At 50.4% G+C, this 70,696-nt stretch overlaps 1 protein-coding gene across 5 annotated transcripts; it reads left to right on the top strand.

Annotated features, from left to right (window-relative positions):
- Window positions 1–20,062: 20,062 nt before the first annotated feature.
- On the top strand, window positions 20,063–64,122 carry STEAP3 (STEAP3 metalloreductase). Of its 5 annotated transcripts, none has more exons than XM_059051896.2 (5): window positions 20,063–20,152; window positions 43,372–43,871; window positions 45,529–46,056; window positions 51,457–51,621; window positions 59,397–62,101. In XM_059051896.2, the coding sequence occupies exons 2-5, from the start codon at window positions 43,392–43,394 to the stop codon at window positions 59,676–59,678; spliced, it is 1,455 nt and encodes a 484-aa protein (XP_058907879.1). In that variant the 5' UTR covers window positions 20,063–20,152; window positions 43,372–43,391; the 3' UTR covers window positions 59,679–62,101. The 5 variants fall into 5 exon arrangements, with proteins under 5 accessions (XP_058907879.1, XP_066881966.1, XP_066881965.1 ...); XM_067025865.1 differs by having other exon boundaries at window positions 20,076–20,152; window positions 59,576–62,101; XM_067025864.1 differs by lacking the exons at window positions 20,063–20,152; window positions 59,397–62,101 and adding exons at window positions 24,302–26,247; window positions 64,016–64,122.
- The last annotated feature ends 6,574 nt before the right edge of the window (window positions 64,123–70,696 follow it).

The following is a 70,696-nucleotide window of genomic DNA, read 5'->3' as shown; positions in this document are numbered from 1 at the left end:
TGGTCTTTATTATGTTGAGGTAAGTTCCTTCTATGGCTACTTTCTGGAGGGTTTTTATCATAAATGGGTGTTGAATTTTGTCGAAAGCTTTTTCTGCATCTATTGAGATGATCATATGGTTTTTCTCCTTCAGTTTGTTAGTATGGTTTATCACACTGATTTGCATATATTGAAGAATGCTTGCATTCCTGGAATAAACCCCACTTGATCGTGGTGTATGATCATTTTAATGTGCTGTTGGATTCTATTTGCTAGTATTTTGTTGAGGATTTTTGCGTCTATGTTCATCAATGATATTGGCCTGTCATTTTCTTTGTTTGTGATGTCTTTGTCTGGTTTTGGTATCAGGGTGATGGTGGCCTCATAGAATGAGTTTGGAAGTGTTCCTCCCTCTGCTATCTTTTGGAAGAGTTTGAGAAGGATAGGTGTTATCTCTTCTCTAAATGTTTGATAGAATTCGCCTGTGAAGCCATCTGGTCCTGGGCTTTAGTTTGTTGGAAGATTTTTATTTTTTTATTTTTTTTGCTGTATGCGGGCCTCTCACTGTTGTGGCCTCTCCCGTTGCAGAGCACAGGCTCGATTGTTTATTTGTTCTTTAATTCTTCTAGGTCCTTGTTATACATTTCTTGTATTTTCTCCATTCTATTTCCAAGATTTTGGATCATCTTTACTATCATTACTCTGAATTCTTTTTCAGGTAGATTGCTTATTTCCTCTTCATTTGTTAGGTCTGGTGGGTTTTTACCTTGCTCCTTCATCTGCTGTGTGTTTCTCTGTCTTCTCATTTTGTTGAACTGACTGTGTTTGGGGTCTCCTTTCTGCAGGCTGTGGGTTCATAGTTCCTCTTAGTTCTGGTGTCTGCCCCCAGTGGGTGAGGTTGGTTCAGTGGCTTGTGTAGGCTTCTTGGCTGGGGGGACTGGTGCCTGTGTTCTTGTGGGTGGGGCTGTATCTTGTCCCTCTGGTGGGCAGGGCTGTGTCCAGTGGTGTGCTTTGGGGTGTCTGTGAACTTAGTATGACTTTAGGCAGCCTGTCTGTTAATGTGTGGGGTTGTGTTCCTGTCTTGCTAGTTGTTTGACATGGGGTGTCTAGCACTGGAGCTTGCTGGCCGTTAGGTGGAGCTGGGTCTTAGTGTTGAGACCAAGATCTCTGGGAGAGCTCTTGCTGATTAATATTACATGGGGCCAGGAGGTCTCTGGTGGTCCAGTGTCCTGGACTTGGCTTTCCCACCTCAGAGGCTCAGGCCCGACACCCAGCTGGAACACCAAGATCCTGCCAGCTGTGTGGCATGGAAGAAAATAAAAAACAAACAAACAAACACCAAACAAAGCAAACAAAACAGACAGAACCACAAGACAAATGATAAAAGCAAAACTAAACAGACAAAATCACACAAAGAAACACACCCTCTCACAAAAAGAGAAAAAAAAAAAGGAAGAGAGTAACCATACCAATAAACAAACCCACAAATGAAAACAAACACTAAAAATTAAACTAAGGACTTCCCTGGTGGCACAGTGGTTAGAATCCACCTGCCAATGCAGGGGACACGGGTTCGATCCCTCATCTGGGAAAATCCCACATGCCGCGGAGTGACTAAGCCCGTGAGCCACAACTACTGAGCCTGAGCTCTAGAGCCCGCGAGCCACAACTACTGAGCCCACGTGCCACAACTACTGAAGCCCACACACCTAGATCCCATGCTCCACAACAAGAGAAGCCACTGCAATGAGAAGCCCACACACCCTAATAAAGAGTAGCCCCCGCTCACCGCAACTAGAGAAAGCCCGCGTGCAGCAACGAGGACCCAACACAGCCAAAAATAAATAAATTGAAAAAAAAACAACTAAACTAAGATTAACATAAAACCAAAAACAAATCAGAAGCAGAAACCAAACCCCACGGTCAAAGTTGCCCCCAAAGTCCACCACCTCAGTTTTGGGAAAACTTACTGTCTATTCAGGGATTCCACAGATGCAGGGTTTGCCAAGCCCATTGCGGGGATTTAATCCGCTGCTCCTGAGGCTGCACGGAGAGACTTCCTTTTCTCGTCTTTGTTCGCACAGCTCCCGGGGTTCAGCTTCGGTTTTGGCCCCGCCTCTGCGTGTAGGTCGTCCTCAGCCGTCTGTTCTCCACCCAGACAGGAGGGGGTTAAAGCAGCGGCTGATTAGGGCTCTCTTGCTCACTCAGGCCGGGGAGAGGGAGGGGTACAGTAGTCATAATTGGTCTGCGGGGAATGCCTGCATCAGCAGAGGTCAGCGTGTAGTTGCAACAGCCTGAGACGTGCCGTGTGTTCTCTGGGGGAAGTTGGCCCTGGATTGTGGCACAGGCTTCCGGGGGTGGGTAGTGACCTGTATTTGCACACGGGACTCTTGGTGGCAGCGGTGGCTCCCGTAGCAGTGTGTGCCCGCCTCCGGTGTCCAAGACGATAGCCGTGGCTCGCGGCCATCTCTGGAGCTTGCTTAGGTGGTGCTCTGCTGTCTGGGCACACGGTACAGGAAGCCCTTCTCCTTGTGTGCCCTGAAACAATGGTCTCTTGTCTCTCCAGCAGGTCCAGAATTTTTCCCAGACTCCCTCCCAGCTAGCAGTGGCGCACTAGCCCCCTTCAGGCTGTCTTCAAACCGCCAACTCCGGTCCTCTCCCTGGGGTCTGACCTCCAAAGCCTGAGCCTCAGCTCCCAGCCCCCGCCCGCCCCAGCGGATGAGCAGACAAGCCTCTCGGGCTGGTGAGTGCTGATCGGCACCGATCCTCTGTGCGGGAATCTCTCCGCTTTGCTCTCTGCACCCCTGTGGCTGCGCTCTCCTCCGTGGCTCCGAAGCTCCCCACCCCCTGTCTCTGCCAGTGAAGGGGTTTCCTAGTGTGTGGAAACTTTCCTCCTTCACAGCTCCCTCCCAGAGGTGCAAGACCCATCCTTATTCCTTTGTCTCTTTTTCTTCCTTTTTTCTTTTGAACTACCCAGGTACGTGGGGAGTTTCTTGCCTTTTGAGAAGTGTGAGGTCTCTGCCAACGTTCAGTAAGTGTTCTGTAGGAGTTGTTCCACGTGTATATGTATTTTTGATGTATTTGTGAGGAGGAAGGTGATCTCTGCATCTTACTCCTCTGCCATCTTGAAGGTCTCCTTAGTTTCCCTATCTTTAAACAAGAGATGGGGTAAGATTATCTCCAAGGCTGCTTCCACTGATTGTTTTATGAGTTGGTTCATGCATTCAACAAAGCATGCCTTTCTGGAAAATCTCTACTGGGTTAAAAACATGGGGAAATTTAGGCTCACAGAGAGGAAGGATGAATTGCCCAAGGTTAAACAGAACCAGAAGTACAGACACAGAAAGGAGAATCCATATTACTGTAGGACTCCAAATTCTATAAGAACTGATGCTTGCTCTTTAAACAGAGCCCTCATGTCTTGCACTTAAGACTTTGTTGGAGGATCAATACCCATTAACAATTGGGGGAGATGAGCTAAGACTCCACCAAAGGCCAGGTCTTCCTTGACGTGTCCAAAATAACGGGGACTCACCCTGCAGGCGGTGTAGTAAGTCAGTAGAGGCACTGCGAGCTGGCCCTCACCCCCTACCCCCTACCCCACCCGGCTCTCTAGGACTTCATGGTGAATCCCTCAACGCATAGGCTGCCTTCTGAAGACACATAACTTCGCTCTCATTTTACAGGAATAAAATGGGCATAGTTGTTGAACAAATGAATACATGAACCTCAATTTTCCCTGTAAGTGAGAAGGTTGAACTCGAATTAACAAGGGGCTCTTTGAAGCTTCTTCCAGTTCTGACATTGTCATCTGTTGCTCTCTCGTTGTGAAACTGGATTATGTAAAGTCCTGGCCTCACCAGCTGTTTGGAAGGCTCCTGTCTTTCGTCCCCAGCCAGACAATGATGAGCCTGAAGGCAGGGCAAAAGCCAACATTCACCAGGTATGTGTGTCAGTGCCTGTGGATGGTGTGATGGGGGTCTCAGTTCTGGCCCACTGCGTCTGTCCCTTGCTGTACCTCTAGTGCCCCATCTCACACTCCCTTAACCTCCCCTCTGACCACAGCGGTGCCCAGTCTGCCCCCAGCTCAGAAGTGCAGGACAGCTAAGGATCCTTGGAACAGCTCTCAGTGGCCGTGAGGCTGGGGCGTCTGCAGAAGAACATAAACTTCCCCAGAAGCGTGCAGCAGGATGGAGAGCGTGTCAAACAACATACCCTTGCCTTGGCTTTTCCTCCTTGTCCATTTCACTCTCTCAGCCCTTCCTCCTGCTCCCTGAGCCCTCCCCCCCAAATACACCACATGCACACTGGCCTGGGGCTCTGCCCTGGGTGGGACTCCAGGCTGAGACATGCCCCAGGGATCTGAGCCAGAGCCAGAGAGCAGGAGGGCTGTGGGCTGCAGCCAATGAGGCTTCCTGGATGTGGCGTAGGATCTTGGGCAGGAGAGAGGGGATGGGACACGAGGAAGGAGGAGAAACTCCAAGACAAAAACAACCAAACAAGAGGATTTCTCAGACAGGTTCAGAGAGCCTTTGGTTTATCCAGGGTTTTTCAATTTCTTGCCTTCTTGGGCTGGACAGTGTTTTGTTGTGGAGTGGCTGTCTTATGTACCGCAGCCTCTCTGGCCTCTACCCACTAGATGCCAGTAGCCCCCTCCCAGCCATGACAGCCAAAGATGTCTCCAGACACTGCCAAGTGTTGTCTGGGGGGGTGGGGGAGGGGGAGGGAGTAAAATTGGCCCAGATGAGAACCACTGAGTTAATCAGAAATGATTCAAGAAACAGACTCCAGTTTGAGAGCTACTCACTAGAGAGAGTGGTTATGTCTATGGCACCGGGGAGTGCCTCAGTTTCCTCATGTATAAAATGAGGGTGATAGTCATGGAGCCCAATTCATGGGTTGCCCATAAGACTTGATGAAATATTGTATGTCAGGACATATATATGACAGAGTCTGGCACCTGTAAGGGTTCTGTGAATGTGACCTCTCATTACTTGTCTCTTAAGAAAAAAAGGACCCTAAAGGCAAAATAGGACAGTAAGTGATTCCTTTAGGGGATCTTGGCTTTTCCTTACTGATTTCCCAGCTTAAAGAAAAATATGTAGTCAGAGTTCGCAGACAGCCAGCAAAGGACGGTGGCGGGCTAGTCTGGAGGGCGCTGCACGGGGCACGAGCGCTCTGCAGGGCTGGCGGGAGAGACGGCCATGAGACCCAAACGTTCCGGGACCAGAGCATCTCGAATGTTCAGGGGCCCGTGTTGTCCTGGCCAGTCGGCACAGCGGCCTGCGCCCAGCCGTCAGCGGGGCCTCCACAGCTCCGGCTTCCATGTCCCAGGCGCCTGGCACGGACACAGCCTGCCCCCCTTTCCTCAGTCCCCGGAGCGTGCAAACTACACGCAGGTGTTCAAGACAGGCGCTCACCGAACTCTCAGAACACAGGCCGCGGGAAACTTTGAGCAGAATGTCCCACAGCACAGTCTCCAGAAAGAAGCTCCTAGATTCCACCCTGTTTCAGGGACCCTTTTCTCTCTAGGTCTTCCTCCTGCCTGACTTTGAGCTCTGGCTCTTCACCCTGTCTCCCAAGTTGCCCAAAAGGCAAACTTCCTGTTATTTATTTTTTTTTTTTTTTGCGGTACGCGGACTTCTCACTATTGTGGTCCTCCTGTTGGGGAGTGCAGGCTCCAGACACGCTGGCTCAGCGGCCCTGGCTCACAGGCCCAGCCGCTTCGCGGCATGTGGGATCCTCCCGGACCGGGGCACGAACCCGTGTCCCCTGCATCGGCAGGCGGGTTCTCAACCACTGCGCCACCAGGGAAGCCCCTTCCTGTTATTTAAAATACAAGAAAATGTACCTCCCATGAGTCTGGTCCCTCTGTGAAGGCTTAGAGAGGAGTTTGCCTTTCATGGCAAAGGTGGCATCCCAAAGGAGCAGACCTCTCTCTCTTTCCCTCCCCGAGAGAAATTCTGCCTTCCTCCCAGCCCAGGACACTCAGATTATAGCCTGTCTTTAAAAATAATATACTTCTCCTCCATATTAAAGAAACATCCAGGGCTTCCCTGGTGGCGCAGTGGTTGAGAGTCCGCCTGCCGATGCAGGGGACACGGGTTCGTGCCCCGGTCCGGGAAGATCCCATGTGCCGCGGAGCGGCTGGACCCGTGAGCCATGGCCGCTGAGCCTGCGCGTCCGGAGCCTGTGCTCCGCAACGGGAGAGGCCGCAACAGTGAGAGACCCGCGTACCACAAAAAAAAAAAAAAAAAAAGAAAAAAGAAACATCCACCTGTTCTAACACAAAAGAGATGGAATTGCCCAGGAAGTGGTGAAGAGCTCTGAGAACAGGGTGAGCAGGTCTGAAGCTTGGCTGTGGCGTCTGGGTGAGTAATCGTGGCTACATTCTTGCACTCTGGGTGCCAACATCCGAAGGGCTGGAGGAGGCCCAGAAAAGAGGGGCGCATCGGGCAGCCTGACCCCCCACCTGCGATGCTTCCCGAGGGCCCAGAACAACAACAGGAGGCCTCAGACCTGGCTGCCAGCCCCCCCAGGCCTACCTGCTTCCCCATCCTCCACCTTTGCCCAACTGCCCCTGCAGTGCTGCCAGCCCCTCTCGGCCCCTGGTGGCTCTTCCCTGAGTGCCTCCAGCCTCTAACTAGACAGAACTTCGCAGCCTAGAAAGTCAAGTTCAAGTTGGGGCAATCCCAGAACATCCAAGCTGGAACAGCCCATGGGTATTATCAGCCACAGCTGTCTCAGTGCCCTGATAAGAAACTGAGAACAGAGAGAGTGACTAAGTCAAAGGCACGCAGGCAGGTGAGGGAAGCTGGGTCCCTGCAAGATGCAGAGGCGATGCCTCAGAGCCCAGGCACCCCCTGGGGTACAAGCTCGAGAGTCACGTGGCCAGGACAGTCTTCCACGTGTGTCTCACTTACACAGGCCCCAGCGAACGGGTCCCGAAATGCCGCAACCTGCCCCCACAGCGTGCAGGCGGCACCACTTCCTGGCCAGGTGGGTGTGGCTGCCTGCCGGGGTTTGCAGATTTCAGTCTGCATCTTTATTAGAGGGGCGGGTCAACAAGCTGTTTATTTACTTTTTTACTTTTAAAAACATTTTTTAACCTCTTTATTGCAGTATAATTGCTTTACAGTGGTGTGCTAGTTTCTGCTGGGTAACAAAGTGAATCAGCTGTACATAGACATACGTCCCCATATCTCCTCCCTCCTGAGTCTCCCTCCCACCCCTCTAGGTGGTCAAAAAGTACAACAAGCTTTTTCTTTAACGAAGTGGAAGAGAATAAATGTTTAAATATCAGGTCTTATCCCACGTGGTGAGGCTAAGTTTTGTCTCCTAACACTTTTCTGAAAATTAATTAATTAAATTATTTATTTATTCATTTTGGCTGCGTTGGGTCTTCGCTACTGCACCCGGGCCCTCTCCAGTCGCAGCAAGCCGGGGACACTCCTCGCCGGGGTACGCGGTCTTCTCCCTGAAGTGGCCTCCCCTGTTTGCGGAGCGCAGGCATCCAGGCGTGGGGGCTTCGGCAGTTGCCGCAGGCTGGCGCCAGGGCGCAGGCCCAGCAGCCGCGGCGCGCGCGGCCCAGCCACTCCCAGGCACGTGGGATCCTCCCAGACCAGGGATCGAACCCGCGTCCCCCGCCCTGGCAGGCGGACTCCCAACCACTGCGCCACCAGGGAAGCCCTGTCTGCTAACCCTTTTGCTTCAGGTGTGGATCTATAACCTATATTTGAGTATATATGTACTGGGTGGATTCCACACCCTGTGAAAGAGCCTGAAAGTCATCGCCTTGTACCCATTTGACAAACCAACCACCCATCAAAAGTTTTCCAGTATGAAATCTGCCAACTGAAAAGGGGAGAGCTTGAGCCTGGAAGAAACCCCCGGTCTCAGGCGCTGCCTCCCTCGGCAAGGAGAGGGCTGAGGCCGAATTCGCGCTCAGTGCTGCCCTGAGCTTGCCTGTTTGTAGCACCATCTGCCACGTGGCTTCTTCCGCTCTCACTGCCGGAGGATCAGTGTTCTCGCTCGAGACGTGGGCAGATGCTCAGGGCCGGCCTAGAAGGGTGCTGAAGACGTTAGAGATCATGAAAATGGAGCGGCCAGCACACGCGCCGGAGAGCCGGCTGGCAGGTGAGGGGACCCGGCGCCAGGCAGCTTCCGCCTTAAGAAAGCACCTTTGGGGGCTGACTGGGGAATGTGAGCCTGCTTAAGAGCGTGCCGCAGGGGAACGCCCTCGAGGTGAGAGAACAGAGCCTTGGAGGAGGGTCGAGGATGGCTTCCCAGACCTGAGTCTTAAGTGGGGACCATGAAAGAGATGCCCCAGTGCTCAGGGTCACTGCCTCAACCACACTCCTGGGGAAGGCTCTATGCCGCAGGATCCATGTCTTTCCACTGTCTCTTCTCTTCCAAAAGCCCTGCCCATCACTGGCCCGCCTCTCGGGCCGACATGATGCATTTGAGCCCCTCAGGGGATGTTCCTCTGCAAAGTGCATTACCTAGGCCTGTGGTTAATTGTTCAACAGTCGCTCGCTCGCCTTGCTAATGGTCTGGGAAACGGACTGGGCCTCCAACCCTACCTAAGTGCTCAGGTACCTCACCTCTGACCCGCCTGGGCAAGAAGCCCAGCGCTGCCCCCAAGCCAGGCTCACCACTCTGCCAGCCACTGCTGTTTGCCCTCTGCCGAGGACTTGAGCCCCTGCTTTGGGGTTTGGCATCTTATTTTACCAGTAATTTACCTGGTCCCTGCATGAAAAGCCCGGGAAAGTGAAAAGCTGTGTCTTATTTCACTTGGGTAACCAGTCAAATTCTGAAGTAAATGCTGCTTGGGAGGAGCTCCCAGTGCTCAGAGGTTGGCAGGAAAAGGGGGCTGGATGCTGGGCCCAGGGACCCCACGGCTGCCACCAGTCCTGCCTGGACTCCCCAGCCCCTGCCAGCTCTGGCCACGCCTTCTGCCGTCATCGCACTGGCCTCCGTGGGTGTTTATCCGTGCTGTGCCTCGCCAGTCCACAGGGTTTCTGAGCCCATCAGCCTGTGACCCCAGAAAGAAAATACCCTTGCTTTTTAGGCTGAACTCTTTGTACCACAAGCCCCTACCACCATCGACCGAGAAAGTTAGCCTCTCTCAAAGGATACCTGCCGTCGCCCCCCATTATTTCTGAGTATTTCCCAGAAAGCCGCCTCCAAGGGCTCCTGCATGAGGCCCTTCCTCCAGCCTCTGGTCTGACCACCACGCTGCAGATGACCGTATGAGATGGCCATGTGTGCACTTGTGTGGGCACAGCTGTCTCACTGGGGACCACTGATGACCCCACTGGCTTTGGAGAAGGAATGGGATCCCTGATTGCCCACAGCACAACTAGGCCCAGCCGTGAGTCTGAGCAAAACATCCCCCAAAGTTTGGAGTTAACCCAAGTCCGGCACTCTTAGCGCACACAGATCTTACAACCCACACTCAGTTCATAACCTTACAGTTGACTGACCTTACAGCTCCACTCAATTCTTGCCCATGTCTGTGTGATCCCCTAGAACTGACGTTGGAATGGGGAGGGGCTGGAGAGGGGACCAGGGAAGTTGCCACCCAACGCCCACTGGCTGGAACTCTTGCCCCTCCTTCTCTGAGCATTCAGGTCAACACTCTCCAGCCCCGGGACGGACCTCCTTTGCCCAATTCTAAAGCCCCCTACTTTCCCACAGCTGCTTTGCCCATGACCTGACCAGCTAATAGAAATCCATTCTCAGCAGCAAGAAAACCCCACCCCCAGCTATCCTCATGGTACGGCCAGGCCTGGACCAGGCTGACTTAAGAGCAACAAATACTTTGAGTAGCTGAACTAGACTTTAAGTACCTACATTAAAGATGAGCTTTCAGGCATTCCTGAAAACATTAACCGAGCACCTCCCAAGCTCTAGGCACTGAGTCTGGGAATGGGGACATGGCCCAGGGCTACCACGTTAGGCGGGCCTGGGTCCCAGTACAGGGATCTGGAGGCTCTATGCGACCCCATTCCCGCATGTATGCACACATGGAATAGTATTTATTTGTCAGGTAGCACAGCATAGTAGACTGTGGTCATGGTGAAGAGGCAGGGAGTCAGAATCAGGCAGCCTTGGACTGAATTCCAGTTCTGTCACTTCTAGCTGGGTGATGGGGAAATTCACCTCACCTCTCCAGGCCTCACTGTCCTTTGTTATGAGATGAAGACATTGTCCCGAATCAGACTGTCTGGAATCTTCCTCTCTGGTGGCCCCTCGGTGGCCCTGGTGCCTTCCTACACAGTGGGACCACCTACTCACGGTAGGCACTCCATAGGTGTTTGTCTTTGGCTTAAGCCCACTGAGAAGAGGGATTGTGCAAAGGGAAGGCTATGGGCCTCTCCCTGTGAAGTCCTCAGAGGCCTAAGGCACAGTCAGAAGTAAAGGGGAAGCACCCCATCCTAGACCAGCTGCCATCCCAGGGAACCCAGCCTAAGGCCAGCTTCATATGCATGTTATTTGCATAAATTTGCATAAGCACCATATCCTGTGCCTTGTAGCCAATTATTTCATTCCTGCCTCTCTGCTTTCCAGGAAAGGGCACCAGCAGAGGTGTGGCCCCCTGGGCTTCATGTCAAGAGGGCACCCAGAGTCTCTGCCCCACCTGCAGCAGAAAATGTCTCCCATGGGCCTGCACTTCCCCTCCTCCCCCTCACCTACCTGCTGCCCCGAACCCCCATCAGGGCCTACTACCCACTGCCTTTAGCTGTGACCACCAGAAGTTCCCAGTACCTGGGAAAGGCAGGTCTTGGCAACTCCAATCATTCCCCACTCCTCAGCAGCCCTAATTTAACCAGATTAGAATCTTAAATGTGGAGGGGACTTTCCGGATGTCTAATCCAAGGGCATTCAACCTGATTTCACACAGAGACAGGTAATGGTAGCCCTGCTTTAGAAGAGGGGTGGGCGCAGCCTGGAGTCCCACCCTTGGACTAGTCTCTCACCCCGCAGAGCCATCTGCAGGGACTTCAGGCTCCTCAGAGCATTTGAAACCCACCCTCATTTTATATCTGGGCAAACAGAGGCCCAAGGAGGGGAAGGGTCTCAGCCAAGGTCACAGTGGCTGCAGCAGAGCTGGAACCAGAACCAGAGGAGCTGGCATGCCTGTGGTCCCATTGAAACTGAGTCCCCCTAAAGCCCAGCTCCTCTACCAAGTTCATGATTAACCTCTCGATCCAAGACTTTATTCCCTTTCTTGTCTTGCACATGTTCTCCTCGAGATGGAGGAGTATCAAAGAAAAGGGAGGATTGAAACTGAACATGACCGTGCAGGGCCCTCTCCCCCACAAAAGCCTTTCCGTGTCCTCCATTTCTTATTTGTAGAAAAAGGCTTCAGCCTTCTAGACCTTCTGTGAGTTCCAAAGGGCAGGTTAGGGAACTAAGGGAATGCAGAATCAGAGGAAAAGCAGTCAAGAAACAACAGTGCAGTGATAAAGCAGAGTCCTAGTTCCTCCTCAAGGGATAACAATCTGATACACATCTTTGAGTGTTCTACAGGAACTAAGCCCTCACCGCCTCCATGTGGAGGATGGTGACTCCATGCTGAGCACAAGATTCTGGAACACCACCCTGCTACCTCACCGCCAATCAATCAGAAGAAAGTCGTGCACCCTGCAGCCCCCACCCCAGTGCTGCCTATAAACACCCTTCCCTGAAAACAATCAGGGAGTTCAGGTCTTTTGAGCATGAGTGGCCCGTTCTCCTTGCTTGGCCCGGCCATAAACCTCTCTCTGCTCCAAACTCCAACGTTTTGATTTGCTCGGCCTCACTGTGTGTCGGGCACATGAACTTGGGTTCAACAACTCCAGCAGAGCTGGAGAACATGCCCAGGAGGCTCCAGGCTTCACAGAGCAGTTCCAGAAACAGAGGAGCCAGATGAGCCTGGAGCAGAAAGGGGAAAGAGGGGTCCCTCCCTGCTTCCCACCCGTGGAGAATGAGGGTTCCTGGAACTTCAGGAAAGATTGTGAGGGGAGAGGTGAGGGAAGACTGGGCCTTGCAGCCACCCAATTCAGGCCTTCCAGCCAGGACTGGGCCAGGACCAAGGGACAGAGTGTACCCTGGGTCCTAGCATCCTCCTTCCATCCCCTCAGGCACTGGAACCCAGGGGATTGATTGAGGCAGAGGAGAATAAGGAACCAAGGAGTATAGGTGAAGGGAGGTGGGGAATTAACCTGTGTTCAAGCCTAATTGTACCATCTGCACTTGGTTTACTCCCCTGCTGTCATCATCTCCATTTTACAGATAAGAAAACTGAGGCTCAGGAGTCAAACCTAGGTTCTTGTCACTTCAAAACCCTTGTTCTCACCAGGTATCAAAGTCAGTAGGTGGGCCACGGGTCCTGCAGTCACTTGCCTTCCTGGACTCCTGAAGGCAAGAGATTTGACCTTGGCTAAATGACCTTTCTGAACCCCTTTTTTACCCCCGGCCAGAGGCCTACTTGTGCAGTTGCTTTGAACTCTGGTTAAATGTGCAGCCCTTAGGCCTGGATGAGGAGCTCCCAACACACAAGATTTACTAGACATTGTATCCGCTAAGCAGACTTCAAAACACAGCCCCTCTGAGCCTCTCATGTGCCTTTTATGATCCAGCCCCATGGCTGCCAGAGAGAGAGGAGCTTTGGAAATGAACAGCTTCCGGACATCAGGAAGATAGTAGTAGGGGGTGGGCACCAAAACACATCCACGGCGTTTCAATCCCAGCTCTACCACTATCTATTTCCCATTAAGCAGGTGACTTAACCTCCCCATACCTGTTTCCTCATTTGAAAATGGGGAAAACGTACCATGAAGACGGTTGGGCTACACCCTGCAGGCCTGCAAGCCTTGCAGCTGCCCAGCCTCGAGACCAAAGAAAGAGCCCAGAGACAGCAACAGAGATATCAATAGTTTATTGGACAGCAACGTCTGTGGTGGTCCAGTGGTAAAGAATCTGCCTTCCAATGAAGGGGAGATGGGTTCGATCCCTGGTCGGGGAACTAAGATCCCACATGCCATGGGGCAACTAAGACCGTGTGCCATAACTACTGAGCTCGAGCATCTCAACTACAGAGCCCATGCGCCCTGGAACCCACGTGCCACAACTAGAGAGAAGCCTAGCACCGCAAGGAAGAGCCCATGCTGCAATGAAAGAAACCGCACGCCTCAACGAAGACCCCACGTGCTGCAACTAAGACCCAATACAGCCAAAAAAATTAAATAAATAAATAAAATAAAATAGTTTATTGAACAGGGGGATCTTACACGAAGGGTTCGGGAGAGACACCCCACCCCATGTGGCAGATGGTGGGTGGGACATGACAGCAGTCTTTGCTACTCAGGGGAGAAGGAGGCTACCATTTATAGGGGAATTGAAGTCAGGTGGGCTTATCAGTTACCAGGGGCTAATTAAGCCCCATAATTAAAAGGATTAGTTAGCCACGTGAGTGGAGCAGGGCCTGGTTGAGGAGGGGATATACAGAGAACAAGAGAACAGCCATCTTGAATGGCCTGACCATACAAGGATTAAAAGAGTTAATACAGTTAACATGCGTAGAACAGTGCCTGGTATACAGGATGCCTCAAAAACTGTTAGCTATTATTATCACACGCACTCATGCCTCTTCAAACCTTCCTGGCCCCCAGGGCCAGCAGGATAAAGCCTCGATTTTCACCCAAAGGCAAACCAGGCCTCTCTTCATCTGTCCCCTTCGTCCCCAGCCCCATCTGCTGCAGCACCTTTCAGAGACCCCCCAGATCATGCACAGGGCAGGGCCTGTTCACAGGACTCTCAAGGCAGTGGGGGAACTTTCAGACACTAAGTTTTCAGACACCTCGAGCTGGCAGGAGCGGAAGACCCAGGAAGAAGATCCTACAGTCGGCCCGGAGGCTGACTAGGGGGCCCAAGTGCCCGCTGACCACGGGGACGGGGCAGACGTGGCTGGCATTCATTGCCCCCCTGGGGGTCCCGGACATGGGGTCAGAGGAGTGCCAGTTCCCTGAGGGCTTCTCAGAGGCAGGGAGAGTTTAGATCGGGACACAGAAGGGAGAAGACTTCGAAGGGGGAAGAGAGGGGCCTGACAGTAAGTGCAGCTCTTATGGAAATGGCTCTTTCAGCCGTCTCGCCTTCTCACTCTTCCTCTTCCTCTTAATGGCTGACTACTTTCATTGAGCACCTGCTAAGTGCCAGGCACTTTCCTGGCAATTTATCACCTCATTCTCACAACCACCTGAGGAGGTATATACTCTCATCTCGCGGCTGAGGAAACCAAGGTTCAGTGGAGAGAGCACGTTTGGACCCAGGCCAATGTGCTCCTCTGCCCTGCAGATGCCTCCAAAGACCAAGGCCTGCTCCCTCTCCTCCCTGGAGGCCCCAGTACCTCGCTGACTGTGGCCGTGGCCCTTGGCACATGTACCAGATCTGGCCCACTGTCTCCCTGATTTGTCCTGCAGGGACCTGGCTTCTCACGTGCTACCAGGGACCAGCAAACATCTACACATGACTGGGAATGATGGCCCGCTTGTGCCCGTCAATGAAATCAGGCAGCACACTGGAAAGAACCAGACTCTTGAAATCCTACCTCGCATTCCACAGACCTGCTTCCAGGCTGTGCAAATCTCAGGTAGACACATCGGTGGAGCCGTCACCTCTGAGAGGCCAGAGGGTGTGGCTCCTAGGCTCTCACCTAGGCGGGACAGGGCTGCAAGCGTTTGGGAGCGACCCGGGTTCGTCTCCCCTTTGGTCACGCTGCATGGACCGCCCCTGCTCTTGCCCCGCACCAAGCTGGCCCCAGTCCTTGGCACAAGGTGTGCTGGCCGCTGCCCACAGGAGCCGTCCACCTCGAGAGGCAGAGGTGGACTGCCCGGTGGTCAGGCAGACCTGGTTCGAGTGCCAGCTCTGCCATTTCCCCACTGCAGGATGCTTCCCTCATCTGAAAATGGGGCTGGTGCCTTTCACCTCACAACGTCTGGATGGGGCGTAAAGCAGGTGATTTAAACGTGGCACAGTCCTTGGCTCAAGGTGGGTCTTCAAAAATGTCACTTCCCTCCTCCCCTTGGGAGCCAAGATCCAGGAAGCGGAGAATTATGCCGGTTGAAAACATCCCCAGGGCTGGAGGGAGGGCTTATCTGGGCTGCTGACCACAGTGTGTTTGCAGATAACCCTGAGGTCAGTGCCACCCATCTGGGCTGGCCCGGGCTCTGACCCTCCTGCCCTTGAGCAGCCTCAGCTGACTCTCCCCACGCCCCACCCACGCCATGCTGAGTGAGCGCTGGCCACCCAACGGGGGGCCTATAGCAACAGAAGGAGTAGCACACAGAGAGCCTGCCGCTGGGGCCCCTGGTGGGAGCAGGGCCCCGGCCCCGGGCTGGGAAAGGTCGCCTGACATGGAGGACAGCACCTTGCACCCTCAATCAGGTGAGTTGGGAACTGACTGGCAGGGAGAGAGCAGGCGGGAGCACAGGGTGAGTGTCACAATACCCCACTGCCACCTCCCCCGGGTCGTCTAGCTTTCTGGGCTTTCTTTTCTCAGTAACTTCGGGCAGAAGTCCATGGACTCATCCTTCTTCCAAGCCCCCCGTCCTCTTCTCAGAAATCCAGCAGAGGACGGGAATGACCCTGGTCTTGCCATGAAAGGGTAATGGCCACCCAGGGGAAAAGAATTTGCCACTGTAGCACACAGATGTTACCTATTTATTTTGCTTAAACAATTGGCTTTTTCCAAAAGCAACTTAGAACACCTTATAAAGAAAAGCTTCACAATACAGTTAATAGTAAACCAGACACAGAAAATCATGGGCTGGGGGAAAATAAAGTAGAACTTACATACCTTTAGTAAAAGGATAATATAGTCATGAATATGGGTCTGAGTATCCTAGTCGCCAAGGTAAAAAGGGAAATAAGATCAGCAATTGGAAAGGAATAAGCATACTAGTCTTATATTTTTTTTTCTCAGAGCTTTGTATAATAGGCATTGAGTATTGTGAAGGACAGGTCATTTACTTCATATTTATAAGAATTCAGAAGTGCATGAAATCAGGTTATTTGGTTCACAAGGACCTTTGAGAAAGCAAAGGGGATGGTATTAAAGAACCACCCAGTGAGGGTGAAGGCAGCCCAGTACAGGTTTCTGATGATCTGCCCTGACCCAGGTGTTCAGGGAGTTGTCCATTTTCTCATCTGTGCTGTAGACCATAATTTCTCAAACTTTAATGTGCATACCATCTCCGGCGGGTCTTGCGAAAATGCATTTCTGATTCAGACCTGGGGTGGGTCTGAGACTCTGCCATTCTAAAAACCTCCCAGGCCACCACGTGCACCACCCTTGGAGCAAGGGGCTAAAGCCCAGACTTCTCTGGTTATGCACCTGTGCAGTCTCCCCCGGCTGAAGGCAACGCAGTGCTACCATAGTTCCCGCTGGCCACGGATGTCCAGTCACAAGCCAAGATGTCTGGTCTCACACAGAGATTGAGTACATACCATGTGCCAGAGTTTCCTTAGCAAAATGGTTGCTCCAGCCCACCCCTGCCCTAGTCCTTTATCTGCCCATCACCCCCCCCCCCCCGAAAGCATCTGGAAGGAGGGCGAGCCTTATGCAAAGCAGAGTACAGGGTGCAGGGACAGGGGCGGTGCCCGGTGCTCTGTTAGCCCTGCCTTCTAACGCCTTACAATATTGGCTCGAAGTAAACTGCCACGTGAAAGAGTCTAAGCTTAAACGCCAGGCCCTGAGCACGCTTTTGCAGCTTGCCTCCCCAGCCGGTGCCTACCCCTCACAGACCATGCCCGTCGCCCGCTGCCCTGCCTCACCTCTGGGTGGGTTAGACAGGGCTCCATCCACTGAGTCTTCATGGGGGAAGAGACAACCCCTCCATTTTCCCTCAGAATCCCTACCCCAAGCCGCAGCCCCTCTCCGTCCTTCACAGGAAGAAGCAGCTCCCTGTGTCCAGAGGCTTGGTTGGAGGAATCTTACCTGGCCTGGGCTGGGCAGTGGAGGCCAGGGCACCTTCCCTGGGGCCACAGCCCCGCCTGGGCAGGCCGAGGTTCAGGTGGCCTGACTCCCAGCCAGGCTGTCAGAATACATCCAGCACACAGGTTCTTGTGACCGTCTCGATTTAGTAGTCATTTAGAGTATTTATTTTGTGAAATGGATGTGCTCTGTCTCAGCTTATAAGTCTCAGCGGGATCAATCCAAGAAGCGGAGCGTGATCTGTGTCCTTCTCTCTGGCCCAAGTAGGAGATGAATCTAGATTCTCTTCCTGAATACTCTCATTTTCTTAGCCAAAGGAGTAGCCTTGTCTTCAGGAAAAAGGGCAATCTCAGGAGACGGACACCCAGGGGCTCCAGGTCCAGACACCCACCGGTGCGTGTACTGAGTGCCTGCAGTGTGCTAGCTCTGGGGCCAGCGAGGGGGTAGACCAGAGGTGGGCAGGAGCCCTGGGGAAGCTTCCCAGAGACGCTGGGAAATGCAGCAGGTTGAGAGTGGCAGGGCATTCATTCAACAACTATTTACAGAGCACCAACTATGTGCCAGGCTCTGATCCACGCACTGGGAGCACAGAAGTGAAGGAAGCAGATAAAACTCCCTTCCCTGGGGGAGCTCACATTTCTGTGGGAGCAGACAGTTAATAAACAGCAAACAGAGATGGTGTGTTTTATAGTGTGTTAGAAGGAAAAAAGGCTAAGTGAAAAGAAAAGAAATAGGGCAGGGTACACAGATGAGGGAGGGGGATGGGGGGGTTGTCTCGTGGAGGTGATATTATTCTGCAAGGCTCCAGAGGAGGGAGGGAAAAGGCCAGCACGGCAGGGCTGAGAGAGCAGAGAGAGGGGAACCGGAGACAAGGTCCCATTGGGCCTGGTCGCCATTACAAGGACTTTGCTTTGACTCCAAGAGACCAGGGAGCCAGGGCAGGCTTTGAGCCGAGAAGTAACATGATCTGACATATGTCTCAAAAAGATGGCTCCAACTGCTCTGCCCTTGGCCTGGCCAAGGACACGAGTCTGGCACAGAGGAAGTGCTCAACCAATGTCAGTGGCACGCTCCCTCCCTGCCCAGGCGAGGGCCCAGGAAACATGTATTGAGCTCTCGCCCTCACCAGGCCCCATGCCAGGGAGATAGGGAGACAGACAGGCAAGGCACCAAAGCCCAACGGGCGTGGGTGGTGCTCTCTCCACCAAGGTGCTTGGCCTTAGCAGGGTGTTCACCTCCCTCCGTCCCTGTGCCTTTCAGGCCCCTGATTGCTCTCTTGCAGAACTTCATGCTCTACTAGGCCATTCCTCTGTGCATTTCTGCCGCTCCAGACTTCAGCTCGCTCTCCAACTCATTGGGATCCCCTCAGAGGCCCACCAGGTCTCTTTGGAAGGATTCTGGACAGATCCTTTGAGAATGCTGGAAGACCTCTCAGTGTCTCCATTTCCCAAGCTTCATCTCCTTGTGCCTCCCTTTGGAGTTGCAGGAAGGGTGCTCAGAGACAGCCCCCCCCCCCCATCAGCCAGAACAGATACTTAAAGAGTACCTACTATGTGCAGGGCACCATGCTAGGGGCACCAAAGAGGGCTAGGTGCTTATTCTTGTCTCCCCAAAGTCTACAACCCACTGCAGAGGCAACTTGCTATCCAAGGGCCAGGACCAGGCATGGGGCATCTGTGTCCCCAGCACCTGGAACACTGGTATGGTGGGGTTCCCTGAGTGTTGAATGTATGAAGACCTGTGAGAACTGCCACAGGAGCTCAGAGAGGTCCTGGGGCAGGGTGGGGCCGGAGGGTCACCGAAGGAGGTGGGAGAGGACCTGGGCCTTGGGGCCTTGCAGAGCAGTGAGCTGGAGAAGGAGGATATTTTAGGCAGGAGGAAACCTACGGCAGTGAGGAAGGACAGGATACTCATGGGTGGGTCTCGACAGGGCTGGAGGATGGAGGAGAGGCCCTTCACCCCACCGCCCCGCCAGGTCTGCCCCCCCCCATTGTGCTCGCTGGGGTCTAGCTCTGGGGCCATGCCCGAGGCCCAGCCCCCACCCACTCTGGTCTCAGGGATCAGATAACCCCTCCCTAGCACTTATCTCTCCAGAACACGTTGTTATCCTGGAGTAACTTGAAGCTCTTTATCAACGGCTGGCGGAAAATGCTCTACAGGAATAATCCAGAAAGAGTCCCAGGGGTCAGGTAACCCCCAGTCAGCCTCCAAGAAGATGAGTGACATTGCTGCCCAACAACCATCAGGGTCCCCATGTCCTCACCTGTAAAAGGGGGAGGTATAGCTGTCAGCAGCACATGATGTGAGGTTGTAGGTGAGAGCGGGCTGCAGGTGAAGGCACACACCTCGAGAAAGATACCCAGAAGAGATCCTTAACTTACACCTGACTCACTGCAGTGTGGGATATGCCACCAGCATGGGGGAGGGGAGGACAGTGCCCAGGGCTGGAGGCCATCTTTCTCAGGGGCAGAGGGGTGGTTTGAAGCCCAGGAAGTCTAGACAGAGACACAAGCTCCCAACGGCCCTCCACCAGCTCCCAGGACCTGCAACTGAGGACTATTCAGGAGGGTCAAAGTTCTGCCCTAAGGGTAGACAAGAGACAGAGGAGAAACAAGGAACCAAAGGCCAGCATGCAGCCTCGTCCAGGAGGGGCCTGTACTGCCTGCTCCCCTTGCAGGAAGGAAGGAAGCAAGGAAGGAAGCCAGGTTGAATCTGGTGCCCTGGCCTCTTTCCACCTGTGTGAACTTGGCCTGCCACTCAACCTCGGTTATAAAATGGACATGGACGTGGATCTGAGATGTCCCTCAGGTGAAGGGAGCGAGTGGGTCCCAGAAGTTACCCTGGCCTCCACACGCCCCCCTTGTCCCGCTTAAGAGTTGGTCCGGGAGTTCTGCACCCTTTAAATCGGGGAAGGGGCGCCGATCAACACGTGCCCGAAGCTCAGGCCAGGGGCTGAGGGGCGGAGGATCGTTGGTGCCTGCCGCCCGAGGACCCTGCGGCTCTCGGATTGTGGCCGCGGGGGAGGCGGCCGAGCCGGATAAGCAGCGGCGGGCTGGCGGGCGGCCACCTCCCCCGCAGGTCCGGCCCCGCGGGCAGGCGGGGCGGGGGGAGAGGAGGAGCCTCCGGGCCGGGCCACCGCCTCCGCCGCGGACCTTCTGCCGCCGCCGCCGCAGCACCGAGCGGCGGGCCTGAGAGGTGAGTGACCCCTCGCCCGCTCGTCCCCCGCCCCGGAGCCCGCCCCGGAGCGCCCTCGCCGCGCGCCGCCGCACGCGCGCTGGAGACCCGGGCCGCTGGGCCCGAGCCACGTGTGCCCGGCGGCAGCGAACCTGGGTCCTGGGTCCCCCGCTCCGTGGGCGCCTTCCTTCCCCAGGGACGCAAACCTCAGGCGCCACTCGGGCCGGGCAGGCCGGACGCGCCCTGCGCCGGGGGCGGGATTGAAGGGGCCACGCTAAGCCCCCCGGGCTGCTGCCTCTCGCGTCCCACCCCGCGGACCCGCCAAGTCCTCCGGCCCACGGTTCCCCGCAGCTCCGGGCCCGCAGTCTCAGGCGAGGCCGGGAGCGGTGGGCGGGCGAGACAGGCGGCAGGGGCGGGGGCTCCCGACCTTGATCGGGAGGAGGCTGGGCACACCAGTGTCCTCTGCCCGTGGAGCTCTTGCCTGGCAGACTTAACCCATTTCCCTTGCCCGTTTCCCCGAAATTGGGGGCAGGCTGCCCAGAGAGGTGTGGTTGGAACTTTGTTCACTCTGGATAGGTGAAGGGGAGGGTACGACAAGCTAATATTTCCTTTGAGGGCCGGGAGCCTGGGTCCACGGGGAAAATGCAGGCAGGTCTCGTTGGAGCCCCGGCAGAGGACTCCGCGGAGAGGCCTCGCAGGTTTCCAGGGCCGCCCCTCAGGCTCCAGAAGTAGGGATTCTGGAAATACCCACAGGGAAATATTTCTGTCCATCAGAGTGCAGTGATGATATAATTAATAGCAGACATTTATTGTGCATTTATCTGTGCCAGACATCTTGCTTTGCACACAGTATCCCAGTTAATCCTCAGCATAGGAAGGCACCAATTATCTCATTTAAGATGGGGAAACTGAGCCTCGGAGAGCATGGGTATTTTGCAAGGATACCCGGGTAGCAAGTTGCAAAAGTAGGATTTGTACACAGATTTATCTGACTGGAGAGCCCAGAGGAGCCTGCTAGTGGGAGAAGAGACAGGCCATGTTCTCAGAGGATTGTGGCAGCCTGAAGAATGCAGTACTGGAGGCCAGAATATCCACAAGACCAAAGAGTCTCACCTGAGTGTTCCCCTTCAGTCACCTGCCTGGTTTCTTAAGAAAAAAAAACAACAGATGCCTAGGTCCTACCCACAGCTGGCTGAATCCAATTCTGCAGAGTGAACCCCTCCCGCATCCAGTCAGGAGCGCCTGGAGGGCTGGGACTGTATCTAACTCATCTCTATTCCCACTCTATCCCCAGTGGCCGGCAGCGGGGGTCACCTTGGAGCAGGTGTTTAATCAATGTCTGATGGATGAATGGATGTAGTGGGGCAGGGGCTATAACTTGGGTAGAAGGGTTTTCCCGAAGGAGGCCGTGAATGGCGGACAGGTAGCCTCACCCAGGCCTGGGGGAGGAAGGCCTGGAGTTGGCATGGGGTGACCCTGGCCTCAGAGCTCGCAGGGAGCTCAGGCCAGGCCGCTTGTTCACTAGAGGGTTGGACAGCCAGCCCCAAGCCTGCTGAGCTCCCCAGGACCAGGCCTGGTCACACTGGGACCATAAGTGTGCCCTCTCCAGCTTAGAGATGCCAAACAGGTAAATTCCCCTCCCCTTCATGTTTCCTGTCCTTAACTCAGGGCCCTTCCTTTGCTGGACGTCTCAGAGTATTGGGCAGGGCTTCAGGTAGTTAAAAAGGGAAATTTAAGGACTAAAGCCCAAGCTGCACACCTGAGCAGTAGAGAGGCTGACTGCAGGGGAGGGCGCCTGGCTTTGCAGTCAGGTAGACCCCCAAGTCTGAATCACAGCTCTTTACCATGTGGCCTTGGCCAAGTCCTCAGTTCTCTGAACGTGCTTCGTCTATAAAACCTTGCTAAGGGCTTGGGACATAATCTTCTTGTAAAACAGGAACCATAATGCCTGCCGGGGGTGGTAGATGTGCAGTGTGTGAAGTGCTGGGTTTTAGGAGTGCAATAAATATCAGATCCCTCCCCGCTCCCCCCAGAGTTTGTGTTAAAGTCAGCTGGGGACCTTCCAGGCTCATTGCTCTCCTACTCTGAATCCCTTGGCTCACTAGAGCATGGCCTCCATGCTCCCCTTCTCTGTTGCAGACCTGACCTCGGGCCCAGGCCTCACTTTAGGAGCTGTGGAGATTACAGGACTTGGAGGTGGGGAGGCAAGGATTGGGGGGATAGGGCGCTCTAGGTGATTTTCAAGTCTCACTTCCTCCTGCCTGCTCCCTGCAGCTGGACCCACCTACCCGTCCAACCTGACCCGCTGTTCCCAGACCTGTGCACGTCAGCCCTTCACATCCTGGGCGTGCCACAAGCACCTCTTACTTCACACCCGAAATGGCAATTGTCATGATAACTGAATGTCCAGCTTCCCACGTGCCAAGCATGTTATGTGTGTGAGCACACTTAAAACTTCCGACTCTCTTATGAAGTAGACAGTGCTGTTCTCCCAGCCGTGTATCTTTCCCAAGAACACGAGACTCCATTCTTTTGAGCCCACACATGTGCTCCTAACCACTAACGATATATGCTTGTCCAAATTCTGCCTCATCGCTGATTCTTTCAACATTTACTGAGCACTTAACTTGGTGCCAGGCACTCAGGACCTGGCTGAGTCCCACTTCTGGCAGGATGAGTGTCAGTTGCCATTTATCATCACACGAAAACCCACACCCTCCGCTTATTTCTAAATACAAGTGGGGCAGCTGAGGCCCCGGTCCCACAGCTAATGCAAGTCAGGATTCAAAAGCAGAGACGGCTCCCGCCTAGCTGGAGGTATTGGCCCCTGTGCCTGCTGTCAGGGTGGGATCGGTGGCTGCTAATTTCTGCACGATCCTAAACCCCTGCATTGTCACTTCAACCCAGAGCAAAATGTTTCCCTCCTCCTCAGGTGTGGAAAACTGTCACTAGAGAATTCCTCTTTCCACTCAGTCTGTCCTCATCAGTCACCATAGTCACCGGGCAGAACGTGCTACGGGTGAGCGCTAATTGTCCTGCAATCAGGCAGTAACTTACTCCTTGCTTCCTCTTCTGTTTAATGAGAGCCAGGTGGGGTCAGACAGAGCACAGCACATTTTTAAGCCTTTTGGAGCTCTCCGATTAGGAGATTAAACCGTGAAAAAATGCAGCCCCAAGACTATCAAATCAGTCACAGGTAAATGTAGAGGAATTTAGGGACCGGTGAATGGGTTTCCTAAGCTTTCCGCGGGGAGCGGGCCTAAGCTTTCTTGGTTCATGTGTAGACAGCAGGTTTCCCGGTGCCGGTGTGCTGGGTCTGTGATGGGAAGACCATTCCGGTTACTGTAGCATCCAATGCTTACGGTGGCCGTCAGGAAGGGTAGGCCTGTGATTTGACTGGCGGGCTTGGGAGGGTGACAGCATGCCCTGCAGTCGGGGTGAAGGTCTCTCTGAAGCTGAATGACTCAGGGCTCACAGCTGAGGATGTTAGGGGGCTTCAGGTGGCCCTGTGAGACGGGCCCTCCAGGGGGAGTCTGCGCAAAGACAGGATGGCCAAACACAGGGCCTGCGGAGTCAAGCAAATGGGCCTTTTGGGATCCAAGGGGCCTGTGCTGAGCCCGGGCACCCAGTCGGACGTGTACATGGGTCTCGGTAATGCACTGGACGCGGTGGGGCAGGGTCCTGCGAACCAGCCACGAAGTGGGTGTGGGCCTGAGCCTCTGCTGGAGGTCAGAGCATGCCCTTTGCGGCTGCTCTGTGGAGATGGCTCCACTCTGGCCGGAAGTCAGGTGGCGCCTGGAACTGGAAGGGAAGAAAGCAAGACGTGCCAGGCCAGGTGGCCAAGGGTTGTGATGGGGGTTCGGGGCGTTCCATCCGGGGAAGCCCCGCCCTCCTGGTGTTGCTGGATTAGAAGCCTGGAGGCTGGAGACCTGACTGCTCTGTAAGTTCTGGCGTGGCTGCCTTTTGTCCTCCCGTAACTTTTGCTACAACTCTTCTTGAACATTCTGATCTGGCGTGGCTGCGTGTGGCAAGCGAGGGGAGAGGGGGCATCCCAAGACTGGGGGGAGCTCAGGGAGAACCCCAGGGGACAGGGCATCACAGCTGGAGGCATGGGGGTTGTGCCTGGACCTCCTGTCTGCTCATACCTGGCGGGTTTGCTTTCAGAAGGAAGTGCGGTTTCCTGACTGTGCAGCTTCTCCAAGGGGATAGGAGACCACCCGGTAGCTCTGATGGGAACAGAGCGTGCTGAGCCCACCCCAACTACTGTATCAGGCAGCGGCTCCACGCTTGGAGCTGCCCAGAAGCCCACTGCTGAAACTCCTGGGCGATTTGGTGTTCGCTGCTCAGGAGCACTGCCTGAGAGCGCCCAGCCCGCAGGCATCTACCAGCCTCACCGAACGGAGCACGATGCGTGGGGCTGGGTAGGTACACAGGAGTGGAGAGCCCTCAGGGGGCTTGTAGACAGTTGGGGAGCTGAGTGAGGATACAAAATGCTACCAGGCAGCAGAGGGAGAAGAGGCAGGGCTGCCTGTGGCCGATGGCCCACAGTGGAACGCAGGGCATGCGTAAGAGCAATGCTGAGATGTGGGTTTGGAGCTTTCATGTTCACTGTTTCACTTAACCATCAGAACAGAGGAGGAAAATCTCCAGCCCAAGGTCACACTGCTGGTACGTGGCCAAACCTGAATTCGCACCTAGGTCTGTCCCACCTGAACAGCTGCCTCTGTATTCAGAGCCGGGGAGAGGTTTGCAGGACTCTGGGGGGCTGGGAGGTACCTGGCAGGCCCAGGGGCCCAGGCTGTGTCTTTAGGGAAGGGGCATTTGGATGGCAGGGAGGCTGTCCAGACTTCAGGTGGAGGTAGCAGCCCTGGCAGAAGTGGGGAGCAGCGGGCAGGGTGAGCTGAGTAGGGGAAAGTCAGTCTATGCGTGCTGGCCTAGGCTGGACTACAGAAGATGCCAGAACGCCCCTGCCCACAGGCGGGTGCGCTCGAGCAGAAGTGACAAGACATAGGAGCCACAGCAGAGAACCGTGCAGGCCCTGATCGTTGCTGGTAATAAGAGTAAACCTGTCAGGAGCCCAGGGTGATGTCTTCTGGTCACCAAAGGCCCAGATGCCCAGGGTTAGTCAGAGCTAGTTTCCCAAGATCGCCAGTTTTCCAACAAGTTGAAAACAATCAAATACACCTGTCGTAAGACTGAACTTGGCATGATTTACTTCAATGGTACGAAAGCCTCCGAAACCCTGGCCTCCCTCTGTGCCGCTGGCGTGGCCTCCGGGGTCGCCGGCAGAGCAGGGTCACAGGCACAGGCTGGCCCACCCCATCCATGCTTTGCCCTCCAAACAGGGCTGTCTTTCTGTGGGTCCTTCTGTCTGTCTGTCTTTCTCCCCACCATGGGCACTGACTAGCGAGTAAAGACCACTGTGAAGCCTTTGTGGGCACAAAATGTAACGAGAATTATCACTAAGCCGGTGACAGCCACAGTGATTGCAATGCATTACCCACCCAGCAACTGGTAAATTGCCATTTTCTGCAGCCATTACGTTTGGCTTTGTATCCGAGAAGTAAAGGTGTCCCTCTCTCTCTTTCTCTTTCTCCTTCTCTCTCTCTCTCTCTCTCTCTCTCTCTCTCTCTCTCTCACACACACACACACACACACACACACACACACACACACACACACACAGCCCTGTGGTGGGGCAGTCCACCCTGCAATGGATGACGTTTATTCATTTTATGTATCCTGGGTTCTGCTGGCTGGCCTGCCTCAGTTCCTGTAGCAAAGAGACTTGACTCTGAGCCACTAATTACCACCAATGAGGTTTCCTCCCTAAACAGGAAGTATCAAGACAGAGCCACTCTCCCGCACTGCACTCTGAAACCGAGCATCAGTCACTACCCCGTCCACTCCCTGCAGCCAGGAGCCGGAGTGCAGGCGGAGGGGGCCGGCAGCCTGGCCCATGGCAGGTCGCACGCCTCCTGAGCATCTGCCTGTCTTCAAAACCAAAGTCAGGCTGCTTGCAGGTCGGAGGGAGACCCCAGCAAGAACAGGTGGCCAGATCACAGTGGGGCTGTCAAGGGACCCGTGCTTCAGACCCTCACATCAGCCTGTTGTTGGTGAGTCTGGTGAGAGCCAAGGTGGCCTGGGCAGTGTGTGGGCCCCTCCCTCCAGCCCCACGAGCCCCTGGCCTGCTTAAGTGGACCCCGGCACCTCGGGGAGCCCCCGTTTGGCAACTGGCACCAAAGAGCACAGTCTGGTGAAGTTCTTGCCAAAATGGGAAATCTTATCATCTGCACATTAAGTCAGGAACCTTTTCAAAATAAGGGGTTTAAGGATTTATCACACATAGTGCCTTCAGTTAATGAGACCAAGAGCTTTGCAGATTCTGGTGTGTTACAAAAAAAAAAAAAGATTCATGTTTATGATGTATTTCTGTGGAAGGCAGGTCCATTTGGGAATTGTAAATTTTACTTATTGGTAACCACTTCTGGGTTGGTTTATCAGAGAAAGGCCAGTGTAAGTAATCAAACCGGATTTTTCTAGAATGTTTCAAAAATCTGAATATCTGTAAAAAGCCCTAAAAATTATTCATTCACTTCTATTTTGCAAGCGGTGTGGTGATAAACCTCTCTTTTCTGTCCAACCAAACTTGCACGTGTGTGTATTTGTGTGTGTACAGGTTTGTATGAGTGTGTGTGCATACACCCGTGCTTTTTGTATTCTCTTTTGTAGGAGCTTCTCAGCCTTCCGTTTAAAACTATAATGATTTTTTAATGATGTCTAAATAACGATTCCAGGCAGTATTACAAGAAATGTAACAGTAAAATGTTTGTAAGAGTCCATCAGAAAGGCAAAATGCCCACAGAGAAAATAGAAACGCACCAATTAAGAGGTGTGTGGCTGTGACCCAGGATTTTAAACCTGGATTTGAGACTGGCATCTTCTATGCTGTCTCCCCTCAAGTCAGCTGTCGGTGGGGGGTGTGTATGAGAGGGGCCCCTGGACTCAGGTAGCACCTCCTTCTTGCCCCCTGGACCCATTAACCTGAGATCAGCGAGGGAGGGCCTGCGCTGCCGTGGTTTGGAATCTAGGAGAAGAGGGCAGCCCCAGATCTGCAGAAACAGCCTGAGAACGGGAGGCTGGAAAGTATGAGTTTGGGCAGCTCAGCAGAGCAGAGGGAGGGCCGAGAGGAAGCCAAGACCACCTCAGAGCCCCATGTAGACCAGGTAACCGGCTATGACTCATGCCCACGGCCACCAGCTGCCCAGCCTCACTGCCCTGGAGGCAGCTTGAATGCAGGGACGGGACAGGACTAGGGCGAGAGCCAGCAGTGGGGCCTCAACCTCAGTTTTCTCATCTGTAAAATGGAAGTAATGATACCCTGAGCGTACAAGTCCACAGTCAGAGTCTCCCTACCGTTTGAGTCGGGCCTCGCCTCACAGTAAGTTCTCTTCTTTGACTCCTGCTCGTTGTTGATGTGGCAGGTGCCAAGCACTTGTTGGGTGCTGGGATGTGACCTCCCAGCTGCATCCTGGTGGGGGAGGGTGGGCGGACCTCACAGCCCCGGGGAGGCCCTGGATTTCAACATGATGTGGCTTCAGGGACAGTCATGTGGAGGGAAGGGGCAACTAGGGGACTTCCCTGAGAGCTGCATCTATTTGCATAGCAAGTAGCCGGCTTTTTACTTAGATTATTTGTTTCAGATCTATAAAATGGGAATGATTTTTGTAGGTGGTGTTATTCACTTTACCTGACTGGGAAATGTAAATTATTCATATCAAGGGTATTAGTTTTCATACTAACATTAGCACATGGGGAGGGGTGACGGAGATTAAAGGGGGCTAGGGACCCCACCGCCATCCACCCCTTGGACCCCTAAGTCCAAGTAGGTACTAGGAAAGTACCTACCATTGTGTGCTGGTTCCGTCCTGTTACCTGTGCTGCAGAGAGCCAAGGGGACTAGGGGAGGGGCATTCATCCTGCCTTGAAGAGGAGGTAGGGTGAGGACTTCACAGAGGAGTGGCCTTTCTGCTGCACTTTGAATTTTGTCCTTTGGAGGAAAAGGATTTTCCAGGCACAGAGATTAAATCTATGACTTGAGCCACAAAAAAAGCATAAGGTGGGATGGCCAGAGTCGAGACTATAGATCAGGTGGGCCTTGGTTGGGAAAAGCCACGGAGGCCAGCTGCCAGAAGCCACAGCTGGGCCTCACCTGCCCCAGACGCTTCTCCCTGATGGAGACCGGGCAGACCGCTCTACCCGCTGGCTCAGAGGCTCATGGGCCCTGGAGCCATCGACCTAGCATCCCTGAAGCCTCCTTCCCTGGGTATGCACTTAACCAGTCTGCACCCTGATGTGCCTCAGATATGGGGTTGGATCTCCTACTTTGGCCAGAGTTGCATGAACTAAGCTGCATTTGTGTTATTCTGTTTATCTGCAGTGTTTAAGCACAGCTGTGCTTTGGTCTTCTGTGTTACAAAGTTCATCAAGTAGTGAAATGTCTGGCCAGTTCTAACAGTATGGCCAGGCTACCGGAGGGCTTCGAAACGCATTGTATGATTGAATCCCCACTGGGTGCAGGAGGACTGCAGCTAGGTTCTGGGGAGAGCAGCCAGGACTCACTCAAGTGCACTCTGCCCTCAGACACACAATCTAGCAGTTAAGTCATTCAAGCCACAAACATTGATTGACCACCTACATGGTGCCAGGCCCCAGGCTGGATGCTAGAGATACAGACATGAGTCGGAAGTGGCCCCCAGTCTGGTGGGGTGACAGATGAGTGAACCGGTGTGTGCAGTCAATGGTAATGTGACAGGAGTGCAGAGTCACGGAGCACAAGATCCTCTCTGTCCTTCAGGGCCCAGGAGGAAGCCGGGAGATGCTCCGGGGCTGCCTGGACCAGTGTTTTGAGCTCACGGCGACTCTTACAAAAGTCAGAGTTCTGTGTGGAGCTGGCCTGTGGCAGGTGATTGGGAAGGAATCACATGACCTTCCCCACACAGAGCAGTTGGAGAGTGGAGGCTGACTTCCACTGTCCCCAGGAGTCCGGAGGAAGAGGCCACTGAGGGTCAGGGGAGGGTGCCCCCGAGGCTTCCTGGAAAAGGTGGCCCATCAGCGGGGCAAAGCTGGGGAAGCATGCACCCCAACCCAAGAAACTGGCCACGTGAGGCGGGCTGAGCTCCTTGGCAGGAGCCCTGGGAGCTGCCTCTCTCTGGCTTGGCTGCCTGACTCTGCCCCTTTCCCGTCCTCCAGCCTCCCCAGGAGCAGGGGGCCCATTGCCGAATCTGCAGATTTACACCACAGCAAGGGGGAAGGTGGGGACAGCAACATCCCACAAGACCCATCTGGTCCCAGGGGTTGCAGCAGCAGGTGTCCCTGTAAAGCAAGAAGCCACCCCACCCCAGGTGCTGAGGCTGCAGACTGCTGCCACTGCCGATAGCCGATAGCCTCTAGCCTGGCGGGATTAAGGGGTCCATAGGGAGCTGGCTGCTTCCACATGCCAGCGCCTTGACCTCCCTGGGCAAAGCCAGGCATTCCTCCCTGGCTGCCACAGAACTGGGCACGCCCTCTTTCAAGCACTTTTCTCTTGGCTGCGGGGGGGTAGCTGGCTTTTCCCCTAAAAGTCCCAAGAGGACAAGCTGTCTTCTAGCCACCTGCCAGAACACCTGCTGGGTACACAGCGGGTACTCAGGGAATAACAAATGAGGAGATTTTTCAGATGAGAATTGGCAGGACCAACCTTTGCATAAAACCGTGCAGGCTGTGCACTGTACAACTCCAGAGGGCCCTGTTCACACGGATCACAGTGTAAATCACGCCCCTGGGGCTGTGCAGCGTGGGGACCCTAGCAGCTTCCCACTTTGCACCCCTGGTCTTGGCGCTGACCACCGACTCCCTCCCCCTCGCAAGCAGAACTGACCACCCCCCTGCCGCTGTGCTGGGTGGGTAGTAATGAGCTGTGCCAGTGAGCACTTGCTCCAGGCCTGGCTGTCAAATCTGAGTGAAAGAAAGTCACGAATATGGTGTCAGGCCATCTGAATTCTAGGTCATCCAGGAAACTCGTACTCTGGGAAGATCACCCCAGTTGTTGTGTTGGGGGCTCCTGGGTCCCCAGGATCTGTGTGGTCTCCCAGTTCCACTAGCCTCTTCACCCTCAGCCTGCAGTGGGCCTGGAGACGCACGTACAGGAGGGGAGGGGACCGTGGCAGCAGCTCTCCTGGAGGGTTGGCCTCACTGGCTGAGCGGGCAATGCCGCCGTGGCCTGGACCACCTTCTCCTTACCAGAGGGAGCCAGCTTTGGGAGGCCAAGGGGTGTGCAGGAATGGGGCACACACACCTGACGCTCAAGACCAAGAGGAACAGAAGGAGAGATACTGATACCAGGGGCCCTGTGGGTCCGGGAGGGCTTGATGGAGAGCTGGGCCCAACTCGAAGAATCCGAGGAAAAAGTCAAATCTGGAGTGGTTCTTACATGCAAGTGATTCATTAATTCACTCACCCCTCACATAGACCTTTTGTGAGCATCTACTGCAGTGGTTTTCAGCCGGGGGTCCCATCACCGGTAGCATCAGAAAACCTGGGGATGCAGCTCAGCAGTATGTTTTAACAGGCCCTCCAGATGACTCCAGTGCAGCTCAGACTTGACCTAACGGCACTGGGCTAAGTGCTGGGATTACAGAAGTGAGTTTCACTCTGTTCTCGCCCTCAAGGGACTTGGAGTCGGGTGTGACCCTGGCAGGGAGCCCGATATTGGGACTAGCAACCCTTAGAGGGCTCACTGCCCAGTCCCAGACCACCCTGGTGCCCTGCCCCTGACCGCCAGCCTCTCCCTGCTATACCCCTTCCTGCTCTACTGCCCCCCTCTTCTTACCTCTTCCGGAGTCCCAAAGAGCAGCAAGTCTTTTCCTCCAGTTGTCTTGGTGAGAAATGTGTGCAGATCTCCAGACCATTATCTCAGAGCTCATTTTTAGAAAATTTTAGAGTAAATTTTTCCATTCAGCAGAGAACACCATGTATTGATTTAGGTGCTTCTATTTATGCTTTACACAGACCAAAGGTTTTTAAAAATCCTAGGCAGAAAGGAATGTCATGAAAATTGTGTGACTTTAACAGGCTCAGACCATGGCACTTGGCTTATCTCCTATAATGCTTACTACATTTCATTCAAGTAAGTAACATCACTCCATTGGACAAATGAGGAAACTGAGGCTCAGAGAGGTAAGGTGACTTGCCAAAGCCACCCAGCTAATAAGTGGTGCAGCTGAAATACGACCCCATAGCTGCCTGTGCTCTTGCTGTGGCCTATCTCGCAGTTTACGAAGACGTCTGACCCCCTGAGTAAATCCAGAACATCCAGATGTTTTCCTGAGACCACGTTCTGCTGGGCACGCTCCCCATGACCAAGGGTGGCTCTCGGGGGCTGATCTTCTGCCTAATTAAGGAGGGAATGAGTTTGGTGGGGAAAGACGAATGGATTGGACCTAATGCAAGCAGATTTGCAGTTGTGTGCCAGTTTCTAGCCATATGTCTTTATATAAACCCTCAGCCACTTGGATGAGTAGCAGATGATGCCTGCCGGTCAGTCCCCTCTCGCTGGAACACATCTGTCCTATTCACTGACCCACACTGGGAGCTGTGAGGGTGGGCCGCAGGCCTCAGTACCCTTCCTCGTGTGCCGTCCAGTGTGGCTCTAGAACAGCTGTCTGCTGGCATGGGCTGGAGTGCAGAGAAGTAGCTGTGTGGGCAAAAGCTGCAGGGCCCACTCAGTAGCCAAGAGGGCTGTTTAGCCCGTGGTACCATCTCCCCTACATCAACATAGGCCTCACTTTGCTAGAGGTCCTGGGGCTTAGAAACCTCAAATTTTGGAAAACAGCTAGGAAATAACTTGGGAAGGTTGCAGAATCACCAGCACTGATGTCACAAAATTCACGCATTAAGCTCATCGAAGAGTCCTTGAACTCTCACCAAAGCATGTTGATTCTTCGTTTACACACATTAATAACAGGCTGTGCGGTATCTCAGCTTTTTTGTAACAACGTTATTGAGCTATACTTCACATGCTATATAATTCATCCAGTTAAAGTAGACAACCAGGGGATTCCCTGGTGGCGCAGTGGTTGAGAGTCCGCCTGCCAATGCGGGGGACGCGGGTTCGTGCCGCGGTCCGGGAAGATCCCACGTGCCGCGGAGCGACTGGGCCCGTGAGCCGTGGCCGCTGAACCTGTGCTCCGCAACAGGAGAGGCCCGCATACCGCAAAACAAACAAACAAAAGTAAACAACCAGTGCTTTTTAGTGTATGCACAGAGCTGTACAACCATCACTACAATCAATTTTAGAACATTTTCATCACTCCAAAAAGAAACCCTGTACCATTTTCCCCACCCCTTCTCCCCTTAGTCCCTGGCAGCCTCTCATCTACTTTCTGTCTCTATAGGTTTGCCTATTTCTAGGCATTTCCTATAAATGGAATCATACAATATGTGACCTTTTGTGACCGGCTCCTTTCATTTAACGTAATATTTTCAGGCTTCATCATGTTGTAGCATGTATCAGTACCTCATTCCTTTTCATTACTGAATGTTATTCTATTGTGTGCGTAAACCACATTTTGTTTATGCATCTGTCAGTTGATGGTCATTGTGTTTTTTCCACTCTTTGGGTACTGTGAATGTGCTACTAGGGACATTGCTGCACATATTTTTGTGTGCACATATGCTTTCACTTCTCTAGGTTATATATGTTCCTAGGAGTGGGATTGCTGGGGCATATAGAAACTCTGTGTTTAACTTTTGGAGGAACTTCCAGACTCTTTTCCCTAGTGGCTTCACCATTTTACTTTCACACTAGCAGTGGATGAGGGGTCTGATTTCTCTACGTGGTTACCAACACTTACTTTCTCTGTCCTGTTTTGATTAAGCCATCCTAGTGGGTGTAAAGAGGTATCCCATGGTTTTAATTTGCATTTCCCTGGGGTCTATTATGTTGAGCATCTTTTTATGTGCTTATCAACAGCTAGTATATCTTTGGAGAAATGTCTACTCAAATCCTTTGCCCATTTTTATATAGGTTGTCTTCTTAATATTGAGTTGTAGGAGTTCTTTATATATTTAGAAACAAGTCCCTTACCAGATATATGATTTGCAAAATTGGTCTCTCATTCCTGTGGGTTGTCTTTTCACTTTCTTGATAGTGTGTTATCTGTATTTCTTGTCCACAGCAAATGAGCAGGACCTGGGAGGGCTTTAATTAAGAGGCAAGCAGGCTGACAGCTCTGATAAATATCCTGACAATGAGGGAGGATATAAGACTAGAAAACAGTCCTATAAAAACAAGACGAGACTCAAGAACATCCCTTCTTGCAGCTTGGGTTGATCTCTGGGTTCTCGGTGAGGACCTGACTGCCTTCTCTTGAAATATGCACTGCATTTTGGAAGGATTTCTGCTCCCAAAGGACAAAATAGAGTAAGGTTTGATGCTGTAAGCTCCCGTGATGTATATCTCTGGTCACACATATGCACGGAACTTGTGCAATGTGCCAGGCACAGAGCTGGGTTTTGGAGTCGGGCCATGGAACAAGCATGGTGATCTCTATCTACCCTCCCAAAGCTGACTGGGAGTGGGGCGGCGCAGGGGTGCACAGAGAAGCCAACAGGCAAAGGACCCGGGGAAGCCCCCAACCACAGGCAAAGCCCCAGGCCCTTAACTACCACATGCCCACTGAGCAAAGCCGGGCAGCCCTCGGTCATTTTACAGATGATGGAGCCAGAGGGAAGATGTAACTTGTCCAGTGTCTACTGGTGAGGAAATCATCGGGATAGAACCCAGAGTTTCAGCCTCTCGGATCCATACTCTTTTCATCCCTATACTTCTTAGGTTTAAAAAAAAAGTTCTGGGCAAGAATTTGTGTTTTCATTTCTGGCTTGCCAACTCCCGGGTGCTGGCTGTAGGCGCACACCAGTTTGCCTCTGGGGCCAAAAGCTGTCCGTGGACACCTGCTGTTCGGCCCCTGGGCCTTTGCTCACCCAGGCTCTTCTTTCTAGAAGGCTTTTCCAGGCTCACTCTCAACATCCTTCAAGGCTCAGCTCAGGCCCACCTCCTGCAGGAAGCCGCCCAGCTGCCCTGCCTGAAGGCAGCGTCCTCTCTCAGGAGACCTTGTTCAATTGTATCTTGCGCCTGTCACTCCGCAGGGGCCCAGGTGTCTAGGAGGGTGTGGACCTCCCCAGGGATGGGAAGGGATCATCCCTGGGAGCAGGAAGAAACCTCAGAGCTTCTATCTGTGTTTAAATTTTAGCCTTATCTCTTTACATTTATATGTGTTTATATATGATTTATGCTGTATATAACATTATAGGGCAGCAGTCATATTTAAATATATTTATAAATAAATAGAGCAGTAACAGGAATGTGTCCCCCCAGATTTAATGTTAAATCTAACACTAAAGTTTGAAGATAGCTGTGGGCTGCTTGAGGACAAGAACTGTACCTTATTCCTCTCTCGGCCCCCGAGGCTGGAAGTGCTAGCTGACTCAGCCTCTGGCTGGGAGGGGGTGGGCGGCACCCCAGTTGGCTTGTAGACCATCTGGCCGCCGGGTGCCCAGCTGGTCACCCTACCGCCACCTACCCACACCCAGCTCCATGGTGATCCCTTCCCGGCCGCAGCTCCCGGGGTCTGATGGGCTGCGTGCTGCCCGTGCAGAACAGGCTGTGGGCTTGTCCACATGCTGCCTGCCCATGTGCCTGGGGGCCACGCCTGGCCCGCTGGCCCGCCCAAGAGCGGACGGGAGCCGGCAGGTAGGCCTGTGGGCCAGGCGTGGCTCCCAGCCCCAAACAGCCCATGTCGGGACCCTGCCTGGAAGGAGGCGAGACCGGGCAGGCGGACAGAGACCCAGAGGGGACTGGGAACCGTAGCTGATGACAGTGCCTGCACACCCGGGCCTCTGTGCTGCTTCATCCGCAACCTGGGAGGGGGAAACGGGCAGGTTTGTGTGTGCAGGCCGCAGGGCCCCCCAGCCCAGCGGCTATTGGATTCCTCCCTCCACCCCCAGGGCCAGCCAGGATTAGGCACTTTCACCTTTGGGCCACATGGACAGGCAACAGGGACTCTGCTGGACCTTTGGGGCCTCCAGGACTCTACCACCTGTCCTACCCTCGCCTGCATCACGCCAGCAGCAGGCCTTGTGCTGGCCACTGGGAGGGTGGAAGAATTTTGAAAGGCCCATGAAGCACTTCAGAGAATACACACACACACACACGCACGCACGCACGCACGCACGTGTACACATAGCACCAGCCAGAAAAGGTGGCTCTGAGCTCTCGTTAACTAGTTTCATCCTCACAACAAGGCATGGAAGAGGTACAATTCGTGTCCGCGTTTTAAACGTCAGGGGACTAAGGTGCAGAGGCACCTGGGTAGTGAGCGATGGGTGTGGCTATGATTAGAACCCAGCACCTCTGCCCAGGTGGCTGTGTCCCTGCGTCAGAGCTGGAGGGGAAGGAGGCGTTACAACCTGCCTTTTTCCTGTCCCAAGGATCGAATTTGGGTGGCAAGAGCACTTTAGAGGTGCTTTACGTTTAATTTCCATTTACCCTGCGGCCGAAAGCAGGGCCCCTTAGGACCATGAGTCTGGGATGTTTAATAGGTCCCCAGATGCTCCCGTGTCCCAGGGCCAGTTTGGGGCAAAGCTGGGACCAGCCCCGAACACTTCCTCCCCCCGTCGCGATGCTAAGTCTCCAGATAAACAAGGACAGGATGCGAAGTCCAGGTCTCATTGACTTTCTCTTTGGGCTGGTTCAGGTTTGCTGTGAGGCTGTAAATCATTCGGGGCTCTGCAAGGACCAGCAGATGCTGTGTGTGCCGCGAAGCCCTCCCTGGCTGCCCCTTTGGCAGCCCCATCCCTTCCTTCCCTGCATCCACTCATGGGTGGACACGCCACCCAACACGCACACGATTATTAACCATCCAAAAGTGGGGAGCATATCTTGCTTATCCTTATGTTCCTAAGTGTTCAGCATGTGGTAGCTGCCCAGGAGATGGGAGGGAGAAGAGAGAGAGAGCAAAGCCGGAGGAGAGGCTTCTGTCCAGGAGGGGATATGCTTGGGATCCTCCAAGCTGCTAGCAAATGTGAAGACGACTTGAAGGCCTCAGCGTGGTGACTCTCCCTCCCCGTAGGGACAACACCTGCCCCAGGACTGGTGTCTCCAGGTGGCTGAGGCAGGGACTGGGAAAGCCCTGGGGGTATCTGTCCCAGTCATGACTGGCCCATAGGGAAGGCTGGAGTCCCCAGGGAGGGATTTACAGTTCCCTTGGCCCAAATCCCCGGCGCTGGCCTGGGAGTCTGAGGCCACCTGCAAGGCCCCTGTCACCTCTCGCCCCTCTTCCCCAGGGCTGCAGAGGTGCTGACAGGGTCTCTACATCCTTCCTTTGCCTCGTCCCCGCTGCTGGGACAGTGCTGGCAACCAGTGTCTGCTTCATCGCCGACAGCCATCCACCCAGTGCTGCTACATACCAAGAGAGCACTGTTCTGAGTGCTTGACCCGCATTGGCTTCATGCCTACAACCTCCCCATCAGGAAGGTCCTGTGATCTCTCCCTTTTATAGCTGGGGAACTGAGGCACCGACAGGCCCAAGGTGGCAGAGTGAGAATTAGAACCCAGGCAACTGTAAGTCGGGTGCTAAAGCAGCCCATGGACACACGACTCTAAGCCTGGGCTCTGGGGATCCTCAGGAGGCCCATTGGCATCTACAAAGCATAGATCATCACCACTTGGAAAAATATCCTGTACCCAGGCCAGGCAGAAAACGCTCTTTCCCATTTTTCAGAGAGTGGCAATCCCCATCTGAGCCCACAGTCAGCCTGGCCTGAGCAGCGTGGAGGCCCCGGCTGGTGCTTGTATGTCTGTGTGGTCATGGTCCCTCCATGTGTGTGTCCCCCCAAAGATGACCCAGAAGGGGCTTAGCTCAGCCAGTCCCTGGCGTCTGCGATAGAGACAGGGCGATGCTCTGAAACCGCTTCAGAGGCGCGAGATGCTCGGGGAGTTGCCTGTATTTGGCTGGACAGCAACACGTGTCCCTGACTCTCGGTCACTGCGTCCGCTTCCACGCTGACCCTCTCCTCAGCCAGCGTGGTCCTAGCTCTGCCACTTGCTGGCCAGGTCACTGTCCTCCATCTGGGCAGTAAGACTCTTGGGGAAGTTCAGACTACAGAGGCCAACAGACCTGCGTCCCATATTCTTCCTTCCCTCGCTTCCCCTCTGTGCCACCTGAAGCAGGTTTCTCAACCTCTCTGAGCCTCCATTTCCTCCTCTTCAAGGTGGGGATGATAATGGCCCTACTTCATGGGGTTCTGTGAGGACTGGATGACCACCACTCATCACACATCACCTTAGAGCAGTGTCTGGCACATGGTGGCCACCCCATAGCTAGGAGCTGCTGCTGCCGCCTTGTAAAATGTCCAGGTCAGTTTTCAAAGCCCTTTAAGATTGCATTGTCTGCCATCTTGGAGCAGAGACTGTGACCTCCATTTACAAAGGTGGAAGCTGGGGCCCAGAGAGGCACAGGGGCTTGTCCAAGGACACACAGCTGGTTCGTGGGAGACCCAGGACACAGCCTCCTGGTTCCCCCGCGCCCCCTTGTGTTAGATCTTGTGCCTCTCACCTCACCCGGTGTGTAGCACGTGCCAGGAGGCTTCTGTGGAAAGTGGGAAGAGGGTGTTAAAAAGCACCCCTGAAGCTCCACTGATTCCAGGCAGGGGTTCTTAACCCTCTCCTATGCCGAGGACCCCCATGAACTCATAGGCTGGTGAAGCCCCTAAACTTCTGCTCAGAATAATGCTCTTCTTACATACATAAAATCACATAGGGTTACAAAGAATACCTACTATATTGAAACACAGTCCCTAAAATATATTTTTTAAAGACGTGTAATAGTAACATGCATGATTCTTTATGTTAAGTAACAAGATCTAGTGACAAAATCTAATATTTACTATAATCTTAGTTTTTAATTTCCCCCCCACCCTTATTGAGTTATGAAGGACAAATAAAAGTGTGTATATTTAAGGTATACAGTGTGATATTTTGATATACATATACATTGTGAAATAACTATCACAATAAAGCTAATTAGCATATCCGTCACCTCACATAGATTCCATTTGTGTGTGTGTTGGGAACACTTGAGAACTACTCTCAGAAAATTTCAAGTATGTAATACAGTATTATCAATTGTAGTCATCATAATATTCATTAGATTTCTCAGCTTATAAGTGAAAGTTTGTACCCTTTGACCAACATCTCCCCTTTTCTCCTGGTCACCATTCTTTCTACTCTCTGCTTCTAAGTTTGACTTTTTCAGAACCACATGTAAGTGGGATCATGCAGTATTTGTCTCTCTGTGTTTGGCTTTATTCCACTTAGTGTAATGTCCTCCAGGTTCATTATGTTGATGCACATGTCAGGATTTCCTTCTTTTTTAAGGTTGAATAATATTTCATTGTACGTGTGCACCACATTTTCATTACCCATTCATCCATCAACAGACACTGAGGTTGTTTCCATATCTTGTCTACTATGAATTATGCTGCAATAAACATGGGGTGCAGATCTCTTCCAGATAGTGATTTTGTCTCCTTTGGGTAAATACCCAGTAGTGGATTGCGGGATCATATGGTAGTTCTATTTTTAATATTTTGAGGAGCTGCCATGCTGTTTTCCATAATGGCTGTACAAATTTACACTCCCACTAGCAGTGCACAAGGGTTCCCTTTTCTCTACATGTGTGCCAACACTTATTATCTTTTGACTTTTTGACACTAGTCATCCTAAAAGGTGTGAGGTTTTGAATTACATTTTCCTAATGATTACTGATGTTAAGCATCTTTTTATAATACTTGTTGACCATTTGTATGTCTTCCTTAGAAAAATGTCTGTTCAGTTCCTTTGCATTTTTAATTGGATTATTTGGGTTTTTAACTGAGTTGTATGAATTCCTTATATATTTTGGAAATTAACCCCTTATTGGATATATGGTTTACAAATATTTGCTCCCATTCTATAGGTTACCTTTTCACGTTGTTGATTATTTCCTCTGCTGTGCAAAAACATTTTAGTTTGACTTAGTCAGACTAGAGTTGTTTGCTTTTACTTTTGTTGCCTGTACTTTTGGTGTCAAATCCAAAAAAAGTCATTGACAAGACCAGTGTTTTCTTCTAAGACAGTAATACAGTTTCAGGTCTTACCTATTTTTTTTTTTATTTTTGAGTTTAAGTCTTGAATCCATTTTGAGTTGATTTTTGTGTATGATATGAGATGTGGGTCCAGTTTCATTCTTTTCCATGAGGATGTCCAGTTTTCCCAATGCCATTTATTGAAGAGATTGTCATTTCCCCATTGGGTATTCTTGGCACCTGTGCTGAAGATTAATTGACCATATATGCATGGGTTTATTTTTGGGGCTCTCTATTCTGTTCCATTGGTTTATGTCTGTTTTTATGTCAGTACCATATTGCTTTGATTACTAAAGCTTTGTAATACAATTTGAAATTAGGAAGTGTGATGCTTCCAGCTTTGCTCTTGCTCAAGATTGCTTCAGCTCTTTGGGGTCTTTTGTGGTTCTATACAAATCTTAGGATTTTTTTTCTATATCTGTGAAAAATGCCATTGGGATTTTTTTATATAGATTGCTTTGAATCTGAGTGTCTTTCCATTTATTTGTGTCTTCTTCAATTTCTTTCATCAATGTTCTGTAGTTTTAAGTGTACAGGTCTTTCACCTCCTTGGTTAAATTTATTCCTAAGTATTTTGTTCTTTTTGGTAGTATCGTAAATGGGATTGTTTTATCAATTTCTTTTTCAGATAGTTAATTGTTGGTAGATAGAAACACAGCCAAGTTTTGTATGTTGATTTTTTTTTTTTTTTTTTTTTTTGGCTGAGTTGGGTCTTTGTTGCTGGGCATGGGCTTTCTCTAGTTGTGGTGAGCGGGGGCTACTCTTACTTGCTGTATGCTGGCTTCTCATTGTGGTGGCTTCTCTTGTTGAGGAGCACGGGCTCTAGGCGTGAGGGCTTCAGTAATTGTTGCTCGCAGGCTCTAAATCGCAGGCTCAGTAGTTGTGGCACAAGGGCTTCGGTGCTCCGCGGCATATGGGATCTTCCCAGACCAGGCCTCGAACCCGTGTCCCCTGCATTGGCAGGAAGATTCTTAACCACTGTGCCACCAGGGAAGCCCTGTATGTTGATTTTGTATCCTGCAACTTTACTGGATTAATTTCTTAGTTGTAACAGTTTTTTGGTGGAGTCTTTAGAGTTTTCTGTATATAAGATCACGTCAACTGCAAACAAAGATAATTTTATTTCTTCCTTACCAATTTGGATGCCTTTGTTCTTTTTCTTGTCTGATTGCTCAAGCTAGGACTTCCAGTACTATGTTGAATAGAAGCAGCAAGAGTGGGCACCCTTGTGTTGTTCCTGATCTTAGAGGAAAAAGCTTTCAGCTTCTCATTGTTGAGTATGATGTTAGGTGTGAGCTTGTCGTATATGGCCTTTATTATACTGAAGTACATTCCTAGTTCTGTATCTAATTTGTTGAGAGTTTTTATCATGAAAGAATGTTCAATTCTGGTAAATGTTTTTTTCTGCATCTATTGAGATGATATTATTTTTGTCCCTTTCTGCTAATATGGTGTATCACATTTAATGGTTTGCTTATGTTGAATCATCCTTGCATCTCAGAGATAAATCCCACTTTGATCATGGTGTAGGATCCTTTTAATGTGCTGTTGAATTCAGTTTGCTAGTGTTTCATTGAGGATTTTTGCATCTATGTTCATCAGGGATATTGGCCTGTAATTTGCTTTTCATGTAGTGTCCTTATCTGTCTTTGGTATCAGAGTAATGATGGCCTCATAAAATGAGCTTGGAAGTGTTCCCTCCTCTTCAGTTTTTTGGAAGAGTGGGAGAAGGATTAGCATTAACTCTTCATGAAATGTTTGGAAGAATTCACCAGTGAAGCCCCCCGGTCCTAGGCCTTTCTTTGTTGGGGGAGTTTTTTACATCACTGATTCAATCTCCTTACTCATTACTGGCCTGTTCAGATTTTTTAATTTCTTCATGAGTCAGTCTTGGTAGATTGTATGTTTTTAGGAATTTATTCATTTCTTCTGGGCTGTCCAGTTTGTTGTCATATAATTGTTCATAATAGTCTCATGATCTTTTGTATTTCTGTGTTATCAGTTGTAATGTCTCTCTTTTTTTAATCTTATTTGAGTCTTTTTTTTTTTTTTTTTTTTTTTTTGTGGTACGCAGGCCTCTCACTGTTGTGGCCTCTCCCATTGCGGAGCACAGGCTCCGGATGTGCAGGCTCAGCAGCCATGGCTCATGGGCCCAGCCGCTCCGTGGCATGTGGGATCTTCCCGGACCGGGGCACGAACCTGTGTCCCCTGCATGGGCAGGCGGACTCTCAACCACTGCGCCACCAGGGAAGCCCTGAGTCTTTTTTTGGTCTTCGTGAATCTAGCGAAAGGTTTGTCAGTTTTATCTTTTCAAAAAACCAGGTCTTAGTTTTATTGATTTTTTTTCTCTGTTGTGTTTCTAGCCTTTATTTCAGTTGTTTCCCACTCTGATCTTTGTTATATCCTTCCTTCTGTTAACTTTGGACTTAGTTTGTTGTTCTTTTCCTAGTTCCTTGAGGGGTAAAGTTAAGTTGTTTGAGATCTTTCTTTTTTCTTCATTTTGGCATTAAGCTATAAACTTTCCTTTAAGAGCTGCTTTTGCTTCATCCCATACTTTTTGGTATGTTGTACTTCAATTTTTGCTTGTTTCAGATAGTTTTTTAAATTTCCCTTTTGATTTCTTCTTTGGCTCATTGGTTGTTCAGGAGTGTACTAATTTCCACATATTTGTGAATTATCTAATTTTCCTCCTGTTATTGATTTCTAGTTTCATACTATTGTGGTCAGAAAAAATACCTGATATGATTTCAGTCTTTTTAAAATCGTTAAGATGTGTTTTATGACTGCTCTGTCCTGGAGAATATTCTGTGACACATGAGGAGAATGTGTATTGTGCTGCTATTGGATAGAACATTCTCTATATGTCGGTTAGGTTCTTTTGGTCTAAAGTATAGTTCAAGTTCAGTGTTTCCATACTGATCTTTTTTGTCTGAGCCATCCATGGTTGAAAGTGGAGTAGTGAAGTCCCCTACTGTTATTTATAATGTTGTCTATTTTCCCTTCAGATATGTTAATATTTGCTTTCTGTATTTAAGTGTTCCACCTACCATAATTTTAAATTAATGATGAGTTTAAATTGTATTTGGAGAGTTCTTTCACAATTAAATTTGTAATGTGACATTGGTCATTACTGGTGACAAACTCACAGGTAGGCTAATACTACTGTGTTGCTGCTTACATTCATACTTGAAGAAAATAGCAACTTTCAGTTAGAAGTCGGTGACCATTAAAACAAATAATTTTCCCACCCAAGTTTACTATAAATTCGTGGCCCAAGTCCAGGGTTTCCTCCATGTCCCCTCATATCTCAGACTTAGTAAAGGAGCTCCCAGGGCACCCACCCAATCTTAGGGCCCCATTCACTGTCACGTCCCACTCCAGTCCCACCCTCAGAGAGTAGGATTTCAGTGTTCATTCATTCAGCAAACATTGAACACCAGCTCTGTGCCAGGCCTTGGGACAAATGGTGAGATCCAAAGTGAGATAAGATGAGGACCCTGCCTTTAAGCTGCTCGTCATCTACTTAAGGAAGAGCATCAGAGATACCATCCCAAAATGCAAAATGTAAACAAGCACAGGAACATGTCTACCCTTCCTGGTAAACAGATAAACCTGGTGATGCTGAGGTTGGGTCACTCCTGGGTAGTAACAGCAGCTATTACATAATCCTTTTGGAAAGACGTATGGCACTGCATAGCATTGATCTTTGAAAGTCCATGCCCTTCTTTCTCAGCACTCTCACTCTTGCAAATTTGTACCAAGGAAATAACTCAGGAAAAAGGACAGCGCATGGAGGGCAGAGGTCCTTTCCTCTCCTGTTCTGGAGGCTGTGTCCTCCTCAGGAAGGGGCTGGGTCTTGTTCAGCTTGTGCCCCCGTGCTGGCACATGTTAATACTCATAAAGCCCTGTTGGGTGAATGTTGGACCACCGTGCAGCTCCAGTGGACAAGAGAGGGAGCTGGTAGGAGGGGCAGTCCAAAAGCCCTCCACTGATCAAGTTCCTGTTTTCTCTTCTAGCCACCAGAACATCAGGAGAGATGGACAAGCCACTCATCAGCCACCACCTGGTGGACAGTGATGGCAGCCTTGCTGAGGCCCCCAGTGAGGTCCCCAAAGTGGGCATCCTGGGCAGCGGGGACTTTGCCCGCTCCCTGGCTACACGCCTGGTGGGCTCCGGCTTCAGCGTGGTGGTGGGGAGCCGCAACCCCAAACGCACGGCAGGGCTGTTCCCCTCAGCAGCACAAGTGACTTTCCAGGAGGAGGCAGTGGGGTCCCCAGAGGTCATCTTTGTGGCTATGTTCCGGGAACACTACTCCACACTATGTGGTCTCAGTGACCAGCTGGCCGGCAAGATCCTGGTGGACGTGAGCAACCCCACAGAACAGGAGCACCTTCTGCACCATGAGTCCAATGCCGAGTACCTGGCCTCCCTCTTCCCCACCTGCACAGTGGTCAAGGCCTTCAATGTCATCTCTGCCTGGACCCTGCAGGCTGGCCCAAGGGATGGAAACAGGCAGGTAGGTGCTGGAGGAATGCCAATCATCATAACAATAAATGTAAATGGCTAACTTCCATTGAGGGCCCTTGGTGTACCAGGCTCTTTATGTACGTTATCTCAGCTCATCTCATAGCACTGCAAAGTTCCATTTTACAGGGCAGGAAACTGAGGCTCACAGATGTTAATGAATTTACTTACACTAGGTCCCACAGCTTGGTGAGCTGGGATTTGAACCCAGTTCATAGGAACCTGAAATCATGTTCTTTCTTCTATGGTAATTTGATTTCCAAGAAGACAAGGAGGAAAAGGTTGATGGCTTTCTTTTTACTATTTGGAGTCAAGAAGAGGAGAGATTTTGCTTTTAGGATTGGACTTAGAAGAAGGTGACACACTCATGTGCCAGGTCCTAAGGAAGCAGGCATGTCCCAAACTTTATCTCATTTATTCCAAGGGCTTCCAAAAACTGCGTGGATTTCTCAGAATAGTCAACAGCAGGTTTTTCTGAGGGTGGAAAATGGCTCCAGAAAACAGCCATTGCTGCATACTGTTGTTGGCAAGAGGAGCTCTAACCAAGACAAGGTGGTTTTTAATGCCAGAGAACGTCCACCAATGAGTCCAGCTCAGATGCCTTCTCTGCCCAGCTCCATGCCAGGCTGTGGGGAGCCCACCGGTACCCAGCCACCCCTGACTGGAGGGCCCTCCATGCAGCCTGCATCTTGGGACTCCTACATTTGGACAGGCAAGGAACAGCGGGGGAGTGTAGGGTAGCAGGGCCTGGGAGGGAGCAGAGCTAGAGACTGGCTGGGGAAGACTTCGAGATCAGCCTTGGCCTTTGCCCTACCTTACGTTGTCAGGCACAGGGAACAGGAAGGGCGTTGCAAGCTGAGGGGACAACCTGCAGAGGCACAGAGGTGAGGAACAGTGTTCCCAAACGATGTTCCCAAACGGGGACAATAGTACCTACTTGCAGGCTTGTGGCGAGGCTGAGGGTTCACATGTGTAACGCCTGGCACATAGCAGGTGCTGAGCTAGTGTCGGTAGACCACCTGACCACAGCGGTGTCAGGAAGACCCATGGAGTGTTCAGGGATCCGAGGCCACCAGTGGGCCTGCCTTGGGGCTCATGGAGGGGAGCAGTGGGCTACGGGGCTGGGGCTGGCTTGTGGAAGGCCTTGTGTGTTGGCTGAGGGCTGTAAGGGGCCAGAGGACATGGTCAAAGGGGACACTTCTGGACTGAGGGGTGGAGCTGCAGCCACAGTTGCACTTTCTGGGCCATATGCAGAGCCCAGTTGCTGAACGACCCCCAGGGCAGGCCACAGTCCTTTGAGGCACCTACTCCAAGGGCCCCCGGGGGCTGCCTAGATGGGCATTTTGCTTGTGGGTGCTGATGGCAATGAACTGGGCGAGATGCTCACTGTTGGATGAGCGTTGGCCATTTTCCTCGAGTAGCGGGCACTGTTGGGCCAGAGACTATAGGAGCCCACAGGGAGCCGAGGAAAGGCCCCGGGCCGGGATTCAGGGCCTCCTTCTGCTCCAGCCGTACCCTTACCTGGCAGATTGCTGGGCCTCAGTTTCCTCAGCTGCTCCGTGAGGAGCTTGGCCAAGATGCTCTCCGACGCCCTGCTCAACCCTCCGGGGACCCCACCTGAACCCCCCCCCCCACCTTCCTCCCCACAGGTGCCCATCTGCAGTGACCAGCCAGAAGCCAAACGCACCATCTTGGAACTGGCGCAGGCCATGGGCTTCACCCCCGTGGACATGGGGTCCCTGGCCTCGGCCCGAGAGGTGGAGGCCATGCCCCTGCGCCTCCTCCCAGGCTGGAAGGTGCCTGCTCTCCTGGCCCTGGGGCTCTTCGTCTTCTTCTACACCTACAACTTCATCCGGGATGTGCTGCAGCCCTACCTGCAGGAGGGCAAGAACAAGTTCTACCAGCTGCCTGTGTCCGTGGTCAACACAACGCTGCCCTGCGTGGCCTACGTGCTGCTGTCGCTGGTGTACCTGCCCGGCGTGGTGGCGGCGGCCCTGCAGCTGCGCCGCGGCACCAAGTACCGCCGCTTCCCCGACTGGCTGGACCACTGGCTGCAGCACCGCAAGCAGATCGGCCTGCTCAGCTTCTTCTGCGCCGCCCTGCACGCGCTCTACAGCTTCTGCCTGCCGCTGCGCCGTTCCCACCGCTACGAGCTGGTCAACCAGGCCGTCAAGCAGGTACGCTGCTCTCGCCTGCCTCCTGCCAATCACAGAGCCGGGGGGGTGCCCGTGGGTGCAGCCCGCCAGTTGTCCTCTGCCCGTCCTGCCCGGACTGGGCCACGCCCACATCCTGCTGTCCGAGGTGTGGCGTATCAGCGAAGAGAACGTGAAAAGCCCTATGCTCCCAAGCCAGGGAGACTTAAAGTGCAGCTGTGAGTTACAGAGGGTACATAGAAGGTAGTGAAGTGCTGAGGAGGAAAATCAAGCAGGGGAGGGGGCGGGGTGCAGTATTAAAGGGTGGTGAGGGAGGCCTGGCTGAGCGGGGGACATGTGAGCCCAGGTCGGAAGGACAGGAGCTGCCTGGCACCTTCGAGGATCGGCAAGGAGGCCGATGGTGGGCGGAGCCAGGGGCCGGGGATGGTGGGCGGGGCCTGGGAGGCGGAAGCCACACCAGAGAGGCCTTCAAGGCTGAGGAAGGTCTAGGGCCTTAGACTTGAAGCCAAGGAAAGGTTTTTCTCGTTTGTTTTTTTTAACATCTTTATTGGAGTATAATTGTTTTACAATGGTGTGTTAGTTTCTGCTGTATAACAAAGTGAATCACGTATAGGTACACATATATCCCATATCTCCTCCCTCTTGCGTCTCCCTCCCACCCTCCCTATCCCACCCCTCTAGGTGGTCACAAAGCAACGAGCTGATCTCCCTGTGCTATGCGGCCGTTTCCCACTAGCTATCTATTTTACGTTTGGTAGTGTATATTTGTCCCTGCCACTCTCTCACTTTGTCACAGCTTACCCTTCCCCCTCCCCATATCCTCAAGTCCATGCTCTAGTAGGTCTGGGTCTTTATTCCCGTCTTACCCCTAGGTTCTTCATGACCTTTTTTTGTCTTAGATTCCATATATATGGAGTAGAGGAGTGATGCGCCGTCTGGGGTTTTAACTGGCTCGCTCTGCTGCCAGGTGGAGAACAGACAATCAAAGATCAAACGCACATGCTGGGAAACCAGTTAGGAGGCTGTGCAGGAACCCAGATGAGAGGCCATGGCGGCCTGGAGTGGGGTGGGCGCGGCGGAGAGGCAAGAAGGTGTTGAAGGCATATTCTGAAGCCAGAGTACACAGAACTGCTGTAGTAGACACGGGCTCATGAGGTGGTGGAGGATGACTCTGGGATTTCAGCCTGAGCGCCTGGAGGGATGGAGTTGCCATCACCTGAGACGGGAAAGGCAGCAGGAGCATGTGTTTTTTTGAGGGGGGGGCGGGGAAGGCCACAGTAATTATTCATTTAGGAAAGCCGTAGAGTGCTCTTTTGCCAGCAGGATTCCTGGGAATGGAGGGCCTTCGGGTCAAGCCAGGTGGTATCACAGGCAGCATCCCCTGGCACCTGTACCCACAGAAATAGTCCCCCCAGATGCTTCCTCCGGGTTTACGGGGCTCACGGGGCCTGGTTCTGAGTCCCAAGCTCAGGTCTGCAAGCAACCCTGCCTTTCTTTATTTTCCCCAACCTGCTTAATTCCACCTCTACTCCTCAGCCTCTGGCCTGATGCGTGGGTCCTACCCACTCCAGGACACTTAGTCACCCAATGAGACACTTCTCTTCTACCCCTGGTTCCAGCTGCAGTTTTGTTCTTGCTTGGGAAGCAGGGATCTTACTGAGACTGGGCCCTCCCCGGGTACACCCACCATGCGGCCATCCCCTCGGAGGCCCGACCGCTGCCCAGAGCAGGACCAGGAGGCAAGGCTGGGCCACTTCCTTGGAACCACAGACCTCAGCCCCTGTTTACTCTAGTTCCTGCTTCCCTGCTGGCAGCTTCTCAAATGCCCTCGTCATTCCCCACCAACGGACACCTGGCACCATTTCATCTGTAGGCTTGGCCTTTCATAAGAGAAAGGAGGAACCCCAGACTTCAGGCAAAGAAGCAAGACACCTGCTGGAAATGAGAGAGGAAGGGAAAAAATAATAGTCACTAACGCTTAAAAAGAGTTTACCGCGTTCCAGGTACCATCTAAGAGCTTTACATACCCAGTGTGAATTCATTGAACTCTTATCCCTATGAGGCAGGTGCTGTACTACCCTTATTTTACAGATGATAAAACTTGGGCACAGAGAGTTTAAGTAACTTGGTCAAAGTCACTCAGCCAGTAAGTGGCTGAGCTGGGATCCAGATCCAGCCAATCTCCTCCAGATCCGTGTTCATGCCCATACTGCTTTCTACAGGGAAAACAAGTCCAAATTAACAGTTGAATAAATGATCCCAGAACTCATTCATTCGCTGAGTTCTACTCTACCGGGCCCTGAGGCCACAGGATGAAATAAGACAGTCTCGCCCCACACCTTAGCTGGCGTGGGGTGGCGTGGAGGCCTGCAGGCCAGAGCCCTAGACTCTTGTCCTCCAGCATCACTGACTGGAACAAAGATCTTGACCTTGAGCAAGTCACAACCCCTCTTTGGTCCTCAGGGCCCTGATGTAGATGGAGGTCTCACCCAGTGCTAATGTTTTTGATGCTCTTTGATGATATTTTCTTACTTCTAAGAAGAGTCAGCCCGCTGGGCAGGAAGCTCTGCGTGGCTCCTCGGAGAGTAGAACAATGTTTGCTGCCCAGAAGGTGGCAGGTGTTTCAGGCAGTGGATGGGGAAGAAGGTAATGACCCCTCCCCACTAGAGCACAAGGCAAAACCCCAGCCCGCTCCTTCCCTGCCCACCCTCTGACTGCCACTCTCCAAATTCTCCGCCCTGCCAAGGCTCTCCTTGATATTACGTTAATATAGTTTTGCCGTGATGCAAATACCAGGGCACAGAGGGGCCCGTGTGAGCTAATTTTCCCTGAGTTCCAAAGCCCTTTAAGGCTGCAGGCCCCCCCGCCCCGTGGAGGTTGCCAGGCAACCATCACTCCCACAGGACAGGGTCAGAGACAGACAGCAAGGCCTGTCAGGCAAAGGGGCTGAACCTTGTTCTGCAGAGTTCTGGAGGGCAGAGCCAGGGCTGATGTGGCTTGTCAGGGAGGGGAGTAGAAATGGGGGGGAGGGATTAACAGAGCAGAGCAGCCCAGAAGAGGGATGTGCAGCCAAAAAGGAAATCAGTGGTGCCTTAGAAACGCATGTCAAGATCAAAATCCAAAATCAAGATAAAGATCAAAGAAAATGTTTTAGCCACACACTGTTTTCTCCGCCCTATCACCCCAAGTGGAGTCCAGGCTGTCAGAGAGAACTGTCTAAATCTCACATCTGAGTCTCCTGCCCTCGGGCCCTTCAGCTTCTGACTTGCAACCTACAGGGAAAGGAAATCCCACACGTGGATGGCAGCGTTCCACCTCTTGTTGACCAGCACTAGCCTGCTCGTGCTCAAGGTGGCCAGCTTGATTAGCTCTGAACATGAGAGAGAATCAGTAGGGGAGCGGAGAGCTGTTTAACCTATGTCCCAGTTTGCCGTTTGTGACGCGGGGCGCTGGGGAGTGCTGAGAACAGCACTGTAGTTCAGTCAGTTGGGTGAGACTGCCACAGGCTACTGAAGGTGTCCGGGTTGCAAGCAGATGTGGTGTACACGTGTAACCATCCAAGCTCTGACCTGTGACATTGGCTGCCTGATCTTCCCAAAATGCAGAAAGGAGTGCCTAATGAAGTATATTTGAAGAACAAACAACTTACAGCTCGGGGATGACCCCCTGAGCGGCCGTCGTTAGCGCAGGGAAGGTATGAGTTAGCCTTCTCTGGGCTCCGTTACGTGGGAGACCTCCCTGCCCTCTGCAGGTACCGTCGGCCCCGCCTTTCTCGCTAGAGCTGACTTTCGTTTGGCACACGGCAAAATCGCAGCATTTTAGACGGGACCTCGTCCGGCTCTTGTCAGTGGAGAGACGGAGGCCCAGAGTCTCACAGGACTCATGGTCAGGGTGAGAACCTGGGTCCCCAGACTCCTGGTCCTTTTGTGGCTTAAAGGCACCAGTGAGAGCCAGCCTGCCCTGAAATAGAACAGAGGGCCTCGTTTCTCTCAAATTGCAGGAAAAAGTACCCAGTGGATGGCATTTTCTCAGTTTCTTTCAACGTTCTCTTGTAAGCTTTTCAACCATTTTTGCTCAGACCACTAGATTCATTTTTAATATTATATCTTCTAACTGCACTTGGGTTATTTTTTTCCTGCTGAAATAGTGTCTCAAAAACCTGTATGACTCACTCTGTTTTGCAAAGCAGAGACCTACCTACTAAAGCCTAGTCACATTTCCTAATGGAAATGCTGTTCCTTGTTGTGTGGGTAGAATTGAAGCAGCAGCGTTTCCTGGTATTTCTCAGAAAACATCTTGACTTCCAGGGACTCTGCAACGTGGTCTAGTTTGGAAATGATGGTTCTGATAGAAGGATCTTGATCAAAGCTCTTCCTCGTGTGCGTGGTACGAGTGAGCATCGGCCAGGCTCGGGGGGAAGGGAGGGGCTGAGGTGCAAGGGGTCTCTGAGTGGGGAGGGAAGGGGTAGAAACCTCTGGGCCTGCAGGGGCTCCCCCCATTGGTGCGTGCCTGGGGCTCACTGGGGGATCCCAGAACTCTGTGAGGGCAGGTATCTTTGCTCTCTGCAGCCCGGGGCCTAGCACACAGTAGGTGCTTATGAAGCACCTACTGTGTGCTAGGTGCTTCATAAGTGCTCCTGGGCCCACTTGGTGAATGGATGTCGGCCTCTGTTGCCTGGCAGTGGTTGACTCAAAGCTACGTTCCTCAGACAGACATGGGGAGCTGGGTGGGAAGATGGGAGCTGGGGGCTAGTTAGGAAATGTTGAGGGGTTTGGTGTGTGTGTGTGTGTGTGTCTGGAATAGGAGCCAGTGACATGGGCAGCTTGGCGGACCAAGGATCCAGAGTGAGACAGGCTGGGAAGGAAGGTAGTCAGCAGAGGCAGCAGCCTGTCTGGCTGAAGGGATTCTGAGTTAAGAGAGTGCCTCCTTCCTGCTGGGGATTTGGGCACCAGAAAACCTTGTCAGATGGTCATACTTGAAGGTTCTTTATGTCTTGTCAAATTCTCTGGCTCCTTATGCTTGGCTTATGTGACTGTTCTGGTCCACTGGCCCCAGACAGATTTGTGAAAGCCGTGGGAAGGGAGGAGCCGTGTCTTCCGAGCCAGCTGCCTGGGTCCTGATCTCAGCTCTGCCATCTCCTAAGCTGTGTGTGACCATGGAAAGGTTCCTTGATCTCTGTGCCTCATTTCCCTCATCTGGAAAATGGGGACAATAGTGACCTCTGCCTCACGGGGTTGCTGTAAAGATCAGGTGAGCTGATACCTGAGAAGCGCTTAAAACAGAGCCAGACACATGTTCCATGGAGTGGAAAGTGGGAATGTCGGTCGTGACTGCGTTTTTCCTGTCCTAAATTCCTTGCTCGCCCAAATCCCAGGGCATCGGCCTTGGCCACGGTGTTCATGGCTTCCTTTCCATCCGCACCAGGTCTTGACTGATAAAAGTCACCTCTGGATCGAGGAGGAAGTCTGGCGGATGGAGATCTACCTGTCCCTGGGGGTGCTGGCCCTCGGCACGCTGTCCCTGCTGGCTGTCACCTCACTGCCGTCCATCGCAAACGCACTCAACTGGAGGGAGTTCAGCTTTGTTCAGGTAAAGTAGTTCTGCCTCTGCTGGCGGGCCTCCTGCCTCTCCCGTGCAAGCACCTTCCCACCCACGCGCTGCCTGGGCTTTCCTAATCTGTGCAACAGAAGAACCGCTCAGTCAGATGCCGGGCCTCCCCAAGCCTGGCAGGCTCACCCAAGTCTCCTGATAAAGGGGCTGCCTGGGACGAGCTCATCCTCATGACACGGTGCGGTGGGGAGGCCAGATTCAGGCATGTGTAAAACTCAGACAGCAGAATACTGAACCCTGGACTTCACATTCTCAGTATCTACAGTTCTTGGGCTTCCCAAACAAAATCCCATAATACGCAGTCACTGGACGTGTCACTGATCTGTCTGGGCGGTCAGTGAGCCGACCTGCCCAGCCAGCACCCTCAGCCAAACCCGGCCCTGCTGTTTCCTTTAACCTCTTGATTCATGCAGGGTGGATGGGAGGTGAGATTAGGACCTTCCGTTTATAGGAAATAAAACACAGCATTTCCCAAAGGACACCATTCGTATTAAAAAGGACGTGTAGAGTCCAATAAATCTGGGAAAAGATTTGCTTCCCGCTCAGCGAGTCACAATGCACTTTGGCACATTAAGTACTGTGTCTACAACAAGCAAACCTTGTTAAGCAGACTTATTTCAGTATTAGCGTCCTCCCTGCCCCCCCCACCCCATTTTTCTTTCACTGTCTACACTCCACAGAACACACTTTGGAAGATGCTACTAGTGGCAAAGGTTCTTTATGCATTTATTCACTCAATGTTTATTGAACACATACTGCATGCCCAGCGTCATGCCAGACCTGGGATGCAAGAGGGAACGAGACAGGTATAGCCACGTTTTAATTACAAGGACCACTGGGACAGGGACATTTTTTACATTCCTTTGTCACCCTCCCACTGTTCTCCATACAGAGCACGTGGTCAGCCCCCAAGTTCTGGCAGATTAACTCATCGTCTCCAATGACGGGTGCTGACTAATACTGGGTTCTGCCGTCCATCCATGTGGCATCAGGGCAGGGAGCAGATATCACACCCACCCCCGATGTCAACAAAAAATCTGTCCCATATCTTGTCTGTGCAGCAAGGACACAGTACGGGATTCCAAGAGGGACACCAACAGGGCAGTGCTCTTATGTAATCCAAATTAATTATCCCTTATTGGGGATGCATGCGTACCCTAGAACAAAACAGAGTTGTGGGGTTTGGGGTTTTTTTTTAAAGTGTGTCTGTTTCTGAATCTCACTGGCTCTGCTCATCTCGGAAGGTCTCTGGAGGCGTGCTCGGGCCGACACATGCCGGCAGAAGGGGGAAGAAAGAATTTTATTTATCTGCCACTAATCCTCACGTGTCGCACACCCAAATCTGTGATTTTCGTGTTCCTGCCTGGAGTATGCTGGGCTGCATAGTTTATCCACAACTAAAACAGACTGCAGTTCGCTCCCCTCACCAGAAAGTTGCTCCCTTAAGCAGCTGTAGATTACAAGCCCCAGCTGCAGCTGCCAGGGAAAGCCAGGGGATTTGGTTTTGTTAGCAAAACCTGACTGGGACTCAGCAGCTGTTCTACTTTACATACTGAAGAGTCGAAATACAAATAGGAAAGTCCTTATGCTGCTGCAAGAAGAGGGGGCTGGAAAGCCGAGAGGTGGGTGGAAAGACAGGGTTTTACGTGAGGAAATCAAATGCCCACATTCTGTCCACAAATGCTCTATCTCCCTGGAGTGCTGATACAGAGGAGGAACCGGCACATTCCGGCTCTGTCACCATTAGCAGATCACGTGCGCTCCCCGAGCCTCGCTTTACACTCTTGTAAGACGGAGTTAGTTCCCTACAGATGTGCTGTGAGCCACTGTGCCAGATTACGTGTAAAAGAAAAATACAAAGCAATTTGCTGTGGTTCTCGGGGCATGTAGCCACATTTCCACGATCTCTGACTAAGCCAGCCATTTCTGAGTTCAGTAGGAGGCAGCAAGAGACAGGCTAGGGACTCCCACCCAGAACCGCAGAATGGTCCGGGGCAGTGTTTGCAAACTGCAGTTGACACTTGTTGGTGGGTCATGAAATCAATTTTGTGGACCACAACAAGCTTTGTAAACATGAAATAGAGTAGAACGTCTCCAGAAATGTCAGAGTTCTTTACATGTTCTAAGCACAGACATTTTTTCAGTTGTATCAATTCAGTAGTTATATATACATATGTGGGCATACTTCAGTGTGTACTGGGTAGTAAAGAAAATGTGATTCTTAATGTGAGCCACCATCAGAAAGTCTGAAGTCATGGAGCTCTTGGAGAAGTGCAGATACCCAGGACTACCCTTGACCTGTGGACTCAGATGCCCAGGGTTGGCTCTGGAGTCTGTTTTTATGAGCTCCTTGGGTGACTTAAGTGCATGTGATGCAGTACGTGACAATCTCTGGGGTGGGGGACACAGGCTGTGGAGCCAGCAGACCTGGGTTTCAGTCCCAAGACCACCACTTACCAGCCCTGCACCATTAGACAGTTCCTTAGCGTCTCCAAGCATCTGTGTCCTGACTTGTCTGTGTCCACCTCCTGTGGTCATTGGGAGGGTTTGTGTTGCGACATGTATACATGCACCCCAGAGTGGCTGTACAGTGTTTGAGGTGAGCTGCAATCTTCTCCTGTAAGGTGGGCACTGTTTTACAACGAGGAGCTACCTGGACCCCATTTCCTTTCCCAGCCACGAATGACTGCATCAGGTCACCAGGGCTTAGAAGGTGGCTGTGGAGACACCGTGGTTCTCAGTGGGCCTGGCCTGACCCCTGGGTCTGTAATGATTTATTGAGCTAGAAAGCCATCCAAACAGGGTGTGGATTCCACGGAGGTGACTTGTGCCTACGTGTTATCCTTTTGTTCCTGAGGCTGTTTTGGAAGTTTTTAATTTGGGGTTTTGTTTGTCTGGGTGTTTTTGTTGCTGTTGTTTTGGTTTGGTTTCCGCTGTGCTAACTGCTCCTAATTAAGCCAGTTAAACATTGTTAGATTGCCAAATACTCAGGTCGTGCAGCTCTCCTGGACAGAGAAGTTAATGTTCGGCTCTTAGCACCTTGGTTCTGCCCCATGGTTAGAGGCCCTTCCTGCGCCCTTGCCCACCCCAGCCACCTGCCTGAGATAATAACAGAGCCCTGTTGTGACGCCAGCTTTGTGAGCAATTGTCCAAAGCCCCTTCCCGACGCGGTAATTGAGTACCGGCTGGAACCACCCACAACCTGGCGAACAAGCTTACCTATAATAAAAACGGCCCTAGCTTGTCATGGCTGTTACTAATTGCCCCGTGACAATGCCTCCCTTTCTTTTGGCTTCCTTTGACTGTTCTGGGATTTTTTTAATTGTTCCCAAGGAGAGAGAGTTTTAGGGAAACAGACTTGCTGGAATCATCCAGGCTTCCCCACTGGGATTGGAAAGTCAGAAGGCCCTTGGTTACTGGCTGGTCTTTGGGGCCCCCTGCCATCTGTCACCATGGGATTCTGGATGGCAAAGGGAAGAGGATATATGGGCAGGAGCAGGTCTGCATACTCTCCCAGGGCACGTCTTGTTTGCCCAGCACAGTCCATCAGGCTCCAGATGAGGGCAGGGGACGGTGGTGAACTGGAGCCCCAGGGCATGTCACCAAGGGAGGTGCTCAGGCCTTCCTGGGGCCACCAGGACTCAGTCCCCAGGCCTGGGTGGCTTCTCACTGCTGCAGCGTCTGGGAGAGCTTCACGATGCAGAGTGTGAGCCCTTTTTCAGGCCCCTGATGGGTCTTTGTCTAAGGAACAGAAAGGACCGTGTCCACCCCAATCAAACAAACAGCCTGGGCAAAGGTAACTTGAAGACTTCTCAACCTGAAGGTAGAAGGGCTCAGGTGATAAGAGTCTCCTAAATTAGCGGTTCTTAGTCCTGTCCTCAGCATCATCTCTGAGCTTATAAAAACTACCATGGGGCTTCCCTGGTGGCGCAGTGGTTGGGAGTCCGCCTGCCGATGCAGGGGTCACGGGTTTGTGCCCTGGTCCGGGAGGATCCCACATGCCGCGGAGCAACTAGGCCCGTGAGCCATGGCCGCTGGGCCTGCGCGTCCGGAGCCTGTGCTCCGCAGCGGGAGAGGCCACAGCAGTGAGAGGCCCGCATACCACACACACACACAAAAAAAAAACTACCATGCCTGAGCTCTACCACCCCTATCCAATTTAATCCGATTTTCTGGGACCGGGGCTTGGGCATTAAGATTTTGCTCCCCACATGATTTTACCATGTAGCCAGATTTGAAAACCACGCCTCAGGCCACTGAACTCTCAGGGGTAAAAAGGCGTGTCCCAGCCATGTCAGCAAAGCCCAGCAAATTCGCCTGAATACGGGGAGGAACAGTTTGGGACTTGGAAGCTGGTTGGGGACTAACAAGGTGGTCGTCAGGCTAGTTCAAGATTTATTCCTGATGGTCAGTGCTGGGGCCTTTCCTCCTCCCAGGTTTTTTTTATTGTGGTAAAGTAACGTAACAAAATTGATCACCTTAACCGTTTTTTTTTTTTTTTTTTTTTTTTTTTTTTTTTTGCGGTATGCGGGCCTCTCACTGCTGTGGCCTCTCCCGCTGCGGAGCACAGGCTCCGGACGCACAGGCTCAGCGGCCACGGCTCACGGGCCCAGCCGCTCCGCGGCACGTGGGATCCTCCCGGACCAGGGCACGAACCCGTGTCTCCTGCATCGGCAGGCGGACTCTCAACCACTGCGCCACCAGGGAGGCCCCACCTTAACCGTTTTGAAGTGTGCAGTTCAGTAGTATTTAGTATATTCACTTTGTTGTGCAGTCATCACCACCATCTCTATCTCCAGAGCTCTTTTCATCTTGCAGGACTGAAACTCTGTCCCTGTCTCTACCTCCGCGCCAACACTTGTCTTCTTGTTTTCTTAATAGTAGCCATCCTAATGGGTGTGAAGTGATTTTTGATTTGCATTTCCCAGATGATGAGAGATGTTGAGCATCTCTTCGTGTGTTTATTGGCCATTCATATATCTTCTTTGGAGAAATTTCTGTTCAAGTCCTTTGCCTCTTTTTGAATTGGGTTGTTTTTGTTGTTGTGGAGTTTTAAGAGTTCTCTGTATAGTCTGGATATTGATCCCAAATATTTTCTCAATGCTGGGGACTTTTTAAACCCCAGTCTTCATTATCAATAGATCAGAACTTAGGAAAAAGTTGGTGTGGTTCAGAAGTTGCTACGAGATTTGGAATCTTGATAGACACGTCTGGAGGTGACAAGGATTTGGCTACACGTGACTCACAGTCAAAGAGGCTTCCATTCGGGGGGCTGACCGTTTGCACATGACACGTGAAGTAGCTGTGGGTAGTAGCATAGAGCCAACCATGGCGTTTCCCAACAGGCTGTGCTGAGCCAGGGAGTTGTTAAGGATGTAATAAAAAGATCCTTGAAGTGGTCACAAAGCCAAAGAGAACCAGAGCTGGCTAGGAAGGATAGAGACTGGGGATCTTTTGGCAGCTAGTATTTTGTTTAGGGTCAAAAATGTTATCCTTGTGAACCTGTCTGTGAACTTGTATGTATAGCCATTAGAAAATATTTATTATTACTATTTTTAGTAAAAGCATTACAAACAATTCTTCTGAACCATGTTCTTCCACTTACTGAGGTTCACCACCCTGGTGTTTTGTTTTGTTTTGTTTTTGCGGTACGCAGGCCTCTCACTGCTGTGGCCTCTCCCGTTGTGGAGCACAGGCTCCGGACGCGCAGGCTCAGCGGCCACGGCTCACGGGCCCAGCCGCTCCGCGGCATGTGGGATCTTCCCGGACCGGGGCACGAACCCACGTCCCCTGCATCGGCAGGCGGACTCTCAACCACTGCACCACCAGGGGAGCCCGTACCCTGGTGTTTATACTGGAGAAGGTGTAAGCAGCAAAGCGCCCCCGATGCTAGGGAGGAGTGAGAATAAGGCACGGTGGTCGCAGAATCAGACCCACTTAGAGCCGTTTCTGGGGGGAGTGCAAACAAGACAGTGTCCCTCAGCCAAGCCCCTGGATTGATGCTGACAAGCTGGGCTGGAAGGAAATCCAGGAGGCCTGATTACCGTTTCTCTGTGGAAAGCTCGAAACCAACCTGTAAAGAGCGCCCTGAGGTATCGTCATGCTGCCACATTTCAATTAAACCCTTGCGGCCTCTCGTTGGAGAAAATGCAAATGTATTCATTGCTTGATGGGTCACTGCTGTCTTCATTCCTTGTGTTTAAATAAACACAGGTCTCTCCCGCCCGGAATCTCTTGGTGCCCTGTGCCCCTCCTCCCGAACCTCCACGGAGTCCTAACCCTGGCTGCCCTCCGCTCTGCATCACTGCCTGCCAGGTCTGGGGGCTGGTGAATGCTGCATCTGTACAGCACGTTCCCTATAATTCTGACTTTACTTTTGTAATCACTTCCTTCTCACTGAGGCGAATTAAGCAACTTGCCGAGGGTCACAGTGTCAGTTGGGACTAGCACCGACCGTAGAATCCGGAAGGCATCATTTGTAGTTTGCAAGAAACCCTACATGCAAAAGATCCCCAGAGGCTAGAGTTACAGATCATCACTTCCTGGCTATTTTCACATCACACTTCCCATAGAAAGTCATGATTGTACAGCACTTGGGGTGACGAGCAGCTGCTCATGGCTGGAAGTGACCCACAAAAGCCCACACGTGGCTCAAGGGGCAAGATGCTCTGCTGTACGACGGCTTGGACCATTTCCATTCGGATCTGTGATGGTCTTGATCTCCCCAGCATCACTATCTCCTTCCAGGCAGGAGAGTAATCCTGGCGGGGTTTGTACCTGGGGTGTTCATAGCTCAGAGCATGGACAGGAGGTGAGGGACCAGCACCCACAGAAACCATCTGTGTGGCGTTGTGGGCTTTATATGCGGTGTTGGGACAACTAGCGTGCAAGCCCCTGGGAGTCACCTTCTCTACTGGTGCCAAATCCACGTGCCTAGTAAATGTTTCCTTTGTGTTTATCTTTAAATCAACTTAAAATCCACTCACTTTTTACCTGGCCGTATCTTATGCCAGATATTACCTGTAAAATTATGATTTTGATATGCTAGCAGACACATTACTCTGTACACATGAAAAGATACACAAAACTAGTAACATGTTTTTAAACTTCTTTAAATTTAATTCCATCTTACGTCCTCTGGCGGCCACCAGAGGTATGAATAACACATTGTAGGAAAAAGCATTGGGTTTTTTGGGGTGTGTTTTTAAATAAATTTATTTATTTTTGGCTGCGTTGGGTCTTCGTCGCTGCGCGCGGGCTTTCTCTAGTTGCGCCGAGCGGGGGCTACTCTTCGTTGCGGTGCGCGGGCTTCTCATTGCGGTGGCTTCTCTTGTTGCGGAGCACGGGCTCTAGGCGCGCATGCTCAGTAGTTGTGGCTCGCGGGCTCAACTGCTCCGCGGCATGTGGGATCCTTCCGGACCAGGGCTCGAACCCGTGTTCCCTGCATTGGCAGGCGGATTCTGCACCAGCAGGGAAGTCCCCAAGCATTGTTATTTTATAGAATCCTTATGAATCAATGAATCTTTATATACTCTGACGTATGAGCATTGTTCTCTTGGGGAAACTGAGGCTCGGAGAGTTTAGAATAGTGATAAGATCACACAGAGAGTGAGCGACGGGGCCGTTTTGAACCCAGAGCCCTACTAAAGCTGCCCTCCTTCCTTCCCCTCTGCCAGATAAGCAGACAGGCCATTGGTAGGATCGCTGCGTCCATCCTCACCCGACCCTCATTCTAGCCTTGTTTTCTCCGGCAGTCCACGCTGGGCTTTGTGGGCCTGGTGCTGAGCACCCTGCATACGCTCACCTACGGCTGGACCCGCGCCTTCGAGGAGAGTCGCTACAAGTTCTACCTGCCCCCCACCTTCACACTAACCCTGCTGGTGCCCTGCGTTGTCATCCTGGCCAAAGGCCTGTTTCTCCTGCCCTGCTTCAGCCGCAGGCTCTCCAAGATCCGGAGGGGCTGGGAGAAGGATGGCGCCGTCAAGTTCACGCTGTCAGTGGACCACGCCCTGGCCCAGAAGACAAGCCACGTGTGAGGTGCCCGCCCCCAGCTCTGGAAGCCAGACACAGGCAGGACAGCGCCCAGAGCCTCTCAGGACTTCTCGCCTTGATCACGTAGGACAGCAGAATTACACACAGATTGGTGGGCTGAGGTCTGAATTCCTGGGACGTGTGTGGTAATATTCAGAATGACACACCTGTGTGTGATACGTATGTCCATATGTATTTCATATATATAACAGGATTTGCAATTATACTTACTTAGCTAAAAAGTTGAGTCCCTGAGATTTCAACCTGTAGATTTAAAAGCAAGTGTCAGATGTTCGGAGGACAGCAGCTCACACTACTGTGACATTTACAGGGAGATGCACAGGCTTTTTGCACAGAAAAGGCAGTGAGAGGCTTGTACTCCGGTGGATTCCATCTATCTGCGCACCTCCCCGCCCGCCCCTTTTTGCTACTTTCCCAAGGCTTTTGCAGAGCTGGGGCTCTAAGGTGGCAGGACAGACAAGAGCTCTGCCTGGAGCCCAGTTTGGGTGCACAGGGCCGACAAGCGACCAGTGAGCAGGGGGTGCAGCTCCTTCTTTGGCTGCAGCAGGAGGCCAGGCGGGACTGAGGGCACTTGGGGTGAGCCTGTGTCCGTCCTGGGTGCCACCTGGAGGTCCATCCTTTGCCAGGTTGCAGGGTAGGAAGCGGGAGGGATTGGAGCTGAGCCTGCTCCCCCTAATTCTCCCCAAGCTGGGAGATCTCTCCCTGAAAGTCTGAAGTCACCACGGCAGCTGCAAATTGATCCTCCTGTGGGAGTGTTGAAGTCACCTCCTTGCCAGAACCACTAATGAACCCTGTCTTGAGAACACGGGTAATTTCTTTCCTTCCTTTCAGTTGGTGATGACCGTTCTTTAAACCGCTGTGCCTTCTCATCTTGTGAATCATTAGTTTGAATGTCTCCCAGGACGGCCTAGAGCAGACCCTTTAAAAGTTGGTTCGGGGGAGGGGAAAACAAGACCCAGAGCGCTCAGCATGTGACAGCCCCGCCTTCCTTGGGACCCCATCCAGAGGGCTGAAGGATGGACTGTCCTCACTGAACTGGTTCTGTGGAAGGACACTGGGGACCTCTTCAAATATCTTCTGCTGCTACCGGGCAGAGAACCTGCCTTCCCAGCACCCTGAAAACCACCCTGGCTCCAAGTTCCCCCTGATGCAGGGTTATGTTTCAGAATAGCTGGAAGGGTCTTTTCCTCCAAAGCCACAAATTTGAAACACTGCTACTCGAAAGCACAAGAGGCTGCAGGACGTGTATCCTTGAATCACATGCCATCCCTCACTGATTCATACTGAAACTGTTTTTATTTCCCCTGTAGAGAGAATCAGCTGTTCTCGGCTGAGCCCCCAACCCATGGCAGAATCAGGATGATGTGTCATCTTTGAACACAAAGGGGTGCGGTCCTGATGGAGGACATCAGTGAGACGTACCCAGGATGGGGGTGTTGGTCACGCTTATATTCTTAGGTCTCCTGGGCCAGAGGGCATCTTAGGATGGAATAGAGTCAGCTGGCAAAAGCTGACCCAAGAGCGCCACAGGAGAGGATGCTCCTGCCTCACCACAGAGACTGCACTAGCTCATGGCTGTGAAGCACATTAGGGTCCTGTAGCGAAAAGGGAAAAAAGAGCCAAGTGCAAGCATATCTCATTGGGCCAGTGACTGATGGAGGCAAGGCAGTGCAGGCAAAGCTGCCTGCTTCCTGCACATGTTTTCCACCTACGGCTCAAAGGCTAAGCAGCACAAGCTTGCCTCCCAGATGGGCCCTGATGGAGTGGCAGCCTTGGCCTCAGAGAGGCTTGCTGGAAAGGAGGCAGGCAAAGCAGACATGTCAGCATTTGCTTGACAAAATGAGGGCCCATCGATTTCCTGCTGATAGCAAGCAGGGAGAACATGGGCAGCTGGGACCCACCAAGGATTATCAACCCCGGTCAGTACTGGCTGCCCTTTATCTCTGGCCCTCCCCAGGCCCAGGATGCTTCTTTATACCAAAGATGCTGACACAGAGCCAAGTTTCATGTGCTCCCTTCCCTTCCCCACCCACCTCCTGCTGCAGGTGCCCCTCAGGAGGGGACAGGTGCAATAGAGGACCTGGTCACCCCCAAACTGGACAATCAGCTCATGAAAGGCAGGGTGGGCTGTGTGCTTGGCCTTGACCTGGTGTCTCCTCTTCCCTACCTCATCAGGCAGCTGGCGACAGCACCCCCATGAGAGCAAGTCACTCCCTTACAGCCTGGGAAATTCTGTGCGCCTCTGGGTACAAAAGTGCCTGAACCAAAGTGCTCTGGAAACCCTAAATGCCATGGTCTGAGGTTGAACGTTTAAAATCTATGCTATTGGAACTGTTTGTGTATTTTGTTTTTACCTTGTAGAGCTTGTCTGAGAAGCAGCAAAAATAAACACCTAACTTCCCGTGAATTTCAGGCTTTTATTTCTGTTGCACTGATCACCTGCCTATTCATTCGTTCATTGGCCTGGTTTGCTCTGAGTCAGGCAGCATGCAAAGTGAGCACAGAATGATCTGGGCTAGAGCTCACCTCTGGGGAAGGGACATGCAGACCTGCAGAGCCAAGGCCAGTAAGGATATGGACGAGATCCAGGTGACAGTGCCAGGGTATGTTAAAGGAGTACCAGGAAGGCTTCCTGGAGGGAGCAGTGTCTGTGCTGTGGTCTGAAGGCCGTGGCTTCAATGCAGGTTAGAGCAGCAGTGCCTCTCAAACTGTCATGCACACAGGAGTTGCATAAGGATCTTGTTCAAACACAGGTTTGGATTCATGGGTCAGGGATGAGGCCCGGGACTGTGCATCTCTAATAAGTTCCCAGGTTACACACATGGTATTGATCCTCAGACAGAGCAACAAGGGCTTAGACAGCTTCCTTTGTCTCTGCTGTGCTATAGTCTATGGCCCACAGACCAGTGCATCTCTGCCCCATTAAGCTTCCTCTGGACTCTAGTTCCCTGGCTGCCCTGATGAGATATGCCTCTGTCTACTGCTGCTGCTAGCCCCTTGTTCTCTTAAAGTCAGAGGAGGAAAACACTCCACCAGAGCCACAGCCTTGCACTCTGTGTGCTCTGTGTAGGATGCCCCCAAGTAGACCCACATATCAGCCCTGGGTCCATCAGGAAAACAGGAACTCTTCACAGAACACCCACCTGTCATGCAGTCAAGCTTTTCTACTGAAGCAACCAGAAATGTCTTACTGTACTGGGAAATAAAAAGGAAACCCACAGGCAGAAAGCAGTCTAGTGACTAAAAACCATTTCTTGGGAACAATAACCAAAAGATGGCTTTGCCATTTTGAGCCCATGGAAAGAGTTTTCCAAAATAAGAAACATGGCCAGAAAAAAACTTCACAACAAATAATTTTCGAAAAGAAAAAAATAATCTTGTGCTCGAAGGTTTGTTTTTCTACTCTGCATCCTCCCACGCATAATGCTGGAAGAAATAAGTTTAAAAGGAAGTGATAAAATCAGTGAAAAAGTATCCATTATTTTGGTAGTTCACGTACGTAAGAACTAAAGAGCAACCAAAATAACTCATATTAGTTAAAGAGAAGAATTATCATTCAGCTATTTGAAAAGCTGAATCTGTTTCAAAAGCGATGAAGGGGGACCCTTGGAAGTACGGAAGCCCACTTGCCCTGGATCTCTTTAGAAAGAGGAAGTTGGCATCAATAGAGCAGAAACTCTCAATCCCACCAGACTAGCACCAACTTTTTCTAACAAATATGTTGACAATTCCTTTCCACTAACCTAAGATGAAATTCAGAAATAATATAACCTACTTATGTGTGTAGTTTTTTAATCAATATAAGGTCTTGATTCAAATATAAAGTATAAATAAATCCAAAGTCTAATTTACACCAACATGCATATAATACTGAGTAGTAATTATTATAAGTAATAATCTTACAGTAAATACGTTGGTATTGAGAGAAATATAACGATATTCAACTAAACACTGTTGACCCTCTTTATAACTGACATTTTAAAATAAAGGCTAAAGAAGTGTAAGAGAGTGTGTGTGCGCTCACGTGAGTGTGTGAAACAGTGTTGAATCCTATGGAGAAGTCAAGTAGGGTGAAGACCGGTAAATGTCCACAAAACTTGGAAATATGGAAACTTTAGGGGAAGAATTTCAATGGAATGTTGGGGATAAAATCAAGATTGGGAATGAGTGAGAAGTAAGGAAATGGAGGCTAGTTCTAGATACTCTTTTGAGATTTGGCTGTGAAATGGGGGAAGAGAGGATTGTAGATATAGGGGGTTAGAAGGAGAGCTGGTTATTTTTTTCCCATGATTCTGACCTGAACCTGTTTTAAATGTTTCAGGAAAAGAACAAGATGACCTGAAGTCATTGAAGATGAGAGAGAGAGAGAGAGAGAGAGAGAGAAAGATCAAAGTCCTAGAAGGTATGGGAAGAGATGAGGTCCAGAGAACAGGTGGCCTTAGCGAGGAGGAGTGCCAGCTTGTCTTTTAAAATTAGGAGAAAAGAATAGGGGCCAATGAGGGGAGGATTTACTCCTGGTGATGTAAGGTGTGGAAGTTCTCTTCTGATGATGTCTGTACCCTTCACAGAAAAGTAGTCAGTGCCATCTGTTGAGAGTGACAGGGAAGGAAGTTGTTTTGGCCCTGAGGGTTGAAGAGGGAGGAGAAGTTTAAAAGTAATTGTTGGAGAAAGTGAAAGAGGACCTGACCAGAGAAACATGGTAGGATTAACCTAAAACAAAACACCTTGTTTAGAACAGTTTTTGTCTAAGATGAAACATACTAATTATGTTTCCTGGAGAGTGTGCAAAGTAGAATTTTTGTTCAGTTAAATTCTATTTTCCCCCACCAATTTCTGTAATAGTTCCAGACAGTTTATCTTAGTTCACTTTGATCTCCAATAGTTACTCAAAATGCTTTGGCTTCATTTTTGTTTTCTCTGTTCAGAAATGAACAGTCATAAATGGAACCTTTGATGCACCTAGCAACCAAAAGCTTCCACTGCTAATTCTCCCACAAAGTGAATAATCAACCCCTTGTTTATTGAGTGTTGATTTTATTTATTGGATCAAAAACCTAGCTTATTTCTAGAATATCCATCATATGCAGAGCCTACTCTTGAAAATCTAATTTTACCTAACAGTTGAAACTTTTCCCCAACTAAAGAATTTATTAGGGCTTAACTTCCTCAAGAGTCTATCTGTTATAAAGCAACTAGCTCCTGGACAAAAAAATATATATATATACTTTTTAATACACGGCTGAACTCTCAGGAGGTAAGGGAAATCACCAGGCAGAAAATAAATGGGAATACCCATGCACATGCAAATAAATGAACAAAACAATGCTCTCCGTGGCTCCTGGCAGAAGCAAATTTAAGTCCTTTCTGGAGAAAAGCAAACTCAGTTCAGATTAACCAAATAGGAACTCAGTATCTAAGATCAACAAACCACAGGGGAGAATCAGCAGAAACACAGCTCCAAGGAATAGAATTATCAAAATAGAATAGTGATGTACTAAATATCTAAGGAATTAAAAAGTAGAGTCATGAAAATAAGTAAGCAATGAGACACTATGAAAAGACCAGGCATGATGAAAAACAGAACCTTCAGAAATGGAAAACTGTTGGAAACAAACCTAATTTGAGAAATTTAACAACAGACTAAAGAAAATTAATGAATTCTAAAACGGAGCTGAAGAAATTACCCAGATTGCAAAAAAAGAGACAAATGGATTAAAAAATATAAAAGGTTAAAAGACAGAGGTTAAAATAAAAAAGACTAACATGAAAATAACTGGAGCTCCAGAAAGAAAGAATGGAGGAGAGGCAAATTTTTAAAAATAAAGGCTAAGGATTTTCCAAAAGTAATAAAGACTGAAATCTAAAAAACCAGAAAAAACAATGCATACCACCAAGCAGGAAAGCACATTTTAAAAATAAAACCACACTTGGACACACTAAGAAGCCCTTAAAAGCAGCCAGAGAAGAAGATCATTTAAAATTGTGAAATTATAACAGACTTCTTAACAAACTAATGGAAATCAGAAAATAGCAATCTAATATCTTGAAAGTACAGAGAGGAAATAATTGTCAAAAAATTGTAAATCTAGAAAAACTGATTCAAGAAAGAAGGAAAAATACAAAAATTTAGAGAGTTTACCAATAGTTCTTATCTAAAGAACTTCTAAAAAGTACACTTCATGTAGAAGGAAAATGATCCCAAAGGGGGAATCTGAAAAGCAAGAAGGTATGGTGAGTAAAGACATGGTGACTGTGAAGGTAAATATAAATAAGCCTTATCTATTTAAATTATAATAATGTTTATTTATGTAGTATTTTTTTTAAGGGCACACTAAAAGACAGATAACAATGATGTGTAAGTTGATTAAGTAAAGGATTGAGTTAAAATGTTCTGAGACCCTTGTATTTGGGAGCAGGGGCAAATTATGGACTAATTTAGATTTTGTTCAATAAGCCTGGAAAAATGTCAGGGGAAATCACTAAAAAGCTAAAAATATAACGTCCAAAACCTTAAAAGGGGAAAAATGAAATGAGAAAGCAAACAAACAATTCTTGAAAATCAAGAAAAGAGAAAAATAGCATAGAAAAGGCAGGACATGTTGAAATCAAAAAGTAGGTGTTAGAAACAAATCCACATATATATCAATAATCACAATAAATATAAATTAATTAAACCCTTGAATTAAAAGATAGAGATGACTAGATTGGATTTTCAATATAGTTATATGCTATTTATTTTTATGTTTAGGTGAAGATAAAGGTATAATAAAAGAGACGTTAGGCAAAAGCAAACTAAATGAAAGTTGAGGTAGCTAGGTTATAATCACATAAAGTATACTTTATGACAAAGGACATTATTAGGGATAGAAAGAGTCACTATGGAATGATAAAAGGAAGAATTAAATATTTTATAATTATATGCATTTAATAATATAGCTTCAAAATCATAAAGAAGAAAAACACTGTGGACAAATCCATCATCATACAAAAAATTATTTGTGTACATGTGTGTACAACACAACAAGCTTCATATAAAAGATAGGGAGCTTATATTCCCCTCAAGAAAACAAATTGAAAACATATTAGACCTGAGCAAATCTCAATAAATTTCAAAGAATAAATATCATATAGACTACATTCTCTAAACGTTGTGCAAAAAAAGTTGGAAATCAAGAATAAAGGCTATATTGTAAATACCCACACATTTTGAAATTACATTTCTAAATAAATCATTAATCAAAGAGGAAATTATAATGGAAATTTTTCAAAAATTTAAAACTAAATGGTAATTAAATATCTCCATACCAAAAATTTGAGGATGCAGCAATATTACTTAGAAGGAAATCAATAATCTCGATAGGAAATAATGCACTAAGAATCCAACCCAGAAAAAGTAAAAAGAGAAATATACTACATATAAGAGCTGAAACTGGTGAAATAGAAAACAAAGATCATTAAAGAGGACTGACAAAGCCAAATGTTGATTTTTTGATAAAACTAATCAAACAGGTAAATCTTTGATAAGGCTGGTCATGGAAAAAAAAAAACAGAAAAGCCTCAAAGGAATAATTTTAGGTATAAAAAGATAAAACTATAGATGAAACAGAAATTTAAGAGATGATAAAAGAATATTACAGAGTTTATGTGGTTAAATTGGACAACTTAGAAAGGACAAACTATAACTTACCAAAAGAAGAAAGTCTGAATATTCCTAAAGTCATTAAAGAATTCATATCAGTAGTTTAAAATTTTCCCACCAAAAAACCCCCTCAAAAAACCCAAGGCCCAGATGATTTATCAGCAAAATTCTACTAAACTTTCAAGGAACAAATAATTCCATCTTATATAAACCCTCCCAAATATTATAAAAAGATAAACTGCTCCCCAACTTATTCTAAGAGGGAATGAGTAATAATAAAAATAGACAAGAATTATATAAGAAAGAAAAATTATAGGTCAGTCTCACTCCTAAACATAAATGCAAAACTCCTAAATGAAAATATTAGCAAACTTAACCTTGTGATATATAAAAAGGTCATACATCATGACTAAGTTTGACTTTTTCCAGGAATACAAGTATAGTTTAATATAAATTCTAAAAATATCACTCACTGCATTAAAATTTTTATCATCTCAATAGATACAGAAAAAGATAAAATTCAATACCTATTCATGATTTAATATTTTTGTAATTTCTCAGCAAAATAGTAATAGAAGGGAACTTTCTTAACCTGATAAATGTAATCTATTAAAAACTTATAGCAAATATCATTCTTAATGGTGTAATGTTAGTAGCAGTTCACTTAAAATCAGAAGTAAGGATGTCTGCTATCACCACTCCTATTTAAGATTGTACCAGAGGTACTAGCCAGTGCAAAAGAAGAAAATAATAAAATAAATAAATGGTATATAGAACAGGAAAGGAAGACACAAAACTGTCATTATTTACAGATAATATAATTGCTTATACTGGAAACCCAAAAGAATCTACAAATTATAATAAGAGAATTTAGCTATTTTTTAATAGCTAACCCTCTTTTAATGGGAAACTATGTCTAAATAATTAAAAGAAAGCAAGAGAATTGTATCTCACCAAATAGTATCAATAAAGAGATAGAAAATGACCATACTGGACTTTGATCTTGGACTTTCCAGCCTCCAGAACTATGAGAAAATTAGTTTCTGTTGTTTATGCCACCCAGTCTATGGTATTTGTTATGGAAGCCTGACCTTACTGAGATAACCATGGAGGCAAGAAGGCAGAAAGATGATATATTCAAATTGCTGGAAGATAAGACAGTCAATCAAGAATCCTAAATCCAGTAAAACTATCCTTGAAAAATGAAGGAGATCAACTTCCAGCATCAGTGTGAGGAGCTCCCACTCCCCAGTGAAACTATGAAAATTATTTAAACAAGCATGTAAAGCCTCTGGAAATGGTCCTAAAGGCAAATAGCAAATGGAGAAGCATATGTTTAAGAAAACCTTCCCCCCGAAATTGGTAAGAAAGGCAAGAATGTGCAGTCCTTGAATGAAGACCACTCCCTCCCTCCTTCTCCCAGCTCAGTGAGGTGAAGACTCCAGACTCCTGCAGCCAAAGACACAGGGCTCCCTCTCCTCAAGCTCAGTTGAAGGAACTTCAGTGTTTCTCATCCTATCCCCAGCTGCCTATTGCTGAGGCTAATTCCAAGCAAGTGTCGTTGAGAGGTGGGCACTCCCTTCTTCTGTTCAGCCCCCACTTATAGAATAGAGGTTGTACCTTGGATGTGGCATGCTGAGAACACTGGGGCCCAACTGCCCTTGCCCCAACTGATGAGGTGGGTGGCTTCATGCCAGGAGAGACAAGACAAAGGGACTTCAGGCTGCTGCCATCACATTCTGGTGATGGCTCAGCTCCTAGAGAAGGGGTATGATCAAAGAGAAGCTTGTCATCATCCCCACCTGCAGCTCTAGAGCCCTGGCTCAGAGATTTTGCCTGGGTGAAGAAGCAGGCTGTGAAATAGGTAGCTCTTAATCTCTTCCCAAAGGAACTGATTTTATTTTCAACAGAGCATGGAAAACTTCAAAGCTAAGAGCACTGTCAAGAACAGTGAAGGTTTAGGTGAAATGCAATGAGGGAGAGATTCATGGATTTTTAAGAAAGCACAACCTAGGGACCTCCTTGATGGTCCAGTGGCTAAGACTCTGTGCTCCCAGTGCAGGGCGCCTGGGTTCGATCCCTGGTCAGGGAACTAGATCCCACATGCTGCAACTAAAAAAGATCCCACATGCCACAACTAAAGAGCTCGCATGCCACAACTAAAAACAAAAAGATCCTGCATACCACAACTAAAAAAAAAAAAAAAAAGATCCCGCATGCCACAACTAAGAGCCGGTACAGCCAAATAAATAAATAAATATTTTTTTTTTAATTAAAAGGAAACACAACCTAGACTGTAGGGTGGCTAGTTTATGAGAGAACTACGGAATAAGACTGCTGGGAGGAACGCTCTTGGAGTCAGAACAAATATCAAACACAGACCTCAGAAACTATTCTTTCAAAGGAGCCACACTTTGATTGAATTAGTTTGTAGAACATACATGCCCTGGGGCATTATTGGAAACAATAGATCAATAAGCTAGCAATTAGTAGGGTTTAGTTAGTAGGGTGTGGTCAGGGAAAGAGAGAAGGAGAACCTACCAATACCACTATCATCCCAAGGTGACTGTGGGAATATCCAAATTGGGCCTCCTGATGCCAAAAACTCAGCCTCTGTGCACCAGTGCCTAATTGAATCTTGGAGACAGAGTCTTGGGTGAAGTAGAAAAGAACAGCTTTATTGCTTTGCCAGGCAAAGGGGGACACAGCGGGCTCCTGCCCTTGAAAACTGTGTGTCCCAACCTGGGAGGACTTGGTGAGGAGTGTTATAGAAATAGTTCAAGGGTGGGGCTCCTGACAAGATGAGGGTGTGTGCGGGGCCTGCCCTCCTTTAATTTGGTCTCAGGTAATCTCTTGATGAGCTTCTCTGCTTCCTTTAATCAGGCCTCAGGTGGTCTTCTCTGGAATGAAGAATGCTGACATCTTCCATTTGTTGGGGATTTCAGTTCTATAAAGATATTGTTATGTGTATCTCTTGAGGAACCCGCCCCAAGGCTGCACTATTGTTTCTTGTCTGCTCCTCCCTTGTTTCTGCATACCCCCCCTTCCCTGATTAGCAACTGTTTGAATCTGCCCTTTGGGACTCAGGGAAGGTCATGGAGGCTGGAGTCTGTTTCCTACAAACAAGGAATGGGGGACACAGAAAGGCTTCTGAGCCCAGGAGCCCTTCAGGGTCCTGCTTGGTTTCACTGCCTGAGGAGCAATGTCAGAGGCTTCACACTTTATGGGAGGCAGAAAATAAAAGGTCACTAAAATAATCCAGTCACTAAAAAACAAACAAAAATAACAAATCTTGGTGGGGGAAAGGGGGAGACCAGAACCCAGAGTTGCTACAATATATTATCTAAAATGTCCAGTTTCCAA

This window comes from Kogia breviceps, chromosome 2 (assembly GCF_026419965.1).
Source record: "Kogia breviceps isolate mKogBre1 chromosome 2, mKogBre1 haplotype 1, whole genome shotgun sequence".
Classification (NCBI taxonomy): domain Eukaryota; kingdom Metazoa; phylum Chordata; class Mammalia; order Artiodactyla; family Physeteridae; genus Kogia; species Kogia breviceps.
The sequence above is the reverse complement of the archived record's forward strand: the minus strand, read 5'-3'. Positions and strand labels throughout refer to the sequence as shown.

Bases quoted from the DNA above. Each gene is read 5' to 3' on its own strand.
- STEAP3 (XM_067025862.1), top strand. From the start codon at position 26,091: ATGGCAGGTCGCACGCCTCCTGAGCATCTGCCTGTCTTCAAAACCAAA. The intron at 43,872-45,528 runs GTAGGTGCTGGA...TCCTCCCCACAG, and splicing joins CAAGGGATGGAAACAGGCAG to GTGCCCATCTGCAGTGACCA. The intron at 46,057-51,456 runs GTACGCTGCTCT...CATCCGCACCAG, and splicing joins TCAACCAGGCCGTCAAGCAG to GTCTTGACTGATAAAAGTCA.